At 44.5% G+C, this 51,250-nt stretch overlaps 2 protein-coding genes across 3 annotated transcripts; both read left to right on the top strand.

Annotated features, from left to right (window-relative positions):
- The first annotated feature begins 7,592 nt into the window (after positions 1-7,592).
- Positions 7,593-40,679, top strand: LOC131721055 (leucine-rich repeat and immunoglobulin-like domain-containing nogo receptor-interacting protein 3). 2 transcript variants are annotated; one of them, XM_059014132.1, is made up of 2 exons: positions 7,593-7,624; positions 33,453-40,679. In XM_059014132.1, the coding sequence occupies exon 2, from the start codon at positions 33,468-33,470 to the stop codon at positions 35,289-35,291; it is 1,824 nt and encodes a 607-aa protein (XP_058870115.1). In that variant the 5' UTR covers positions 7,593-7,624; positions 33,453-33,467; the 3' UTR covers positions 35,292-40,679. The 2 variants fall into 2 exon arrangements, with proteins under 2 accessions (XP_058870115.1, XP_058870114.1); XM_059014131.1 differs by lacking the exon at positions 7,593-7,624 and adding an exon at positions 11,589-12,115.
- Positions 40,680-41,687: 1,008 nt separating this feature from the next.
- LOC131721054 (inactive tyrosine-protein kinase PEAK1-like) lies at positions 41,688-50,979 on the top strand. Its single transcript, XM_059014129.1, has 4 exons — positions 41,688-42,050; positions 43,806-43,993; positions 46,941-47,572; positions 49,002-50,979. The coding sequence occupies exons 1-4, from the start codon at positions 41,971-41,973 to the stop codon at positions 50,175-50,177; spliced, it is 2,076 nt and encodes a 691-aa protein (XP_058870112.1). The 5' UTR covers positions 41,688-41,970; the 3' UTR covers positions 50,178-50,979.
- The last annotated feature ends 271 nt before the right edge of the window (positions 50,980-51,250 follow it).

Below are 51,250 nucleotides of genomic sequence, written 5' to 3'. Positions count from 1 at the left end.
CCAGACCAGCCCCCCAGCACGGTGTTAGGAGAAAGGGATCGCTGTTCTGTTTGAGGTGCCGTCTTTCGGGTGAGATTCCATTTATTTGTTTTATTATACCAAGAAGTCACAGTACAAGAGAGACCTGGTTAAGGAGTCTGCATATTAACATCAACCAATGTATGTCTTGTATCATCTAGTTTAAAAAAAAAAAAAAAGACACCATGAAAGCCACAATTGAGCGGGTTCGCACACACATAAAACCCATTAAGACAACATTATGTAAAACAGGAACCACTTTCTGTCACATAATTGTCCATTATGTGCTTGAAATCATGCAGAGATGACAAGTAACAAAGGAACTAAAAGCTTTGTTTAATGAATTTCATCTGCACGTTCAGGACTGCAATAGTCAGAAATGACGGTATATTGTTAATAAATTATTGAGATGCAAAACCGACACATTTTCTTCTCTAATGTAAACGTTAAATATTCCATGGCATTGAGATGCAAATCTGAATGGGTTTAACTAGATGTAATTATATATATATATATATATATATATATATATATATATATACACACAGACGTGCTCAAATTTGTTGGTACCAGTCTGGCTTTTTTATGTTTTTCTGTCAAAAGTGGAGTCCTCCTGGGTCTTCTTCCATGGAGCCCACTTTCGCTCAAAAAGCGACGGATGGTGCGATCAGAAACTGACGTACCTTCACCTTGGAGTTCAGCTTGTATCTCTTTGGCAGTTATCCTTGGTTCTTTTTCTACCATTCGCACTATCCTTCTGTTCAATCTGGGGTCGATTTTCCTCTTGCGGCCGTGCCCAGGGAGGTTGGCTACAGTTCCATGGACCTTAAACTTCTTAATAATATTTGCAACTGTTGTCACAGGAACATCAAGCTGCTTGGAGATGGTCTTGTAGCCTTTACCTTTACCATGCTTCTTTCTGATCTCCTCAGACAACTCTCTCCTTTGCTTTCTCTGGTCCATGTTCAGTGTGGTGCACGCAATGATACCAAACAGCACAGTGACTACTTTTCTCCATTTAAATAGGTTGAATGACTGATTACAAGATTGGAGACATGTGTGATACTAATTAAAGAAACTAATTAGTTTGAAATATCACTACAATCCAATTATTTATTATCTTTTCTAAGGGGTACCAACAAATGTGTCCAGGCCATTTTAGAATATCTTTGTAGAAAAAGCAATAATTCATCTCTTTTCACAGCTTCTTTGCTTTATTCTATGACATACCAAAGGCATGCAAGTATACATGATAAAATAGCTTTTAATTTCATCACTTTTCAGGAGGAATGAAGCATTATTTCAATGAGCTGTAAGGGTACCAACAAATTTGAGCACGTCTGTATATATATATAAACTATATATACATATAAAACATACATACACACACACACACACACACAGGGTGATTAAAAGGTAAGTTTACCACATCATCGCACCAAGTCATTGCTGTGGTAACTTACTTCCTAATCACCCTGTATATATAATAATATCAGTAACTAAGTATGTGATGTGCCTGACCTATTGTTATTCAGTCATTTAGCAGATGCTTTTATCCAAAGCGACTTAGAGACTAAGGGGTGAACTATGCGTCCCACCTGCTGCTGCAGAGTCATTTACAATAGGACCTCGGTTTTACGTCTCATCCGAAGGACGGAGCACAAGGAGGTGAAGTGACTTGCTCGGGGTCACACACAGTGAGTCAGTGGTTGAGTTGGGATTGAACTGGGGAACCCCTTTCTTTAACCACTGGACCACTATGCCTGTAAAAGTAATGTTGAAAAAATAGGTATATGTTATATAAAAAGGTATAAATAAATAGTCATTCAATGCTAGATAAGCAAAGATGCAATAAATGAGCTCTTTGAAACTTTCCTTTCTGGGAAGGTAGATGAAAGCAATCTGTAATGCCGTTCTTATTAATATTCATTGTTTGGTCTGAATAAATCTGCATAGCAAATTCCAGACGCCTGCTTCCCTGAGTAAGTGACTTTGAACAACTTACAGCTCTGTGTGTGTCTGAAATCTAGCAATTAGGTCTCACAAGTACTGCAGAATACAGATTCTGCAGTACTTGTGTCTAATAGAGAAATGGACACCATTCTTGCCAAGTGTTTATTCTCATGAATAATGGGTAGAGAAAAAGCAGGCGTACACATACTGTCATCAATTGTTTAACCCCTTGCCCAAAATAAAGATAACGAAGATCTCATTTACATATATATATATTTGTAAATCTATGCTGCAAACCCTTTCAAAGGTATCGCCCCTTTCCATAGAATTTGCCAGATGATCCCCATTTTCACAAGGTCTCTGTTTCAACATACGCTGCTATCTTTTTAAAAACACATTCCAGGAAACTGCATTACAGTATCTTTCAGCGCTGTCATCTCAAAACTCAATAATAAATAAAATAAAAAATGCTAAAGTAGTGTGCCACTCGGTTGGTGCAGCAAGAGACATTCGTCAACAACACTCCAGTGTGAAAAACGATGATCTTGGAACACTTAAGTGAGCATGAACACTCAAGTATTGTTTCTGAACGCGGCGGTAAGTCGGCGTGGAATTCCTTCATCTCTCTCTCTCTCTCTCATAGCAGAGATGTGATTTGCATTCATCAGCACACCCAAGGTGACGTGCTATCATGTTCACGTGACCTTGCGTGATTTGTCAGTTCTACTTGCCATCTCCAGATTGTATCGCTTATCTTTCTGTTCTGTTTAGAAGAAGAAAAAATAAACAAACATGTTCAGTTCACACTGGGGGTGTTTAATTCCCTAAACGTTTAACCCTTATGATCAAATGCGTAGCAACGTTTCAACTTTTAACATGATGGGAATGTTTGTAACCAATCATAAAGCCATCATGAGGAGCCCTCCATCACTAACTGTCAAGTTCCCGCTGCTTGTATTTGTGTGCATGTGAACAGCATTTATGGGCAGAAGAAATATTTTATATGAAGTAACTACGTCTAAATGTCGCCTGCAAATTTGACAATGATCAAACATTTACGTACAATCCTGAACCTTTAACACTTGGTTTAAACTCTTAACTATTAGCACCTCTAGTTCCTAAAGTCCAAAAAATCAGTTATAAATTGAGAATTTACTACACTTGTTTTCATAGTGTTGAGCTGGCTTGGGGGTGGTGGGGCACAGATGAATGATCCTTTCACAGCGCTGCCTATCTGTGTCGTATCAGATATTGTGACACATAAATCAGCTTTGAGGGTGTGGATTTGTGTTGGCTGCAGACACAGAGATAGAACAGGTCTTTTCAGGTTTTTTATTGCCAGTTTTTACCATCTGTTAACGGTGCCCCCTAAACAGAGCGATGGTTCAGAACGTTATTGAAACTGATGACTAAAAAATTAAAAAAAGGTACCCCAGATGAAAATCCCAGATAGGTTGCATGAAGTTTGCAACATATAAGTATTACAGTTAACATAAGGGGTTTTGTAATAATACTGGGGCTTGCAACGCATTTTGAAAATGTGTTGCTTAACAACAGTGAGCAAAATAATAAAAAAAAAGCTAGCTTCTGATTCACAGCCCAAGTGCTAAAGTCTGTATTGCAGAGCTGCCAAGCCTTTCCCCTCTGTGCCAGAGCCTCATCACTGAGAACCCAGGCGAGGGAGCCAGGCCAGTGTTTGTGTGCTCTTGCGAATGGCATTAGTCAAAGGGCTGCTTAGGATGCTTCTCCCAGGGTCTCTACTAAAGAGACCTCTGTGTGATGTCAATCCTGCTAACTGTCACTTTCCTTGTTCTGACTAAACTGCCTTGATACCATTACTAGGTAGACGCTGGTAGACAGAGCTCTGTTTAGCAGTGTGGTTGCATTGGGGTTTGAGTAGCTCAATGCAGTGTTTGAAAAAGTGCAGGGCTGCAGTGTGGAAAGCGGTGGGTCTGAGTAACTGGTTAGCGTTCCGGGCTGTAGTGTGGAAGGCAGTGGGTATGAGTAACTCAGTGGTTAGAGTGCTGAGCTGCAGTGTGGAAGGCGGTGGGTTTGAGTAGCTCAGTGGTTAGAGTGCTGGGCTGCAGTGTGGAAGGCGGTGGGTTTGAGTAGCTCAGTGGTTAGAGTGCTGGGCTGCAGTGTGGAAGGCAGTGGGTATGAGTAACTCAATGGCTAGGGTGCTGGGCTGCAGTGTGGAAGGCGGTGGGTTTGAGTAGCTCAGTGGTTAGAGTGCTGGGCTGCAGTGTGGAAGGCAGTGGTTAGAGTGCTGGGTTGCAGTGTAGAAGGCAGTGGGTTTGAGTAGCTCAGTGGTTAGAGTGCTGGGCTGCATTGTGGAAGGCAGTGAGCATGAGTAACTTAATGGCTAGGGTGCTGGGCTGCAGTGTGGAAGGCGGTGGGTTTGAGTAGCTCAGTGGTTAGAGAGTTGGGCTGCAGAAGGTAGTGTGTTTAAACAGAACAGGGCTAATGTGCAGAATATTGTGGATTTGACTAGCTCGTTGGAGCTGCAGTGTGAGCGCAGTGGGTTTAAGTAGAGTTACAGATTAAAGTATGCTTGTACTTCAAAGCAATTTGGGCATAAATGAAAACGCTACATTGTTAATGCAAAAAAAGAAAGAATCAAGTGCCTTGCCATTTGTTATCTAAACAGTGTTTCAAAGAGGATGACCCTTCAATGATGGGATGGCAGGTGATGTTTGGGGGACAGGGAGGAGTGAGTCACCCATCATCCTTGCTTGATGGCTTTTTATCTGTCAAAATCACACTGAAAAACAGGCTTTTTAATCTGAAGTGTAATTATAGACACCAGCCCTCTGACAGCATCATCAAGATGCATTAATAAAACATTGCTGCTCAGCTCAGACTCAATTACTTTAGAGGAGATTATATTAATGAATACATCGCCCGGCCCGGAGACTGTGCGACAACCCCACTGTCAACATCGCCCTTCGGAGTGAAGGTGGAACTGAGTCGTGCACAAGTTCTGTAAGTGCCGCTTTGTATTCTGTCTCAAGTGGAGCCCAAGCTTTGCTTTTCAAACTCATTCTAGCAAGTAAGAGGTTTGTATTTCGGTACAACGTTCCTTTTAAAAACTCTGCGACCCCATTCAGTTACGAGCAAGTTCTTGAGATCCCCTCCAGATACCACACTGCATTATCATTCTATATGAGGCCTGGCCATTTGCAGGACAGAAAACACACTAAACCTGCATTCTGTATCTGTCCGACCCTGTGCAGGTTTTATAAGCAGAGGCTGGTTGCGAACTACCAGCCCTGTGGTTCCCCAGCAAGCACATTAACCGATGTACAATCACCACCCTAACCCGTAAGATAATTTTTCTGACATCACACAACAGAGGTAGTTACACTCGGGTAGCGTGTGTAGTAGAAGGCAGATATGGTCCCCTTGAAACCTCTTACTGTCAGTTCAATACCTCGTTGACGTTCTCCAGAGAGGCTTGAACCCTTTGGCAGGCTGTTGATCAAAAAGAGCCAATGCCATACAGTACATCACCCAGGAAAATTATACTTTTAGAACTGCGTTTTACATTCTCCAGTCCTACCACAAGCACTCTAGTTGGTTTCAGTAGCCAAGTGGTTAGAGAAAGAGGTAGTTTCCTATACGAATGGTTGTGGGCACGCGCAGCACATCGGGCTGATCAGTGGCTGTTTGTTTGAAGCTTTCAGAACCAACAGTAAGATAGGTTAACATTACAAAAGAAAATGAGTGCTTGTGATTCTTTTTCTTGATGGTTGAAAGATTTTGTGCAGCATTTCACGTGTCAGGAATTTCAAATGACCTCTCCTATCCAGATCAGCCACACGTAAAACTATTATAGAAATCAGCTGTCCCCCGCGGCTTTCGACAGCGCTCTGCCCTGATTGGGGACCCCTTACTCACTGGGTCATAAGCTCAGGCTTGACTGCATGATTAAGCTTTTGTTGTGCAACATTTTCCATTGCTTGATTTCATTTTTTTAATTAAGAGCTTAGAAACCTGCGTCTTGTTGGAGTTCTGCACAAAAGCCCCCCTAAAGAGTTAAATGTCTTAATTGAAAGAGTCAGAACCTCTGGGACTTGGTTAAATAGCTGCAAATTTGTTTTTCCATGGCAGGGTCCCCACGGCTCATTTCTTAAGCCCCTTTCACACAGGCATGCTCCACTAGTACACAAAAATATTGCTTGGACAGGATAAACAGAAATGTTCCTTGCTTTAGTGAAACCTTCACGCAGAGGTGGCTGTTTGTCTCTTGCATTTTGTCTTACTCAACCCGGGTCAAAGCGTGTCGACCCACCTCCTGCGGTAGCCAGAGCCGGGTCGGGACCCGGGTGGGAGTGCCAGTGTGAAAGGGGCATTATTCTTGCACTCCTCCCTGCTGGCTCACATGGCCTGCCCTGAAGGAACAAATCGTCTGACCATCGTGGCTCAAAACTAACTTCCTTCACTCAAGAGGATGTTACCAGAGATAGCTCTCGAGCTTCATCCAGTTGTACAGCTGGGATGAGAATGGCAGTAGGGGCGGTCAGGACAAGAGCCCAGTATCACACAGTGAGCTCTGTTCAGCAACAGGGCAGAGGCACATTTTCTGGAAGAAATAAAAACAACGTGAACAGTTGAAAACTTGCTAGTTGGATGCAATTAAAGCGGTTTTATTACTTTCAGAAATATTTGCTTTATGTATGATATTCCGTATCCAAGGACACTACTGTACATTTTCGTTTGCAATTTCCAGTATGGGGGAAAAAATGATTGAAATGATACAAGCAAAACGCAATGTGTTTGTGTTAAAGTAGCATTTTCTTCACACACACAGACAGACAGTGGAGTATTTCTCTATCTCATCTTCACACGCGTACGCTGCATGGGCCAGATTCCTCACGCACTGTAGTGTCTGTGTTTGAGATTCCTGCAGCATCCGCAGAGAGCTCCAGGCTTCTTCAATCCAAGAAGAAAAATAAATTGCAAATCTTGCAATATACCCCCCCTTTCCCCATGATAAGATTTCTATTAGCCTGAAGTCTCCACTCCCTTGAAAATGCCTACACCCCCCCCCCCCCCCCTCCAAACAGATTTTTTATTGGACCTAATAACCATGCATTTACAAAATTATTTCTTACCTCTCATTAGCCCAGAAGTACAGTATTATCTTTGGGTAGATAGTTTTGCAAGACTACATTTTCCCTTTTAACTCTGGTAGTTCATTTATCGTGCATGCAGCGATGATACCTGCTGCACAGGAATTGAATCTCTGGTGTGGTGGCTGGAGGAATGAGATTCACTGGAGCTGATTCTGCAAAACTAAAAGATCTACAGAAAAACGACAAGAAGTTTGCAAAAGGAAAGTTGCTTGAAATGTTGTTTTTTTTTTGTTTGTTTTTTTTAACATAATTATTATTATATTCCTTAGCATTTTGAAATCGGATTACTGAATTGTTAATTTTTGTATATACTGTAACACAGCAGGGAGGGGGTTAATATCCTCCCTGCCTAAAAACGTGTTAATTGTTTTTGTTTATTGTTTTATTGTTAATTATCACCTGCACCTGGCTATTGTAAATTAGAGCCAGGTGCAGGGTATATAAAGAGAACAGCCAGTCCCTCAGGCTTGCTGTGTGAAGGAGCCCGATTGAAGAGGTGCTCTATCGTATTAAGAAAGGTAACTGTGTGTTCCTTTTACTTGTTGTTAAACTGCATGTTTTCAGCCGGTAAACAGCTTAGCTGTCCAGCTCATTAGAAAAGGTTCCTTACGTGTGTAGTCAGCACTCCAAAATGGAGCTAGGTGTTTTGTTTAGGTTGGTTTATTTTGTTTATTAAAAAGAGCGCGTCAACGTACGACTGTGAGCGGCAGCCATGTTATAATACATATTATTATAGTGTTGTCATGCAGCCCACTATTAAACATACATGGTGTGCATACAATTATAAAAAAACATATGCCACAAATTGAGCTACATTTAAACAGCCCAGTCTCTAAAGAAGGCTACTGCGTTATTTGCTTGCTCTGTTCCTGCAATCTTTCGATTCAGACGCGACAAATAGAACAGAATGCTGTGAACATTCATTGCCATGTCCGCTGGCATAACGGCTCATGATACAAACGTTTAATCGAGATGCAACATGCCAGGGAGGATTAATTAGACCGCCTCTTTCCTCGTATATTTATTCCATGGGCTAAAGTAAAAAATAACAGAATCTGAAGGTCGTTTTCCAACCCTCTGGGTCCTGTTTGTCCGCAGGAGAAGATGGAGAAGGAGATTGCAGGCGCTCAATTATCTCAGCCTCTCCTTCGGTTACACACATTTCATTGTGAAAGTGAGGAGGGTGTTTCAAAGCATTGAGGAGGTATCGCTTATCTTCATAATGTGAGAAGGATTCGGATAACCAGATGGCAGCTGTCTGTCATGCATTTATTAAGCACTGAGCCTTTCTTTCTTTCTGCATTTAAATAAATTACCCCCCCCCCCCCCCCCCCATCCCAAGAATAGGCTAGAAATATTTACAATGTCATCTCCTGTGTTTCACAGATGGAGAAAGACACATGGAGCTGTATTAATAGGGTTAGCGTGCCAGTAAAAGCATATGACTTCCATGAAATTACTGGCATGCAAACTGTACAGCTACCTGTAGGAAGAATGACCCGGAGTTAACACCTTCTCCCGTGGTGCAGCCTACACGCTGCAGTGCAGAGCTAGATTAATGTGCATTCATATTGCATTGCAGAGAACTTCAATAGCAAATGTACATGCACAGATATTGCCATCATTAGCATAACAAACAAGCGAAGAATAAGTTGGTCATCATGATCTAGATTCTGAGAACGTCAGCTCAGCTGAGTCTGTACCAAGATTCATCACAATTGGATGGATGACCATTTCTCTATCTGAAAAAAATAATTGTGACTTTCAAAGAGGATAAGAAGATGGTGGTCAAGTTGCTAGCTAAGCAGAGTCAGACATTAAGTGACTCAGTGAGTGACTGACCTAGCATTTGAACCCAGGTTCTCAAATGATTATGTGACATGGAACATCTTATTTAGGGAGACATTTGCTTGTGGCTTTTGTCATAAATACTGAACTGCTCTCTCACCCCCTAAAAGAAAGTGGTCCCTCAGATCCTTTGCAGGTCTGGAGTATAAACACTGAACTGCTCCCTCACCCCCCCCCCCCCCCCCCCCTGCAAGAGAAAGACTTGCACTGCCTCTCTCACACCCTCTAAGTGCAAAAAGTCATCACAAAAACTAGCCCACAGATTTCCATAACCTCCACAACCTCTCAACTCTGACCCCTGTGCCTGTTCCTCACACACTTTCAGCCGACCAAAGAAAAGAAGGCAGTGATGTCCTAGCAGAGCTCTAGAAATGACATTGACAGGACTGTGAGCTAGCCAGCCGTGCAGATAAAGGGTCACAGAGTGGCCCTTGGAGCTGGGAAATCAGCAGCCTTGTGCAGTCCACGCTTAATAAAACCAATTAGTGAGTCTGTCCCAGAGCCACGGCACACTCAACCTTGCATTGCCTCTGGAGAACGCAGAGGAGTGACTTATGTGCAATGATTCAATTCTATGTGATTGAACATCTAAAAAAGACTGCGATATGAAATGTGTTGTGGGTTCATTTGCCACGTCTCCACCACCCTCCCCACCAAATCCTCCTGGGGTCCAGAGGGGGCAATAAGAGATGCTCAGCCCCAGGCTGCACTTGAGGAGAGGGGGAGAGAAACAAGAGGACAGGACGGGGTTAACTGCTGGAGGTTCCTCCTCGTACAGGATTATCCATCTTGCCTCATGATTTACGCTGCTGAATTTAATTGTTGTTCAACGAAATGTGGTTTCTTTGAACTTAAAATCCATACTAGGCTCCCAGGCAGCAATTGAGTAATTCTGCTTGATTCGTCTCAATACAAGGTAATGGTGAAAGGGGGGGGGGGGGGGGGGGGAGTTCTGAGGTTTAGAATGTTAAGAAATTACATTTTCACTGCATGCTTGTGTGATGGGGAATGTGCATGTCTGTTCATATGCAGTGCTATTGTATGCACTGGAAGACTTAAGAGGAAAGGGCAGGATCATTAAAAAAAAAAAAAAAACACATTGGAGGCTTTCATTTGGCCTTCAAGGCAATATCACTGCCATATAGCATCACACATCTGCACAGGAATGCAAATATCTAGTCTCCTTAGCCCCTGTGTCTTGTTCTTGCTCTCGTCTACAGCAGCTGGCATCACTTACACCTGCTTTTAGAAGACTGGCCACAACTTGTAGGTAAAGGGTCACAAACCAGTATGTCCCAGGAGTCTTTACTGGTTCCCAGTACCACACTGGCAGAGGAAGCATTCTTGGTGGTGGCTTGTGATCCCCAGGGATACCTCACTCTCTAAACCATTTTTTATTTATAGAAGCTGGCCCATTATAGCCTCTTGTAAGCTGGAGTGACAACCCCCGGGTGCTCAGCAGACAGATGACAAAAGAGAAACAGGGCACTGTGACGTCACACAGCCCTGCTTCCATTTACACATCCCTCCTGCATGCAGGACTCAGCTAACGAAGGAGCTGCAGAGACATGACTCCCAGTCACCTGTTCAGTCCACAGCTGGCCTGTTCTGTACTGGTGCACAAGGGAGGGGAGGGGGGCTGTCCTGTTCCAATAGTTTGGGAGTAGGGGACGCTTTTTGTTTTGTTAGATCCTTCTGACGCACACAACTTTCTCTTAGCGAGCATAGCCGAAGAATACAGATGATTTCACGACTCTGTAATACCACCAGATTCTGCATCTTAAGAATTTAAGAATGTGCCTAAAGCATCTGCTCAAGCTGCCCCAGTCCCCTGAACAAGCCTTCTAAAGGCCATTTAAAATACTAACTATGTATTTGCTTTAGCGTTTGTTAAAGATCTCAGTAGCAGTGGTGGTTAAGGGTGTTTCAAGGATTTAGAAATGCTAAGCAATGGTATTATCCTAAGGTTAACAGTGCATGTCCGGTGTGGGCAGTCTCTGGAACACAGAGGTTGTTGTGTGTCATCCAGCTTGCTTTGTCCCCAGGCTTGCCAGTCAAGTGTAGTGTTTTCTCCTCTGTGCGGTGCGGTGCCAGCTCAGCACATGCCCTACCTGCCTGAGCCGCGGCCCCTCGGAGGGGTCTCAGCGCATCCCCAAACGGCTGTCTGGATCGCGGGTTTAATTGAAGGGGCATTCACTGTGAAACAACCAACTAATGGCCTGCTGCTGTGAGTGGCTCTGGCAGTTCCACAGCTAAGGGATTTTCATAAAAATAAAAAGATTTCACTAATATTTAACTCATTGTTAGGCCAATGTATTGACAGTACATTGTAAAAGTCCTGTATTTTACTGTATAATGGCCCTTCACTAATTCACATTTTTCATCATTTCATGTGTATGTCAAATAATGAAATAAAAAGGAAGTGCTTTTTATTGTGTTATTAGTAGTAGTAGTGGTATTAATATTATTCCTTTTTAGTAGTTGTAGTAAGTGTATATATAATATATAGTGTTCATTTCTATATAAAAATAAATAAATTTAAAAAAACCTCAAAGGACCAATTTATTGAAACCCTATAAAAGAGCCAGCGTACCGCTACTGACCTCCCATAATTCCTTTCAGAGAGAACAACACTACGCTTTTGGTCCCTGTGTGCACTTGTGAGAGGATCCCTAAGCCTCTGTTGCCGTGAAGAGAAGTTGTGAAGCCAAACAGCCACAGCACAGCAGCATATAGCAACAGCAATAGCAAGAGAGCTCAAGAGCCAAGAGAGGAAACAGTCAGACAGAAAGGCAGGCAGGCAGGCAAGCAGACGTGAGAGGCAAGCCAATACTGGAGACACTGCTTGCCTCAGAATCTTAGCCCCGGAGATGGACCCTATCTGCAGGCAGGGGAGAGAGAGACAGCCAGGGCAGCAGGGCAGGAGAGAGGCAGGCAGAGGGAACGATTCGCTTGCATTGGCTTCTAATGCTGTTTGAGAGGCTCAGTGCTGCCAGGGGCAAGCTGCTGCACACTTCAGAGAGACAATATCAACAGCAACCATAACAAGAGCCACTACAGCTGGGAACCGGGGAACCAGAGGACAGACAGACAGACAGGCACACAGGGAGCAGAGCTGGGGACAGACGGATGTGGACGGACAAGGTGCCCTGCAGTCCTGGGTAAGCTAACAAGCAAATAAGATAGCTCACAAGCGAGCTGCTGAAACACAGTATGCAGGCTGGGAGCTGCTGTCTTCTGCCTGCTTCTTGTTTAGATAGCAGTGTGTGTGTGTGAGGAGAGTGTAGCTCCCTTGCTGGCAGAGTGAAAGGTGGGGGGGGCGTGTTATGAACGATTTAAGGAATAAGTAGCTCTGGTTTGTATGCATGTGCTGTATGCATGTCCTGCCTGTTGTGCTTAGCCCTAGCAAAGAACGCACAGACCGTAGCAATTGCTACACTGTAACATCAAAGTTTCCTTTTTAGACCTATTAAAACTGAAGTGGTGTTGATCTTATTGGTGAGTGAATGCACTATTCCTAGAGCACCGAGGAGGGTGCAGTCACCCTAAGGTTCTCTAGTTTACAAGAGCTTTGTTAATAAAGCTTATTTTAAGGAATGTTTTGTTTAGGACTGTTTTTTAAAAGCCCATTTTGATCAATTAAATCAAGTTTGTAGTTCACAAAACCCTTTTAAAATGTTTTAGAGAGAGTTTATTAGTTTCTTCTCATTTTTCAAAGCACTGTTGAACCTTTAATGTTTATAAACACTAAAAAAACGATCCTTAGTTTTGTTTTTAAAAACAACTGTATAATTACAAATGGAACATTGAGGGTCTATTTTAATGCTATGAACAGTGGCGGATCCAAATACAGTACAGATAACTCTGTGCTTTACCAAGAGAAAGCTAAATTATACAGGGAGTATTATTAACTTTGTGCTCTGTGCTATCCTTGCTGACAAAGCAAGTCACGGGAAATCCTAAACAGCTGAATACTTAGCTTTAAAAAATTTTTTTTTTTTTTTGCGAATATGAACAAAAAAAAACCCAGCAACTCATGAAGTTCTGGTATATTCTGAATACAGTACAGAGAACTGTGGGGATTTGAGAGCCAGCAATTTCAAGACAGTGTGTATAACTCTGTACAGTTCTGGGGGTCTGGGAGAAAGCAAAGCCCATACAGCAGCTTTAGAGTGAGCAAAGCGAGGGGTCGTAAACATGCAATTATTTTGTCATTGTGTTTGTACTGCTGCAGTAATGCGTTACTCCATCCTGCTGCTTTTGAAAAAAAAAAACAGGTTCAATAAAAAAGATTGAAACTCACTGATAAACTGTCACATTTTTAATATAGATCCTTAATCTCTTGTTGTAGCTGCTGGGGTTTCGCTGTGAAGTCAGAGGCGGGCTCGCAATGCAGGCTCGTTAGCATTCACGTTGCGTTGGTGTGCGTATTGTGGGATAAGCTGGAGGGGTGCTGCTGTTTACTGGTATTAACTGGAGAAGCCTCGGAGTCAGAAGTAACTTTTTGCAAGCTGACCTAAGAGAGCATTCGCATTTCAATCCCCCCCACCCATGTCTTGAAAGGGGGGGTGGGGATAAGGGTACCCAGCCCCCCTGGTTTTAGGGGGTCACCAGGCTAGACCCAAAATGCATGAGTGCGGACACAGGGATACCCCAGCAATGCTACAACTATAGCAAGGAGTTCCAGAGCTTTGCATCTTTAAGCAGGACCCGGGCCCTAGAGACACTCCATCTGCCAGAGAGGGGAGACACGTGCCAGGCAAGCAGCTACACTCACTGGGACACACTGCGGGACTAGCCCTTCCGCAATTAAAGATGAGCTAACTTGGTAAAAGCATGATACCCAAATGATCAGGCAAGAGTGATATAAAAAAATCATCATAATAATTCACACTTATTTTGGTCTTCTAGTGCTTATTTTTGTGTTAATTTATGTATTTATTTAATAACATTATAAACCATACAAATGCACCATTATTTTTAAACATTTTACTTGTTTTTTCTCAGTTTAAAAAAAAAAGTGGGACTGATCAAGTACTAGCACAGGTGGCTTCAGCTGACTGAGGAAAGACAGCACGAGGTTCAACGACCCCCTGTGTTTTACTATCGGAGGATACTGCAGGAAGATGTGAGCTTTGTTAGGTGTGGCAGTCTGTCACAGAGGGTGTGAAAGGACCATGAGAGCTGTAGAGAGGTAGCCAGGCTTGTTTTACAGTAAATCCTCATTCGGGGAGCCTCATGTGTCATTGCTATCTTTGTTTTTAACTGTGAGTTGGGTTCGCTGTTCGTGATTAACGGGGAACTGTGCATCAAACAGATTTACTTTCCTGTAAAATGTTTAATTTCAGCTGCGCGGCAGAGCGCTCAGCAGTGTGTTCTGACAGTAATATTGACAAGAAGATATTTACGACAGAGCCTTGTATTATTTCAGAGCCCGGTTGATTTACGTTGGTAAAGGCAGCCGAGGCCTCTGCTGCAAATAAATCAGATAGAGTCCGTGCCAGCGCAAAACATTCAGCAATCATTAAAAAAAAGATTCAGGAAGGATGCGTATCCCCAGATAGGAGCCACTAAATCACTAAAGCCGTGCTGCTGACACTGAATAGGCAACGAGTTTCACAAGCACTCGTTTGATGTCAGGAATCAAAAAGTAAAGAGGAGAAGATTGTTTATGTCCGAATGCGCAGCAGCAAGTTAAAGCAAATTACAGTTTGCTAAAAAGATGGATTGTTTAGCATGTGTTTGAAGACGTCTCCAGGGCTTTCGCTCCACTCGCGTCCAGGAAGCAGTGAACTCAAGGAGCTTTTTTCTGACAGCTCCAATTTACCTGGAATTAACTGACAGTTGTGAATGTTCACCGCATGCAGTAAAGGGACTCTGATTAGCTCATAAACCACACAAATAACAGCAAGTGGAGCAATCTGCTTCCCTGACACAAGGCTGGTGTCACAGAACCGGATTGTCTTGGACTACCGTACCTAAAGTAACATTACAGTAGGTAATCCCAGACACGTGCTAATTGGGGTCTGTGAAACCAGCCCGTAGAGTTTAGGGATAACCATGATCTTGCGGTGCTGGGGTGCATTGTGTGTTTTGGGGGATGGGAGCCTTAACCAGGTGTACCCCATTACTTTTAAGTGTATCCTACCCTATTGAATAGCGAAGAGAGAGAGAGAGAGCTGGATGGAGAATAAGAGAGGGATAGAGGGGGAGAGAGAGAGAGAGAGAGAGAGAGAGAGAGAGAGACAGAGGTGCAGACTACACACACTCCTACGCTCAGATCTGACACATCTCCAGGAATAAATACATAAAGAGAGGATACACTGTGTATAAATATCTGGAAACTGCCGACCCCTGGCCTGCCTCAGTGGGCAGCTTTAACGAGGGAGCCAATAGCAGGGTGCGCTGTGAGCGGGTGATGGCTGTGTCCCAGCGGGATGAGAGGGGCTCCCTCCGAGAGAGAGAGAGAGAGAGATACACACATCAAAAGACAGACAGACATAAATAAAAAAATATCACGTCTGTTTACACCAATACGCTTCTGGAACACAGAGCCAGCGAAATGCTTCCTTGTCAGCTTTCTACAAGTACAGCGGAATTGGCTGGCAAATGGATTCTGTTCCATTACTGATTAAAGTTGCTACCTGCTCTCGTGTCTCGTTTTCAACAGACAGAGAGAGAGCTGAGAGCCGGTATAGCCCCGGATGAACAATCAGAGTGACAGTCAAGACTCCCACTGATTGAGAAGCAGTTTCAAGTCATTTCAGGCTTCACTTCATCGACTGACCTTAAGAAACACTGTGTTCCGAGGGGTGTGCACCCTTTTTATCGAAATACTGATGATGAAAAATAATGTTTCATTAACAAGAAGGAAAAAAAAACTAACCTAAAATAAGTGACGTTTACAATAACTAAAAACCAGACTAAGTACAGTAGATGCTTTAAAAACAGTAGTTTAAACACATCAGATTTGTTACATTTGGACTGTACATTAAAGACCATTTTCGGAGCATGGTAAGGACTGTACTAGGCTTATGGATATCTTATGTAAATTTACGAAGCAAAAAATTAGACCTGATTCTAATTCTCTTGTTTCTCTCTCTCTCCCTCTCGCTCCGTGCTGATTATATTCAGACAGAATTAAAAAAAAAAAAAATCAGTCAGGATGTGTTTTCTGTAGGAAATGTTTCTTTTGCCCGGAGAATCTGCCTTATGAGCATCTTGGTGACTTGATGAGAAGTGATTCTGAGTTTTGCCTGAATAAATACAAGCTCAGTTTGTGTTTATGCCGGGTGGATAAACAGGACGTAAAGTCGTGGTGAAGTTTTGTTTAGATCAATTGAACAGACTTCTAATACTGAAAAGAAATAATACAAGAAATGCATTGCAAACGCTAAGGGTTTATAAGAATTGATATCGATACCGTTTTGTTTATTAAAGGTCTGTGACATAGCTTGTTAGAAGCTAGTTTTATAGCATTTTATGAAAAGAAAACCCTAATGGTTGCTGTTGCCCTCTAATGTGAACCGTATATCTTCTATGCTATGGTATGGATATCGTATTCCTCTGCAAGGCCACGTTACAGATCTCTGTATAATACCCTGCTGAGTGTTCCGTAACTCCGGAGAATGTAAATACATTCCTGAGCCTGCTGCTTGGCTAGGGTGATTGCTGTGCTCAGCTGTGTAGCGACTGGCAGCTCTGGGACCTATGCTGTCTTTCTCACTGTGATTCCCCATGCGAGAGTGAAGGAAGCCCGGAGGGAGCCCCTCTCATCACGCTGGGACACAGCCGTCACCCGCTCACAGCGCACCCTGCTATTGGCTCCCTCGTTCAAGCTGCCCACTGAGGCAGGCCAGGGGTCGGCAGTTTCCAGATATTTATACACAGTGTATCCTCTCTTTATGTATTTATTCCTGGGGAAGTGTCAGATCTTGAGCGTAGGAGTGTGTGTAGTCTGCACCTCTGTCTCTCTCTCTCCCCCTCTATCCCTCTCTTATTCTCCATCCAGCTCTCTCTCTCTCTCTCTCTCTCTCTCTCTCTCTCTCTCTTCAATAGTGCTATTCAATAGGGTGGGATACTCTTATTCTCCATTCAGCTCTCTTTCTTTCTCTATTGTTCTCTCTCTATCCCCTCTTTTTCGCTCCCTGGTTTCCGATGCATCTGGTTTTAAATGTATTTTTTGTTTAACTATTTCAGCTTTGGAAAATCAAAGCTGTGAGCAGCCAGGAGATTGATTGGCACTATCACTGGCCATGGATACAACATTAAGCGCCATTCACCACCACAGATCTAGTCTAATGAACCTTTTTCTTCGTTAATGCCTCAGGATTCTGTTCAATGAATGTTATCTCCCCGTGTTTAAGTAGATGTGTGTGCCCTACCTCTCCCCAAGCCCTGTGCTGCAGCAGAATGTTCTTTTTGAAATGTCCTGCAGTTCAGATAAAGCGGCGACTCAATTTAAATTGAAGGGGTTTCATTATACTGTAAGCGTAGGCTTTTTGTTCTTTCAATTTGTTTATGCACAGCTTGCGTTCGCCGTAATTGCTTTAATAAATTGAACTGCCTCCTGCCTCCAGGAATAATTGGAAACGAGACCCCTCTGCGCTCCTGGATGAGCTTTCGAACAATATAGTAAATAAGATGGTTAATACTGCTAGCGGAGCAGCTACTGCTATTTTCTCATTTCAAACCAGTATCTCCTTGCTGCAATTTAGATACCAGGATCAGATTAATAATACCAACAGAAAACTTCATTGCATGAATTGCACACTGTATTTCACTAGCCTATCACTGTGCTTTCATTTCTGGAAGCCTAGGTTTGGAGTGAAAGGTGTTTGGTCATAAGTTCCTTTACCATGATAAATCTGCATGGTAATTTAGCAGTTTTCCCATGCTTTTCCCATAGTTATATTATTTACCATAGTTTACCATGCTGTGCATTTAGCATGCATTTAACCTAGTTTGCAATGTTTCTTCATGTGCTTTACCATACCTTTCTGGACTTTATATACAGTATGCGTTACCATGCTTTCACTGTGCTTTATTACATGCTATGCATTTACTATAGGCAACTTTTATAAGGGATTCAATGCACAAAGCAATACCAGCACACAGCTCAGCACGATTGTCAGGGAGATACACTGGGCTGAATGACAGGGATGTTCAGGTTCCTTAAAGGAAACGGCCCACACTCCCACTGGGAGAGTCTCAGGGTCATTGTCTTTTTCAGATACCCTGTGGCAGGTACAAGAACACCTCCTGTTGCTGGCATGCAACTCCACAGCTGTGCAACACAATTCGCAGTAATATTATTTGGCAGTGATCAAGTCTACAGGCAGGGATTAAAGACTGGTTTTCAGCCAATACGGTTGTATGGTTTCCGACCACTGACTTGAAATTTCAGGTGTGCAGTCAGTCGCACCACACGGCCCTTCTTGCTGAGTCCAGCAGTCTAGAATGGGTCTGCACCAGCACTCTAGAATGGGTCTGCACCAGCACTCTAGAATGGGTCTGCACCAGCACTCTAGAATGGGTCTGTACCTGCACCACATAATTGCGTAAATAGAAAACAAACATCTGGAAAAAGATCGCTGTATTTTACCACAGCCTGTCATTGCAACTGGAACTTGAACCCCAGAGCGGTGTCTGTATCTATGTATGTATGCGTGCATGTGGAATCCTTCTTGTGCTGCATTTTTATTACCAGAGGGTCCTTGACAAAATAGGCTGAGTGGCTCGCGGTTTGCTGCTCTCCAAAAGACTCCCAACGAAATAAATAAAGATTTTATAATAAATCACAACGGGGGCTCCCTGCACACTGTTTGATGTTTAATTGCTGGACGAGGCTTGCAGAAGGTACTGACTGCGTTATGAATGCCATCATTAGTCCTTATGCAGCCGGGAACTGCAGCAGAACTGTGCGTTAAGCATTAATGGAAAAATAATTTCCAAAGAAACGTAATTAATTCAACGACAAACATTTCGGCTGAACGCTCTTTTCAAGTCCAAACTTTCAGCATGGTATATATGGAGTTTCGTTTAGTAATTCTAAATTCAGCACTGTTGAGTGCTTCACAGTTATGGATGAAATTGCAGTCAGTATTTTTGTACCTACCACACGTGTACAATTGTGAGTGAAATGGTTTAATGTGCATTTATGCTGTGTAGAGATACTTCCTTACCTCACTTCAGTGCTGTTGTGTGAAGTCAAACAGGGCCAGTTAAAGATAGGTAGAGGTACTCAATCAATCTATTAGCGTATACCTTCTCAGCTTCTCCAGTGGTCTGTATTTCACCCAGTGTTGTGAGAGAGTATGGGATCCTGAGAGTTAATGATTCACAGTTAAGAAGAGGGTTCCTTAGACTGGAGCAGGTGTTTAATAATGCTATGGGCCCTAAAACCACACTGACACGTCTCAGTGGAGCGCTGTGTTTTCTTGGTCAGTATCCAGGGTCAGTAATGTGGTCTTCAATCCAAGGCTGCTCACGGTTTTGATTTCTCAGTGACAGAAGCCGGAGCAGAGCGATTTCCCTGCTCAGAGCTGGGGTCGATGTTTAGGGAAAGTTAGTGGAGGCTCAGCAGAGAGCCGTCACGGTCTCCGGGTTTGTGATGTGTTAGCACTGAGCAGAAATAAATCTGAAGAGGCCAGCACAGGATTACAAGGACCTGTCCCAGAAAGACCTTTAAAAAATGGATTGACTTTTAAAGACGTGGTTTTGAAACACTGAAATAAACTTAAAAGCAAACACCTCAAAAGAAGTGAAAAGAAGCGGGCGGCTGACGGCACACACTTCGGAGTACAGCATGTGTTCGTCTTCGCTGCTCCCGAGTCAGTGCAGGGGTGGTAGCGGTATGCTGAGCCTAAAATAATTGGCTATTTCAAATTTAAAAAAATAAAAAAATTAAAAAAAAGTAAGAACTTTATTTTTCTTAATTCCAATCCCTTAATCCGAGGTAGATGAACCGTCTCAACGTTTCCCTAAAGCGAGATCAAGGAAAGCTACAGCTCAGGCTAATCCTTCAAACTGTTTAATAGTAGGGGAAAAAACTGACTTAGATTAGCGAGGTTGAGAGTTACTGATAAAAGTGTTTAAACGCTAATAAAGAACAGAGACGCTGACAGCCCTTATCAGTAACCCAGCCTCTCTCTGCAGACGATGGCAGCTCGCGCACTCGGGCGGACTGGTCTAAATTTATGATCCCCAGAAGAGGGGGGAGCTGAGCAGAGCCCATTGGGCCAGTCAGCTTTCCATTGCCACTCAGCGGCAGAGCACCCGATGGACACTGTCATACTGTACCCCGTCACAGAGGGTATGTCTGCCATGTGTACAATCAAGTGACTATAACTCTATGTCCTCATGCAATCCAGGGGTTTAGAGGTAAGCACAAAAACATCCATTAGAGCTGGCCATTGTTATGTGGATTGGGATTCAGTGAGGATGTAGTCAAGGCAAGATGGGATGTAATTGGCACTGCAGGTAAATGCGCAGAGGGAAAGAGGAGAGACCTAAATGCAACGTGGCAAGGGAATAGATTGACTCATCTTTTGCTCCAGTGCAAGATTTGCTGCACTTTTTTCCTAATGGTTTTGAATTGAGGTCCACCCCGCTCGTCGATCACTGAACACGCGGTTTCGCTCTCTTGAACTCCCGCAGTCACTGCCCGGATTTTGCTCCCGTTTCCTCTTTGCAGTAACCTACTGAGTGTGTTCCCTGATCCTCGCTATCCTGTCAACATCAAGATTAAATTGTGAAAAGCAATCTTTCTGTATGTGGAGGAGACAGTCTGGGCAGGGTGGATTAGGAGAGATGAACTAGGACACTGCGAGGCAAAACAACAACCCACGCACATGCACCCACCGGCACACCAACCCACGCAGGCACACACACAAACCCGCTGTGCTGTTAAAGTCTTAAATTAGTTCATGCTAAGAATCCTGAAGTTGGATAATGGCAGAATTATCCAGTGAATTCTACTGGCTAATGAATGGATAATACAGTATTAATCCTATATCCTCTCATAGCTCTGCACCCCATTCCTGACCTGAGTGAGCAGAAGCTGCTCGATTGTGTGGTTTGAAGTGGACTAAAGTCTACTGGGGGCTGAGACCCCTCTTTCTCCTTGTTACTTGATTCTGAACCGGGTATTATTTTAACCCCTGAAGTACAGCCATGGACAAACGTTTTGCATCACCTAGAATTTTAGAATTGAGACATCATTTAAAAAAAAAAAAAAAATTATTCCATGAAAATCATTTAGGTCTTTCATTTAACATCATGTAATCAAAGAAACTACAAAATGATATCGCAAAATTCTACCGGAAAACCACAACAGCTGTACAGTATTTCATGTTCGATTTAGACAATTTCAATTAGACATTTTTCAACTACAAAGCGGTTTGTAATTAAATATGTTAACGTAACACCATTCAGCAGGTTTCATTCGACTTTATGAAGCAGAATTAGTTAATTCTATAGGGTGATGCAAAACTTTTGGCCATAGCTGTAAATATACATCAGTGTCCTCCTTAGTGTTTGGTTATTTTATCCATAGTGTGCTGAAATTGTCCTTGAAAAAAGGTAGGTAGAAAAAACACTGTTAGAAGGCGGAATGCTGATGGCATAGAAAGATATTCAAGATTACATTTTGCACTGGCTGTTGCTGCTCACATACAAACAGCCTGTTAATACAATAATGTGGTCTTACTGTAATCCCCTGGAGATTGTATCTGCAGTGTCGGGGGGGGGGGGGGCAAATAGCCCTCGCAGGAAGATTGAATTGTAATGAAAAGTTCAGAATAAACTGAGATGAACAGTTTCAGTTTATAGAGATTTAGACAAAGAGGCTTTGGAGAGATTTGACTCGTGCTGCAAGGGAGTCAGGACTGCTATTATTGCAGGGACCAAATACCCTGCAGTAAAATGATGAGATATCACTCTGTAATTGTATTTGATTACATGATGTTAAAATGAAAGCTCTAAATTATGTTCATATATATATATTTTTTTGTAATGGTCTCAATCCTAAAATTCTAGGTGATGCAAAACTTTTGACCATAGCTGTAGTTGTTTGGTCCTAGTTTTGTATTTTTTAAGCACTGTAAGTATCAATAAAGAGCATTCATTTTTAGTGTGGTACAGATTGTGATCAGCCCTCTGAACAGGTGCAGATTAGCCTGCTGTATCGAGTAAGGGCAGGCTGCTTGGGGCCTCTAGGGGCATTCCACTACAGGTCTAATACAATATGCCACATTAAATTAGAAACTACTTTGAGAGCTTGTGGAGGTTTAATTGATTCAATTTATTAATTCAGGCCATGGCTAATTTAGGACGTGTCCCTTGCTTCCCAGCCCCAGGTTTTGGGGGCTCTGACAGCATGGCTTCCCCAGACACCTGGACAACACTCCATGTGGATCCCCAGGCAGCATTGAACGAGGGGGCTTCGAACCTTGCTCACCTTGCAATGAAAATAACAGAATTGGTGAGCCACCACCCCCGGCAGTGACCATTTAGAACTAAGCCTTGATTTTGTTTTTAGATACTACAGTGTGTAAAGCTCTGGATGTTCTGAAAAGGCTGAACTCACAAAGTGCATGGAACCTGCTCTGATGCTGACGAGCGCTGACAGCATGCAGCAGCCTGACATCCAGAGGGATTGGCACTGGCTCCAGCAGGGACAGAGAGAGTTGTTTCCTCTGGAAATGTTGAGAGATCAGGGATCCAGCAGCCAATCCCAGCCCTGGCCCCCATGCCCTAGCTTGCCTGATCACTGATCCCTCTCCACAGTGATCGCTGAGCCTCTTTTGTTCGTTGTAACTCAAACCGCACGCTTTGTTCCTCTCTGAAACAATCAGCCTCAGCCTGCAGACCTGGGTCTGGCACTGTCCTCAATATGTCCCTTATAAACAATTCCCATAGTGAAAGCATAGCAAAGTGTAATAAAGCACAGTGAAAGCACGGTAAAGCATAGGTAAGCATTGTAAAAGACCAGGGAGGTATGGTAAAGCATAATCGTAAACATGGAAAACCAGGGTAAACTACGGTAAATGCATAGTATAAACATGGTAAAACAGCAAATATACCAGGCAAAAATACAGTGTTAAACTTTCATAAGGGTTTTATGATTTGGGTTTTTCAGAGGCCGCGCTCCAATACTGCATCAAGTGTGTTGCTGCATTGGCCTTTACTATTGATAGAAGTACGTAACTGCATGACCCAACCTTGACATCTCGTCCCCCCCAAAATCGATAGTGTTTCCAGCACGCCAAACACCCACACGCAAACGGGAATTCAACTCCAGCAGCAGAGCACTTTGTTCACAGGATAAAGACAGCCGATGCAAAAAGCAAAGGTAGATTTTTTTAAAATACAAGATAATTGGGTTACGCTTTACCTAGTAAATACACAGGCAAATTGTGCAATTACAAAAGACGCTAGCAACTGCCATCTTTTTTCCGTTTTGTCGTCAAGCATACTGTTGCATTGTAACTACACAACCGTATGTGTAATTACTGTGTTACTACAGTGTAGTTAAAGACACTCAATGTAAAACATTACCATTAATTGTAATGCTTTTAAAACTACTCATCTCTTAACTACTCCTTTCTGTAACCAATTTGTTTGTTTTAGTTTTGCTAGTTTGTAACAGTTTGCATTGTGCATTTGCACAGGCTACAAAACAGTAGTTACAGATGATCACACACCACTCCATCAGACTACTGTTACTGTAGCCCTCAGTCTTTCAGAGGTTAATGCACTGGCACCCCTTATCCCAATTGCACTAGATTGACAGGCTCCATCCCTACTGTACGTGTTCATCAATCGTGACTCTGTTCATCCAGATTATGAAAGGGTTAGAGCCGAACCCGCTGGTCTGTGGCCCCGTTTTCGGTTTTGCGTGGAATGCTGCACTCGTTTTAGCTCCCAGCGTGAGGCAATACCCGGTCTGTTTTTAGTTAGGCTGCCACGGCTCAGGTTATATGAGATCTCATTCATGCAGACCTTACTGATGCCCTACGACAGATTGCTGTTCAACCACCCGTGCGGTGATTGTCCGTCTGGCTAACATTAGAAAGACTTTCCATAATATCATTCGGTCTTTTTTTGGTCATGTTTAGCTCCTTCAGGGCTTCTTTCCAGCGTATTTCCAGTGAGTTTTTATTCTTGTATTTACTGAGAAGTTAAATCGAGGTGATTGATAAATCACTGACTTTTGGATCAGACGCGGTTAAATCATTAAGATGGGCCCCCAGGGGCTCGTTAACTAACCTGCTTAGAGTATCATAAATTCTCACGCCATTGTCCAAAACGTTTGTCTACCTTGAATTTATTATAGCGTTACCTCTTATTAGGACTATTACAATATTCTGACAGTCTCAAAAGGGAACACAAAACCACTTTATCAGGAACAGTGGCTTGAAACCTTTGCTGTATCAAACCCCAGGTCTCCCCTGGTCTATCCAAGTTCCAAGCTTTGTGTTCCTTAACTTAAGAGCTTGCTTTACTCCTGTATGCTATGTGTGAGGTAAAGATCCCTGGTTTTATTTTATACAGACAGTGTATACATCTGTTCAGTGACATGGAGGCTGCATAGCCCTGTGTATCACCAGCATCGCCCCCGGCCTTCTGACTCACAATTCCGAGCACAATCGATAGACACAGCCTCTGTCAAAATTAAGGAGGATTTAATTTTGTGTAATGCTGCAACAGGAAATGATGCCTTATCAGAGTGTATCGAGTCTTCTGACACAGCCGGGGAAATGATTCTTCTGTACAATTGGAAAACCACTTGTGTCAGAAAACAAAGGATCGTAACTGAACAGCAGCGGGTGGCGTGGGGGGTGTGGGGGGGGGGGGGAACAGGAAAGGCAATGAGAAATGCATTGAGCACCTCAATTTCACTAAAATAAAATATTGCAGGAGGGCCAAACTATAGAAGAACGTGGTAAACTAGACACAGAGTCCGTACAGTTGCGTGTCACATGGAGCACGATCGTGGGGCACTACAGTTTTAAAACTCTGAGGCAGGCAGAGGAATTGTACGACCCCAGGGGGTGTCGAAAATTGTCCTGATCAAATCAGCAGCCCAGTCGGCTGCAGGGCTCAGCACTGACCTATTTAATCTGTGGACCGACACAGGTCTCTTCCTCTCAAAGCACACATTGCTCACATTCAAAGACACAGTAGCACCGGTGCACAGTATATCATTTTAAAACCATGATATTGTGACATGGGGTTCAGCAATCTATTTAATCTATATACCCTGATGACATCTGCCAACGCACTCGCTAAAGGCTGCTTCATACTTCAGTCTTGTGACAACTGAGAGACTGTCATCTGATGGCTGTGCAACGTGGCCAGCTAGAGATGAGAAAAATTCAAGTCTGGCAACCAGTCTCCCTTGGATCACGCGACCAGACTAGACATTGTTCTCGGCAATGGTTTAAAATATGAACCAGCCTTTACCAATCGTATTGAGATTTGCAATCTCCTTGCACCGTGATGAACGTCATGTTTTACTGCATGTCGTGGCTCCAGCTGGTACGGAGACTTCTTAACTAGGCTACAAGCAGAACTGGTTCACACTTGAGGTCACTGCGCTTACCAAAATAGAGCTAATTACTGGAGAATGCCCTTCACTGTCTTACCACCTCACAAGGCTCCCCTCACACCTTGAGAATGGAGCATTTCTCTAAGGAGCCTGTGAAAAGGGTGGAAGTGAAAAGCTTCCCTTATAAAGGCTCACCATAGTAAAAGCATAGCAAAATGTAGCAAAGCTTAGTGAAAGCATGGTAAAGCATAGGTAAGCATTGTTAATCAATCCCAGATGATAAAATATATTACCCTATGTAATTCAGCCTCATAACAAACAGCACAGCGTTCTGCTGTGTTCTGTTCTATTCAGTCCTCTTGGCATTAATGTCAAAATCAATAAGTGCAATCGACAGTTGTAATAGAGCGACATTAGTTGAGCTGCAGGTTTTTTGGTTAAGTGTTTTTCTGTATTTATCAACCTGTCAGGGGGCATGAATGTAGCAAAGACACACAGTGCATGTGGCGGTACATTTTCAGCTTGGTCTTGAGATCAGCTCATCCGCTACTATGATATTGGTCTGCCTTGATAAAAGTCTCCCATAGTAAAAGCACAGCAAAACGTACTAAAGCGCAGTGAAAGCAGAGGCAAAGCATTGTAAAGCATATAAAAAAAAACAAGACAAACCATGGTAAGCGGTGGTAAATGCATAGCATAACCATGGGAGAAAACTGCAAAATGACCATGCAACATGCTTTTGCATGGGAACCGCTTTCCCAAATCTGATCAAACTTTGCCTGACTGTGACCGTTCAATACAGGGTTAGGCAACGAAGTACTGATGTGAATAAGAAAGTGCATCACTTATTAAAAAGGTCCTGCAGGCAGCCTTAATCAGCAGGCTTGTATCCCGGTGAGCTGCAACGGTTGTGCGGGGGGGGGTGGGGGGGGGGGAGAGGTTAATTTCTTCTTCCGTTTGTTTGGTGTCTCATTAGCCTGAATAATTTAATGTTATCAGCTGGCCTCAGAGATTCTGGCGTGTGTGCTAATGCTGTTGTCGTGTCCTGATGAAATATGCATGTAGGGACAGCGGGACCAGGCTGTCAAGGACGCTGGGGAGGGAGAGGGGTCGGGTGTCTCGCGGAGCTCTGCGGTCCATCCAAACTACACTACCCTCCAGCCTGACAACCAGCTTCCTGTCGTCCGGTGTTTGCAGTCGTTTGGTTCTGTTTCCCCGATATCGAGTTCCTGTCGTTTGTCTCTTTGCCTGGAGGATCCTAAACCCCGGGACTGAGCAGCTATCCTCATTCCATTCAGATCATGAGGCAGTGCGACCTTTCAGCCGTCCCAGCCCCACCTGCTCTCTGTCTGTATAAATGATGAGTAGGTGGGGCTGGCAGAGTGGAAAGGTCACATTGTCCCATGATTCGCATGGAAGGATGCAGGCTGTTCAGTCCTGGCACTTAACATCTATAGCTCAGAGTTAAAGCAGGCAGATCATTTCAATTAGTATAACTTCGTATTGGAGCAAGAGAACCCCAGAACCATTCAGAAGGACTGTAAGTAAGGGAAATATAAGAAAGCAGACCACTGGGTTCCTATAAACTCCAGTCACTGAGAGAACCAGAAACAGAGAATAATATATTCTGTACCAAGTTGCCCTTTACATGAAAATTACAAATAAAAATAAAAATAGCAAGGTTGAGATTCACTCGATAAAGAAATAAAAAAATGTATATATTCCCTGTGTTCCTGTTATCGTACCTTCTCATCGATTTCAAGCTAGAACGAGACCTGTGGGTCACAGTGGTCTGTCATTCTGGGATGTGACCCTCCTATAAAACTAGGTCCCCTCCCCCCTGGCTATCTGGGACTGGCAGTCCGGAACAGTGATTTATTCCACACAGTTCAAACAGCCTGCCCCACGTCTGAGCTGACAGAAGGGACAGAAAGAGAGAGAGAGGGACAGAGGGAAAGAGAGTCTTGCAAAATGAAATGTAAGGAGCCTTACTGGACAGGTTATAAAACCAGCCCTCCCAGGAAATGCGTTTTTAAAACAGCATGGCGGCACCATCGACAGTCCCTGAGAGTTAACCTCACCACGCTTTTTCATATCTGAATTTAAAAAGGTTCACCACAGCCAGGGCAATAATCCTGTCTCCTGTTTTTACCACAAGGTCACATTGCTTCCCTCCTTCCATCTCAGCTCAAACCACTATAAGAGCAAACTGCTTCATGGGCCTTCAGCTCCCTTGGCCAGCTGCTTCCCTCCATGCCAGTCCCTCAGCTCTGACCACTAGACCTCTCTGACACAGCTTCCCTCCATGCCAGTCCCTCAGCTCTGACCACTAGACCTCTCTGACACAGCTTCCCTCCATGCCAGTCCCTCAGCTCTGACCACTAGACCTCTCTGACACAGCTTCCCTCCATGCCAGTCCCTCAGCTCTGACCACTAGACCTCTCTGACACAGCTTCCCTCCATGCCAGTCCCTCAGCTCTGACCACTAGACCTCTCTGACACAGCTTCCCTCCATGCCAGTCCCTCAGCTCTGACCACTAGACCTCTCTGACACAGCTTCCCTCCATGCCAGTCCCTCAGCTCTGACCACTAGACCTCTCTGACACAGCTTCCTTCCATGCCAGTCCCTCAGCTCTGACCACTAGACCTCTCTGATACAGCTTCCTTCCATGCCAGTCCCTCAGCTCTGACCACTAGACCTCTCTGATACAGCTTCCCTCCATGCCAGTCCCTCAGCTCTGACCACTAGACCTCTCTGACACAGCTTCCTTCCATGCCAGTCCCTCAGCTCTGACCACTAGACCTCTCTGATACAGCTTCCCTCCATGCCAGTCCCTCAGCTCTGACCACTAGACCTCTCTGACACAGCTTCCTTCCATGCCAGTCCCTCAGCTCTGACCACTAGACCTCTCTAACACAGCTTCCTCCATGCCAGTCCCTCAGCTCTGACCACTAGACCTCTCTGACACAGCTTCCCTCCATGCCAGTCCCTCAGCTCTAACCACTTAGCCACTCTCCTGACTAAGAACATTTCAGCTAATCAAACTCCAGTCTGCTGAACTCATTTTAAAAATAATTTTCAAGGCTTGATTCGATACTGCAGATTCTGTGTGCGGCTAATCATGTGTGTTTGGGGAATTACAAATCTTACTAATTAAATCTTACTGTAACAATTTTCTCCACAACATCTTCCTAAACCAGACAGCCAGGCAGTCCAAGAAAGTGTGGCAGCACTATATACAATATATATAATATAGAGAGTGTGTGTCTATATATATATATATATATATATATATATATATATATATAAAAACTATATATATACATATAAAAATACATATATATATAAAACTGCAGTGTACAAAATTGAAGGCATATGAAAGAAAAGGTTTTTTTTTTTTAAATGTACACAAAAAGTTTAAAAGGTTAAAAAACAGTTTATTTTAAGGACGTTTCGGGCAAAAGCCCTTCTTCAGCTGTTTAAAAAACTTTTTATAATTATTTGACATTTGCAGGGGCGGCACGCAGGAGCCAGACACTCCTCATACTTTAAGCCGTTCTGCAGTCAGACAGCAGATTCGTCTGACATTCCGCACTCATTTCCTGTTTGTTTATTTCATAAGGATTTTTGTCATTATTATTTTCTATTAATAGATGTTTTTTTAGAGGATTTTGTTGTTGTGGGTGTGTGTGCTTGCGTGTCTCTGTCTCTGTGTGTGCGTGTTATTTGAGCATTTTGGCTATAATGAGAAATCTATGTAACGACCACAGAAAGATAACAAAACACAGCAATACAAGTGACTCTGAGTGAGTGTATACACATGCTCTTCCATGTTTTCAAAGGATCAAACATCTCTCCAGGATAGTAACATTACTGGTTTGTGATTGTTTCAGCTAATGCTATGTTTTGGAAACCGGTCCCCTGAATTTGATCAAACTCTGCATGAGCAACTCAGGTCGCTTATATACTTGGGCTGGGGTTACTTTTGCAGTGCCTCCAACACGTTTGCCTTCAGATTCGACAGGAATCTTCTACCTGCACTCTCTCAAGATGCCTTTTCATTAACACAAAACTCTGAAACTCTATTTCTGATGCTGTCAGACATTCCAGTGCTATTTTTAAAAACGACACTTCATTTTAGCTTCATTGACGCTGGTGCATATAAAACTAGCAGCAGCCTTCAAGTTTGGGTGTTTTTTTTGGGGGTGATTGCAGTTTTGCGATGCCCTTGTCAGTGTAAGGTTATTGCTGCTGCATGCTGCTTGCGTGGAGATTACTTCCACTCGGGGATCTGTGGACATGTTACGCTCTCCTGAAAGGAAGCTGACTGCATGCGCTTCAACAATGCTCTCTCTTCAATTAAACTAGCCGGGCGGAACGGCAGACACACTGCCTTCCTCCTCGTGCCAGTCGCAGTTAACCCTTCTTTTTTTAAATCTACCTCGCTGTGTGCACCCCACTGCTCTCAGACTCGCGCTCCATTTTCATTTTAGCACGCCGTTTAAAAATTACATTTTCAACATGACGGATTTCTCCCAGTGGCTAGAAATAACCTGAAAAACGACCTTGAATTATTTATTAAGTTCAGTAAAAAAAAATGTGACCTTCTCTTTTGCTGCTCGGGCTAACAACGTACAGAACGATGCCGCTGTCGCTTTAGTGGCTCCAGCACAGTGTGGCTGGGATTAACTGATGGATCCTTATAGCATCTGTAGTACCACATAACAAAAGAAACAATTACTAACTAAACTTGTCTCTTTATCCCAGTTTGGGTTATTGCAGCGCTGCCCTCTGTTTCATCATTCGATAGTTCACTTATTTGCTGAATTCACCATCAGGGCATGTTGACTGTTGAAATTGTAAAGGGTCTATGTTTTCCTGTATAAGGGTGCCTCACTAATTCACTTTAAGTATTTCACGTTTAATCAGGAAGCACAGTACTTTGTGATAGCAGCTATAAGGACAGCAGCTTCATTGTTAAAATGTGTCACTGGCAGGGTCTGCTGTAAAACTATAAGAGATCAATCAATGTTCTGGCTTATTCAGTGCACTTTTTAAGAGCTGTAGGTCCAGCTATCAGAAGCCTGCTGGCAGCTCAGTGGCTTTAGTTACCCCCTCCTGGTTTCTGTGCAGAAGGAAAAGACCACTTATTGGAATTGAATGCGGCTGTGCCAGCAGCCCCCGTGTCTGAGCCTGGCTTGAATCCAGAGCAGCAGAATAATTTATTAAAGGAAAATTATGAGCGCTCCGATTTCACATCCCACCAATCCATCCATCACCGAGGAGGCAGTAGACAGCTATCTATTGATCAGCGTCTTTCAGTTTCAAAACAACATCAGAAGAAAAGCTGCTGGCTGGTTCTCTACTAGTGTAGCAGCTTTCTGTCAGTGTTTCATTGCTGGGTTCCCTTGTGTTGTATGAGATACTTCAATCCTCTAGGACTCTGCCCTTGAGTACAAACTAACTGTTTTAATACTCAAGGTCTGATAATAGTAGGTGACTTTTTTTTTTCCTATATTAATTTGTTTATGTGTTTGGTAGTTTGTATAATTGTCAGGGACAGGGAAATTGAGAATGTCGTTTCATCCATAAGTTTGAACAAAATAATAAATGATCATGCCACTATAAATAGACAGACATTCCTGCTGAAAATGCAGTTCTATGCTCTAAAGTTTCCACAAGTTTTTTTTTAGCGTCTTCCAGTTTTGCTTCAGGTGTATTAGAGGTTGCCACAACAGCAGACGCTTACTTAAAAAACAAAAACTTTAAATGATCCGTCCTCGATTTGATATTTAGGATTATTCAAATATACTTCAGCCCGTCGCAGGTACAAAAGATTAGTAGAGAGAGCTGCAAACGTTCCTTTAATTTGTAAAATCATTCTCTAATCCGATTAGCTATCAATCGGAAATGAATTGGAACAGCACAACAAAAGTTTGTCACAAGGTCATTTTAAGGACGCGTTGCGCATTTTGCATCCATCTAAAGATTATTGAAAATTAGAGTATAAACCCTATGGGGCACATGTTCCTTGCAAACCCCAGTCTGTGTGCCCCTGCGCACCAGGCTAGTTTCCATTGGTATGTAACAGCAGATGGGCTGGGTCTCTCATTGACAGGTCAGGGCTGGACGCTCGCCATTAAGGTTTGGGCAGAGGTCCTTTTTTCAGGGTTTACAGGCTTTGGCCCGCTGCTGTTCTGGGTGTTCCACAGGCTGCCTCTGGCTCTCCACAAATGCTCGCTCGCTGTTATTAATACTGTATACTGTATCTGTTTGTTGGGCAGAAAAAATGACACCGCACAGCATACCTTAAATCGTTCCAAAAACATATATTTTTAGTGTGTGTGTGGTGTGCACTGAAACAGCTGTTTGTCCAGTTAATGTGCATGCGTGTGTGTTGGGGGGGGGGGGGGTCAATAATGTTAGAAATCGTCATTTTGTTACAGCTTATACTGTACTCTGTTCTTGCAGGTACCTTTATCAAATATACACTATACTGGGGCAGATGGAAAAATGCAGGGTGCAGGTTTATTGAGTGCATTTTCCCTGTCTGAAAAAAATTACACTAATGATTTGGAGTAAACAGCTTTGAAAATCCAAGGCTAGAGCTTTGCTGTTGAATGAATTGATTCACTGTTTGGACTTGATCTCACCCATTTACATAAATAGAACAAATCCCTGTGTACAGTAATCTGCGCTGGAGATGTTGGCAGTGGGTTTTTGCATTCAGGGCCAGCAGCCATGGATTCCGGCACTGGGCAGCGCTGCTCACTTCACTAAAACCAGTGAGCGTGAATTCGGCTGCTCGGAGCATTCTTTTTGTTTTGATTAATCCGGACTTCCAAAACCGTGTTTAAAATGCAGCGGTGTTAAAAGAACCGTAAAAACAGAACTGGAGGCACCATCAGCCACCAGTTTCCTAATCAAACATCTGCCCGGTATTTTTAGACATTGATCGATGCACTGAGAACAATTTTTCAAAAGCAACATTCATGTGCTCGTTCTAAAATATGCACGCGTGGAGTGAGGCTGCAAACAGCGCCCTGGAACGATCCATCAATTAATTTTTAAATGAGGCTCTCAGAATAAAAGACATGCCGGTGAATTCATCAATTCGTTGCATCTCTAGTATCAGTGACTCTTGCAAAGAAAACATCTCCATTGCTTTTTCTGAGATGAAACACCTGTGAGGAATAAACCCCAGAATCCAACACTGTTATTATTTGTTTTAATTGAAATTAACCTCTCTCTCTCTCTCGCTCTCTCTCTCTCTCTTCCGGGCTGCACGGACGCTAATTGCATTTTAATCTCCTCTTAACGGTTCCGTGTCGTTGCTGGTCTCATACCTGCAGGCTGGCTGAGTGGCAGGCTATAGTAAATTAATCCACTTTCCACAGACAGGAAACAAATAGCTTCATACTGTCAGAGGGCTCACTGGGGAGCGTTCAGGGTAATTACCGCTATGCTAGATGTTCATATGTTTTCTGCTGCAGACAAAACACAGGTGGAATCCTGTGCCACAGTTAATTGTGCTATACCATGCTGTCCACCCTCCCACTGGACGTCATTGCTTAGCAGTTCTGTGCACTAGTGGGGTTGTATGCACAAGCAGGCATTGTAGATCTAACAGCACTAGATTACTCTCAGCAGATCAACGCCAGGGACTGGAGTGGCCACACATGTGGATTAACAAATAACCTCCCTCTACACTTGATCAGATAACTCACTCTGCTCCAATTCTTTTCATTTTATATTATAAAGCCCCCACGGCTCAAGTTGCAGATTAATCCAGTCGTCCCTAATGCCGCCTGAGTACTGACTTACATTTTTGGTTGATCCAGAATAAACCTGGTCGAATACACAGACAGCTCTATATAACGGATGGCGTTGCATTGCATTGTATCTGCAGTACAGTGTTTTGACTTGTGCTGTTTTTCCTGCACAGGTGTGTGACGGAGTGATGCAGCCCATGAAGAGGACGATGCCGCCCTGGACCCTGGCTCTGGCGTTGGTGCTAATGGCAGTCGCATCTTACTGCCAGGGCTGCCCCGCTCGCTGTGACTGCGCCCCCCATGTCAAGTCGGTGGCGTGCCATCGTAAGCGTCTGAACTCCATCCCCGAGGGAATCCCCACTGAGACCCGCGTGCTGGACCTGAGCAGGAACCGCCTGCGCTGCGTGGCGTCGGGGGACCTCACCCCCTACCCCCTCCTGGAAGAGGTGGACCTCAGCGAGAACATCATCTCCCTCCTGGAGCCTGGCGCCTTCGCCAGCCTCTACAGCCTAAGGGTCCTCCGGCTCAGGGGCAACCAGCTCACAATAATCCCCGCAGGCAGCTTCTCCAGGCTGGCCAACCTCACCCAGCTGGACCTGAGCGAGAATAAGATCGTTATCTTGCTGGACTTCACCTTCCTGGACCTGCGGAGCCTGAAGAACCTGGAGGTCGGGGACAACGACCTGGTCTACATCTCCCACAAGGCCTTCAGCGGGCTGCTGGGGCTGGAGGAGCTGACCATCGAGAGGTGCAACCTGACCGCTATCTCCGGCCAGTCGCTGTCCTACCTGAGGGGGCTGGTCACCCTGAGGCTGCGGCACCTGGCCATCCCTGCCCTGGAGGACCAGAACTTTAAGAAGCTGTCCGGGCTGAGGGAGCTTGAGATCGACAATTGGCCCCTGCTGGAGTACATCTCCCCTTCCAGCTTCCAGGGTCTCAACCTCTCCTGGCTGTCCATCACCAACACCAACATCACCGCGGTACCTTCCCCCGCCTTCCGCAACCTGACGCACCTCACCAACCTCAACCTCTCCTACAACCCCATCAGTGTGCTGGAGCCCTGGGCCTTCAAGGACTTGGTCCGTCTGAAGGAGCTGCACCTGGTCAGCACTTTGCTGGTCACTGTGGAGCCCCAGGCCCTGGGAGGGCTGAGGCAGATCCGCGTCCTCAACGTGTCCAACAACTTCCTTGTCACGCTGGAGGAGGGCTCCTTCCACTCCGTCAACAGCCTGGAGACCCTCCGCATTGACGGCAACCCCCTATCCTGCGACTGCCGTCTGTTGTGGATCCTGCAGAGGCGCAAGACCCTCAATTTCGACGGCAGGCAGCCCACGTGTGCGGGGCCCGCGGAGGTGCGGGGGAATGTCCTCAGCACCTTCTCGGACTCGGCGCTCTTCGACTACTTCACCTGCCAGAGGCCCAGGATCCGGGAACGCAAGCTGCAGCACGTGGCGGCCAAGGAGGGCCAGCAGGTGTCCTTCTTGTGCCGCGCGGAGGGGGAGCCCCCGCCAACCGTCGCCTGGGTGTCACCCCAGCGGAGGAAGATCACCACCAAGAACTTGGGCCGCATCACCGTGCTGCCAGGAGGAACGCTGGAGATCCGCTACGCCCAGGTCCAGGACAGCGGCACCTACATCTGCATCGCCAGCAACGCCGGCGGCAACGACACCTACTTCGCCACGCTGACCGTGAAGAGCCAGCCCCTGGACGCATCCCTGTACGCCAACCGCTCCTTCTACCTGGGTGACTTCAACGAGACCAGCCTGAACGACACCAGAGTCTTCCTCAAGTTCACCCTGGACCTCAAGACCATCCTGGTCTCCACGGCGATGGGCTGCATTACCTTCATGGGCGTGGTCCTCTTCTGCTTCCTGCTGCTGTTCGTGTGGAGCCGCAGCAGGGGCCAGCACAAGAACAATTTCTCCGTGGAGTACTCCTTCCGCAAGGTGGACGGGCCGGTCGCCAGCGGGGGGCAGGGAGGAGCCAGGAAGTTCAACATGAAGATGATCTGAAGTTACGCAGCCAGGAGTTCCCCTGGGGAAGAATGAGTATAGCCCTATGTTGCACAAGTCCAAAATTTGAATAAAATAAATTAAAAAAAAAAAAAAAATAAGTAAATAACGATCAAAATTACTTGCAATCTGAATTAAGATTTTAACCCCTAGATTTTAACTTAATTTCTGATTTATTTATTTTTCTTTTTGTTTTACTATTTTTTAAATTGAAAGCAACTGCAATAAGCAGTCTTATGTTTTCAGACAGTCACAAATGTGCAGTTGGGTTAAACTGAAGAGTCTTTTTTTTATTGATCATTCTAGTTGGACCGTCCGGCAGGCTGGACGAACACTTGACTTAGTAATATATAACCTTATTATAAACACTTATGATTATTATAAATACAGTATATATTATATTATATTATATTTTAAAAATTAATAACTTTTACTTAAATCTACTTAAATCTGGGCCGTCTAATTGAAATGTGCGCAGGATGCAATGCAACATGGGACTGACGCACTGACCGCTACTTCACTCATAACATCTGCAAAAACTCACCCCCTAAATGATGCTGTTTGCTGCACACAACGCAAGACTCTGCTGACTCTCTCAGGAACTGTTTGACCAGTTTTGCTATGAAAGAAGCCCTGGTGGATAGCCGCTGTGAGCAGAGCACACGGGTGAGTGTCTTAGGTGCGGTGGCGGTCAGTGCGTTAACAACTCTGTCCCCAGTCTTTAACTACGGTCCCCGATCAGCCATGTCTGTGCGCTGGGTCTGTAGTACACATTGGGAACTTCTGGCTGGGTTCGTTCATCTGACAATCACATGTCACACAAAGAACCACCCCTTCATTCCTCACTTGTTCCTCCCAGTCCATTTTTTTTTTGTTTCAACCAGCACCTGTTCGTTCCCCCCCCACCCCCCCCCCCCTCTTCTTTTGTTTGATTTTTTAAATTTGTATTTCCAGGAGTCTGATGACTACCAAACAGAGCAGTTACTTGAGCTTCAGCCTTTAAAAAACATTGGGGAAAAAAAAAGTGATGAAAAATACGCAAAGTGAAAAACTCTTTTTAAGCTCCAGGTTGAAACAAAAAAAATATTGAACTGGGAGACTGTGGTTTGGAAACTGCTGATTTCTTATATAGCTAGCACAAACATCTACTGTACAGAACTGATCTATCCTTGCAACATTCCAGAAATACAATCTACAATAGCCTGGCGAGTAAGACAGTTTATATTAGAATTTCTCCAAGACTCTATCCTGTTTTTTGTGTTGTTTGCTTATGGGGAGTGGGGTGGGGGTGTGTATTAACTCATTTTGTTTTAGATTTGAAACCTGCAAACAATCTCCGATCCCTACTCGTGTCATCACCTCTCAATTTCGGACCAAAGGATTTGATTGCTAGATTACTAGAAACTATTAACTGGACTGGCCACAACACAAGTAGGCTGCTTTCCAGGACGTTGTGAAACTGTTTAAGAGGCCTGCGCAAACCTTCCCTGGGAGCCCATAGCTCCTAAGCTGCAGGTGGCTAATAATGTATCGTATACAATTTTTCAAAGTACAAAGCAATAAACCTTTTCGATACAGGTACCCGCGGGGGAAAAAAAACACGTCATCTTCACACTGTGAAACTTTGTGTGTGGTTTTTTTTTTTCGAACCCGGATCTCAAGAGAGACGCCGTTTTAAACATCGGCTGAAATGCAATCGGCAATAAGTTGTTTGGGGACTTCTCTCGTTTCCCTCCCGGCACCTCATGATTACAACAGAGGAGCTGACACAGAACTGGAAAAATGCACAATACCCTGAAGGGAATTCCACAGCACTGGTGAGCAGCACTGGTTTATACTGGTCAGAGGTGGTAGTGCAAGTTTTCAACTGGTCTCAGTACTGGTTTCTGCTGGTTTGAGAAAATGTTAAAGCCCCTTTTACTGTTGTTAAAGTCAGGTGACTGCTGACTGCACCCTTACACTGTACACCTGTACAGGGGGGTTAAATCCCTCAGTCCAAGGGTCCACAAACGTGGACATAAAACTATGCGTTAAATATAGAATATGAGTCTTGTGTGCGATGTTGAAAAGTAGTTTAAAATAATAACATTGGGTCTGTAGGGGGATATGGTAACCAGTTAGAAACCAGTACTTCACCGTTGCTGGTCACCAGCTCACCGAAACCAGCTGGGATTTTCATCATCAGGGGCGGCAGTTCAAACAGGGAGGAACTGGAGAAAACCAGGTAGGCAGGCGTTTCGACAAGGTCTTTCACAGCTTGAGTAGGAGTAGGCGGCAGAGTGGTTTGAACATCACAATCGATTTCTAATGCATTCATATGCTGTCATAGACAAATGCAACAGTCACTGTCTGCTTAATGGTTAGTTTGTGATACACCTTTGCTAATGCATGCGTGTGTGTTCGGGGGTGGAAAGATGAATCAAGAACAGCTCTGTGTTTTTACTCGAATGTTCCAGTTTCATAATACCTCTGCAGAATTTAGGATCGAGTGCTTGGATTATGGAGATATGGACAAACCGTATTGCATATTATTATTATTATTATTATTATTATTATTATTATTATTATTATAATAAGCCATTCACCTCATGTGGCCTCACAGAGTAAGACCTCTTGTCGAAATGCTTGTCTACTGGACTGAAGATTTATATGTTTCTTCTTATATAACACAAAATAATGCAGTCTGCCCCTGCCTCTGTGTGTTTATTTGTATAAGCTTACTGGAGACCCGCATTGAGGTCCATCTTTTGTTTGTATTCTCAAGTTTTGCTAAAGATTTTAAAGAACTAACTAACTGGAGTGAATATGGGGGAGGGAGAGAGGGGGGGATGCAGTGACTCAGCAGGGGTGTGCAAAACAGAAAAAAAAACAAAACACTTTCCCTTTAAGGTGTTATTCTTTACCTTCGATTCTAATGGGAGATTTCTACTCAGCACCTAATGTACTCACGCTATTATTACCTGATTCTATAAAGGATGGCCAGCTTTGTAAAGGCATTGCTTTTTTTTCAAAGAGGATATGTTTCTTTTAAAGGGAAAGTCAATTTTGAATTATCTGCACACCCCTGCCCCTGGCTCCCAGCCCTCTGCTCTAACCACCGAGCCTCTCCCTGATCTTTTACTCAAGTCTTTCAGTGGAGAATGCGCTCCAAACACAGTAAATGCACCAAAAGCATCAAAAGTGCATTTTGAAGTGGACAATATTTAGATCACTATTATACACTGCAGGGGCATCAGAGGGACGGGGTAAGATGTCAGTAGCGATTATGGAAGAGGGGCTCGTGTTCAACTGAAGATCCAGCCCAGGATTTATACCAGCTGTTCAGGGCCTTGGCCTCATGTTCTGTGAGCGAGTGAGACAGACAGACAGGATTTCGAGGCTTGCCACCGAAGCCTGATGAAAAGTGACAAGCAGGTCCTACCCGCCCGACTGAAGTGATTGACTGGACTGTGAAAAAACAAGACTGTCAGACCTGAGACAGACTGAGAGAGCAAGCCAGGACAGGGGGGGTTTCTAAAGAGAGAATCTGCATGCATTAACAATGCACACCTCCAGCCAGCGTCTTCCCTGGATGAGGAGATCACAGGCCTGCAGAGTTCAGAACCAACTTCCCCTTTAAGAGAAAATCCTCTTTTTAAATGCCATTACAAAATGGGCCATCCTTCATAGAATCAAACCCCTCCTTTAAAGGGGAAGTGGTTTTAGCCACAATATTCGTGGATGTTTTTGTGCAAATCCCTGCAGCGTGCAGTACTACTTCGAAAGTGAAGTTTAGAATATTCAGGTGCTAAGTAGAAGAAAAAAAAAACGTGGAATCAAAGGTAAAGAAAAAAAAAACACCTTAAAGGGGAAGTGAAGTTAGCCACAATATATTTTTTGCTTGGTGAACTCTGTCGCAGGAGGCTCTAGCAGGAAGTTATATAAAAAATGAATAGGAAAGCATAGGAAAACTGCCAAAAATACTGTACAAATTTACCGTGGGAGACTTTTATAAGTGTTTATCTCTTTTTCTCTCTCGTCTTGTCTTTTTCTGCTTAATTACTGTCTAATTCAAAATCCTGACCAGGCTGTGGATGACTGGGACGCTAGTCTGGATTAATGCTCGGTGTCTGTCTTCACCGATCTTGTGGATCTGTCAGTTGAGTTTGGAAGGTAGAACCGTGCTCTACTTAATCATCCAGCCACACAACTCCGCTCTCAGTTAAAGAGCTTTCAGCCCAGAATCCGTACCTGCAGCGCGTCACACAAGCTCAGCTTAACAGATAGGTGAAGACTCAGCTTTAGTTATCCCAGTCTAGCTTCTCAGAACCTGTTTAAAACTCAACCACCCATAGAAATACAGTTTTTATTTCACTTTTTTAATATAATATACTTAAAACGAGAAGATCCCTTTGGATAACTCATCGACCCCCAGGCTAGATGCACCCTCTCGGAATGACAAAGGTCTACGGCAGTGGCTGTCAACCCTGGTCCTCAAATTCAGGATTTTGTTTCAGCCGTGGAACTAAGTACAGTAGAGTCCCCCTTTGCAACCATCTTTCTAAAAGCTTCCCGTAGTAAAATCATGGCAAAGCGTGATCAAGCTTAGCGAAAGTGTTGGCAAGTATGACAAAGCCCTGAAAGATACGGTAAAGCACATTAAAATGAAGACAAACCATTGTAAGCTATGGTAAATGCGCGGGGAAATTACTGTGCACATTTACCATGGTCAGCTTTTATAAGGGGCAGCTCTATGTAAAGATCTGCTTGAGCCAGGACTAGCTTTCTACTATTTTTAACCTGCATTGCTTTCCAGCGCATATACAGCAAGACAGCCCCAATCTAACCCTACCTGAGACTTGTTAATTGGTTTGTACATCAGACTCTTTCAACCCTGAGCTCAAACGGGCTGACATCCACCGCTCCTCAGCATCCAGTCTGACCTCCTCTGCAGAGACCCTTGATCTATGCATGCTTTCTGTACTGTTACTTCCAAGCAGAATTTGGGCTTGTTTGCCTACCAATCACTCTCAGCGTTCTGGCTCTAGCTGGCTATGGATAGGTCAGCAGAGTGTGGGCGGGCGGTCTCTGTGTCTCTTAGAACCAATCAACATCCAGTATATAATATGAACATGGTATCACTTTCAGCCGAGATGAGAATGTTCCACTAAAGCCCAGTGTAAGGACTGGGATCATACAGGAACAGGTAAACTGGGAGAAGGCTCATCTAAAGCTCAGTTCTCAAATCACCCAATCCATAGCCAGCCAGCTCTGATTTTGATAGGATAATAAAATAGGTTTTAGAAGATGTTTGTTTGTTTTTTTCTTTTGTGTGTTTTATACTTTATCTTGTAAAAAAAAAAAAAGAACACCTGTTTGTTTTTATTTATAAAAAGCATGTTACAACTATACTGGCTCCTGTTTCCATCTTTGAATCTCATCTGTTATACAACAAAGAAATAACATGCACCATCACGCACCTGCACGCAAACAGAGAAGTGCAAAGTACCAAGTGTGTCCAGAGTTTCAGAACAGTGGTGGATTCTAGCAGTAATCCAAGGAAGCAAAAGCATTGCCTATAATGCTGGAGTATGCAATGAACAATATCACTGGGTCCCACAGTAAAAGAAAAACAGACTGCAGCGCACTAGCGCCATCTAGGCACCTTTTGCATGAACTGGAGCTGTAACAATGCACTTTCCAAAATAAAAGCAATGGACCTGCCCATTAAAAGTGTGCACCTACCAGCCCCTTTTAACAGTCCATCAGCTCTGATGTCTTACCCATCCTGACTGAAACTAATTTACAAGAGGGAGATGCAGCATTTACAGAAGTATAAGCTAATGAGAAAGGCTTCACAAGTGCATAACAGAGAACCATGAACACAAACCTGGATAGAATACGGTAAAACAGGAAATATCTGCAGCCACCTAATTCTGCAGATATCTCACTATGGATATATTTACAGCAACAAATGTTTACGCATGTAAACTAATCATACACTGCATATAAACTGAATTGGGGAAGTGTGCAGATTTTTAATAAAAGCGAAAGCAGTGAATATTTCTTGCCAGTAAACATTTCACAGCATGCTATATAATCTGATACAGATTTCTACAAATTATTATTCACTCCTTTTGTGTTCTAGAAGTGCCTTTATATGTTATAAGAGCACCCTCTAATGTGGAGTTTTTGCAGCTGTAAGCTAGCGGTGGGTTCTGAGAGCAGACGATCAGACACAGCTGCTACTGGTGTGCTGCCTGACTGCACCCAACCCTTACCCTCAGAGATGAAGACAGATAAACAGAACGAAGGAGGGAGAGAGAGAGAGAGACTGCTGCAGGTGACAGCGTGTTGAGTCAGAGAGACAGCAAGAGAGAGAGAGAGATGTTCATTTGTAACTGTATCTAGTTATTTGTAAAACTAAAGTAAACCTTATAGTATAGTTTGAATCTAATAGCTTTGGTATGCTTCATGGTCATGGTAATAAAACATTATTGAATTGAACTGCACAGAAAGAGGGAGTGTGAGAGAGCATAGAATAGAGGGAGAGAGAGCGAGAGTAGTTTCATCGTGACACTCAGGGAGAAAGGCAGGTGACAGGGACAACCTGTTGAGAAAGAGTGGGAGAAGGTAGACACGAGGCGGAGAAGGAGGGGGTTAGGAGACACAGGCAGACAGCTGTCCCTCATGTGAGACGATGGAGACTGCAGATTCAGGGTCGAGGACCATGGAGGACTGTGGGAACCTGCCTCCCTTACTGCCTGCCAAGCTGCGGAGGTAAGACTCTCTCACACTGGCCCCCTATCTTTCACTTTCTCACCTCTACTCAGTCACTTTCTTTCTTTCTGACTGTCTCTCACACTCTTCTTTCTCTCTCTCTTAGTCTCGTTCTTTCTTTCTCTATTTCTTTTTCAGCCGCTCTACCCTTTTCTAAATTCAAACTTTACCTACCTTTGCGGAGAAGTAAAGTACAGTACACTGAGGCATCATAAAGCACAGTGCATTAAAAAAAATTCTGTCATGCACTTGCATGGTTAAGCACAGCTTGATAAACTGCAAGCATGCAAATGGTAACCTTTTATAAGAGGATTTGATTCAGGGTGAGGTCAGGCTATTCAAATAAAAAAGCAATGTGTTGGAAAGTCCAGGATCACGTCAGGCTGTCAGCTACTGGTATGAAAGCAGGTCTCTCTGGTGGAGTCTCCCTGCTTCCTCTTACTCCCTTCCTGTATCTGGCCCTGATCAATGAGCTGGTCTGGGGGTGCTTGTGCAAGGAGACGGGACTGAAATTTATACTCAGGATGAAGAAACCTTGAGCAATCAAACTGCTCTGCTTAAACTTCACAACCCTGACTTCCCCTCTCCCTCTCTCTTACCCTCCCTTGCTCTCCATCTCTATCGCCCCTCTCAGTCTCTTCCTCTACCCTCTCTACTGTACCTTTCTCTCTTTCCCCTCTCCCTCCTCCCCTCCCCCTCTCAGTGCACGCATCGCTCAGTTTCGAGAGGAAGGTAAATGTTTTTCTCAGGTCGTGTGGAAACCGCAGACTCGCATGTCGGTTTGAGAAAAACTCTTTTCATGTCCTCTTTGCTCCTGGTGCTGCGAATCAGCGTTTAACAATGTGGTGTGTGTGTGTGTGTGTGTGTGTGAGAGAGAGAGAGAGAGAGAGAGAGACCAGCACAGCAGGGAGAACCTCATAGAAATAAAACCAGACACACACCCTCACGTTAGGACAAGGGGTTACAGTTAACTCCTTACTCTCCCCTATGCTGCCCCAGCTTTCACTGTGTTTTCTCTTTATTGCTCTTTGCTGTGCTTTTACCACACACACACACACTGACTGACAGAGCAACAGGTGTGCACTGACACATGTACACTGTCATATAAAGCGACTGTGTGAATGGAGCTAATCACAGACTGACACACATACTGTATTCTCAGAACCACAGTACTGACAGATACACAGAGAATCACACTCACACAGGAATATAATCAGAGAAGCACTGCAGGCTCAGATGCAATAAACCTTCACATGCACTTCCACAGGTCCCTTTGAAAAGGGATACCAAATATGCATGCTAATTTTGCAGTCTTTCATGCATTTAGACAATGCATTTACCAGAGTTTCCCAGGGTTTATCACCCCTCTCTGTGCTTTACCGTGCTTGCCCAGGGATGGAAATAAGACTCCTATTGCATAGCAATAGTTTCACCCATTCCTGGTTTTAAAATGAGCCTGATTAGCCTATAGGTAACAAGCTCAGGTGTGTCTTATTAATCTAATATTAAAACTAGGAATGGATCAAACTGCTATGCAATTGGAGTCTTATTTCCATCCTTCAATCCACACACTTCTATAGCAATGTAATTCACTTGCATTCATCTGTACACACACACACACACTCTCTGTGAGACATGCGTCACCACTTCCCCTTCTTGGCTGGAAGCCTCAGTCCTCAGTCCTCTGGCTCTTAGCCTCTCAGTCTCGCTCTCAGCGTGTCTGTTTGTGTGTCTGTCTGTCTGTCTGTCGTGCAGGCAGCGCTACTCTGCTGGCACCATGAGCAGCTCCAGCACCGGCTCCAGCTTTGGACCGGACCCAGAGCCTGGCAGTCCTGGCCCAGCTTCCCCCCAGACTGGACCGACCAGCACCACCAGCATCCCAGCCTCCCTGCCGGAGGAAACAGACCTCCTGGCCTCTGCAAGCAGAACATACGCCAACATTGGTAGGTGCAAGCTGTGCTAAAGATAATAATCAATGTACATTTCATATTGGAAAGCGTGGTCTGTGAGGCATGGTCAATGCATAGTATAAGAAAGTCTTGAGGTTGTTTTAATAGGGGAACTTAACTAAATAGTAATGATATGATATTATTAAGCATGTTTTTGTTTATTAAACTTCTTATTAAAGATGCAGTATCAGTTATTACAGCAAGGTTGGAACTTGTTGCTTCTTAAAAAAAAGTCAAGGCCAAGCGGTAGGATTTTGTGTCATTTTGCTTAGATTGCTATACAAAGCTATAAACTAACAACAGGCAGAAATAACAAACCACAACATACTGATAAGAGTTTATTGGTAGGTTTGCTACAAAAGGGAGGGATGGTAAAAATAGTATCTCTGGTGTGTTTTAGTCGGGGAAATGCAAAAAGGTTTGTGTGCGTTTATCCCCGCGGTCTTCTGTGATGAGATGCAAAGGGGGTTTGTTCGTTCAGCCTCTCGAGAACATCTTTTACAGTTAGCAGCTCAGAATGTTGCATTGCTGTGTGCAATCCAATTATTTCATAATCAGTTCTTTTCTTCTGGTTTTACAACACTGCAGCATGTGTATGTAAACACACCCACGGAGATGGTCCTTCCTGTGACTCTGCTCTTTCCTACTCTTTACAAGCTGGTACATTTGCACAGTCGTTTTTCGTTTTTTTTTCCGTTCCACTGTGCTTTCCCGTGCTTTCCCGTGCTTCATCATTCTTTGCCATAGCAATCAAAGCAGGACTCCTTGCACAGTGTGAGCGAGTAGAGCAGCTCCACAGCGCCATCTACTGCCTGAAATGTGCTGTGCTGCTGGATCTGGAATCTTGACTATAAATCAAGTAAATGTACACTTTTTCCCCGGGGCTGTTTAAAACTGCACATTTGGAACTTGTAATATATACAGGGTGATTAGAATGTACGTTTACCACATCAACGCACCATATCTCACAAACGGTAAACGCACTTTCTAATCAGCCTGTACATTAAGACATAAACACTTAAAGACAGTAACGCTAAGTGCATTTTGTAATGTACAATAAAAGCACTTTCGTTTTCCAGATCACAGTCGTGCAGATTTTATCTCACTTTATTATAATTTGTGAAGCTGCAATGCGGTAAGGAGTCTTGCTATAATTCAGCCTCTTTCTTCATTTTTTGATCTAATCTCTTCCTGGAAACTTTCACGCAGAGCTCAGAATGTGGACTGGGCATTATTCTGAGGGGGGTGCTGTGTGTGTGTGCGTGTGTGCGTGCGTGTGTGCGTGCGTGTGTGCGCGCGGTCGATTCTCTATCATTGAAAGCTACATGGACATCCCAAAAGCTAAAATCTCAAAGCTCAAACAATATATTTTATAAATTACTGGCACACAAAATGCTTCAATCATCAATATATTAAGGGAACAAAACAGTCCAGAGCCCCCCATTGCTTTTCTATTTTATTTACATATTTCGAATCCTCTTTATAAGCCTACTTAAAGAAACACTAGACCTTGTTGGTTTGCATAACCTTTCTTTCAGTGATCACAGTTCCCCCTCAGTTCTTGGTAGAAGCATCCTTACCACCCACCCACAGGCAGCAGAGGGGGGAGGTTTCACTTCACACAGGCAAGCAAAACAAAACAGAAACAAGTGCGAAAATCAAATGCTATGTAAACCCGAGAGCGTGGCGAAACACTGTACATATTTAATATGTGCATGGGAAATGGCCAAAAGTTTTGCATCACCTAGAATTTTAGGATTATAAAAACAACATGAACATAATTTCGATCATGTAATCAAAGACACTACAAAATGAGATCGCAAAGGTCTACCGGAAGCCATGAGAGTGGCACAGTTAGATTTCAAAATGTCAAATTTTTCAATTGTTTTCACTTTTTCATTAAGCATCTGGAAAACTGCAAAGCAGTAAGTAACTCAATATGTTAACGGAACATTATTCAGCAGGTTTCATTCGACTTTATGAAGCAAAATGTGTTAATTCTATAGGGTGATGCAACTGCAAAATTATTGCGCAAAACAGTTAGATGACTCTGTGCCCCGTGCAGTGCTGTGTGTATCAGGGGACTGTGTGTCAGGCAGCTATCAGCTTCAGCCTGCTCTCTGTGGTCACTCCTGTGTCTGTAGCCTCGCCTGCCCACTTCCTCCCCTCTCACGCAGCACGAACATAAGAGAAGTTTGGGAACGAGAAAAGGGCCATTCGGCCCATCAAGGCTCGTCGCTTGTTAGCACAGCCTTCCCTACTCTAATTTCAAAAGCACAGAATCCAGGCTTTATTTTAATGTTCCCAGTGTTTTAGATCCTACTACATCACCTGGTAGGATATTCCGTGCATTTATAACTCTGTGTGTAAAAAAGTGCTTCCTACCTTCTATCCAAATTTACTTTTACTCAGCTTCGACTTATGCCTCCTTCCTCTACTCTGCTAAATTTAAAGTAGTGTTTTGGGTTAACTTTGTAAAGCAGTGGGACACACTGTACCCCAACCAGTAATAGCAATGCCAGCAGACAGTGAACATACGAGCCCAGGTATGTGTCTGCAGGTCAGCGTCAAAAACAGTTCAACCCACAGTCTACTCTTAGAATAACTGAGTGGGGCATAGCAAGGTAAACACATAGCAAGAGCTCGCGCAAGCTCAGGGAGCCAAGGTAAAGCACAGAGAGGATTTGCAAACCCCACTGAACCCACAGTCATGTACACAGCAGAAATACTGAAAGCAACGTTAATGTAACTACAACCCTCAATGCAATGAAGGGGCTTGTGCAGGCGCTGAGGCTGCAGTGGTGTTTCAACTGTAGCTCGTGCGGCGAAAGCCTGCTGTGGTACTGTGTGGGTTTGCTTTATTAACATTTTTAATTGGGTTACAGTTCTGTTTTTTATGCAGAATGCCTGTCCACTAATCAGTCTGTGTGTCTGTGTGCAGGTCAGTCCCGCTCCAGTATGGTTCCACCTAAGCCTCGGATGAAGGAACGTGCTCTGTCGACAGAGAGAGTCCCAGAGCGGTCAAACCGGCCACCCCCCCTGCCGAAAAAACTCATCCGAACCCATTCCCTCCCGGTGGGGTCCCTGATCCCCTCTCACTGCACCAAACCCCCACCCTACCCTGCCCCCCTCACCCCCTCCTCCCCCGGGCTCTCCCTCAACAACCCCCTGTACCACCTGGTGGGGCACCAGCAGAGGAGAGGGGGGTTCTTCACACGCGGCTGTTTCAGCTCCCCCTGCAGCCCCCTGCACTCCAGCTCTTTCCCGGACCCCCCTCAGGTCCTCGACGGCTCCCCCGCAGCCCCCCTGGCTGGGCTGAGTTTCCACACCCCGGATGGGGAGCTCAGGAGCTTCTTCAGAGATCTGCACAACCTGGAGCAGGTGACCAGGGGGCTGCAGGAGCGCCTTCTGCTGTGCCTGCGCGGGATAGCGGAGCGGCTGGGGGAGGCGGGGCTGCAGGGGGCCGCACGGGATTACCAGCTCTGTGGAGGCGGGCCTTGTTGCCAGGCCGGGGACGCTCTGTACTACACTGTCCGCTCCTCAGCGCACCCCGGCAGGCTGTTTGCAGCCAAGGTGAGGGTCGTTTTTCTTGGAATCGTTTTTTAAAGAATTATTTGATGTATTAAAGTGTTTGCACCCATTTTAACTCATTCAGACCCTTTACTTACTAAATACCATTTTTAAACAGGAGACGATTATCTATTCAGGGGTACCGAGATATTTAGTAAATAAGGGGTCTGAGTGAGGAAACATGGGCAATGCAATCCCCAGCCCTGGTCTTGCTGTAAATCATTTGTTGCAGCCATGATTCGTTGTTGCTCATATGTGCAGTTTCATATGTTATAATAAACATGGATTTTTATTTGAAAGCCTAATATGCAATAGAAAGTTCATGCCTGTTTGCAAGCCATGCTTTCAGATAGCATTGCGCTTTCTTGAGCAGTTCCCTTGGCGTGTGAAATTGTCCACCACACTTCAACAGCTTCCTTCCTGTCACCCAGCTGCTTCCCCTGTTCCCTGCCATGTGTTGTGCAAGAGTAACAGAAATCCTGAAAATAAGGCATGGCGACTGCCAACTGTCTTTACTTAACCTAACACCAAATATCCTGCTTTAAAACTCAAAATACCTGTTTGCTGTAACGTGGGCTTCTTTAAGCACTGCACATTTCAGACCTATGACACAAAAGCAAGTGCAAAACCAGTTCGATGGAATGAGTGAATCACTTGCAAATCTACTCCAATGCTGTTAATACTTTTATTAAGAAGCAAACAGCCATAGTTACACAAGCACATGCAGATCTGCAGCTGACAAATCCGTTGCTAACAAACCCAGCCCACCACGACCAGAACAGGAAGGACTGATAAAACCCTTATGAAACTTGTGTGGCTTTCTGTCAGCCCAATCACTAGTGTTTCCCTTATATGGCTCTGCAGGGATGGAAATAAGTCTCCTATTGCACAGCAGTTTCACCCGTTCCAGGTTTTAATATGTGCTTGATTAGTGTATCGGTATCAAGCTCAGGTGTGTCTTAGTGAACTAGTAAAATCAGGACTGGATCAAATAGCTCTGCTCTGAGATGAGAGGGACACAGTGTTGGTGTGTCTTAGTCCTTCTCTTGTTGCCTGATTGCTGCTAGAGTATAGCCTGTAGATCTGCCTTGGTGCTGCATACAGTATCCTGCAGTGCCCTCCCTGTGTGCTGCTGTCTGGACGGCTCCCATGTCTTCAGCAGGGTCAGGACTGGTCAGTATCTGGATAGGAGACCTCCAAACAGCACCAGGTGTTGCAGTGTGTGTAGTGTGCTCATGGTCCAGTAGAGGGCACTGTTCTACTTTGCGTAATAGCATTATTGGGCAAATAGGCTATATTGCAATAATAAAGCTGTGTTGCTGGAGGGTCTATCCTTTTGATGAGATGGGACAGGGGGGCTAACTGGTGTTCCAGCTTAATTCCCGTTCCCAAAAGCAAAACACTCAAGACAACCCCCTCCTTCTATCTGCAGGTGTATAAAGCAGGCGGAGAGAGTGGATTGGCTATACAGAGGGACTTGCCCCCCCACTCCAACATCCAGCGTGTCTGTGCGCACTTCCCCCGAGGCCTTGCTGTAGTGGAAGCAGAGGAAATGGCCATGTTATCCCTGGAGCCAAAGACAGGGGGCAGCGACGCACCAGGAGCGAGGGCGCAGTGCCTCCAACCAACACCAGGGGACAGCAGCAATGAAAATCCACTCCCCATGGCTGCGTTGACACTGAATTCACTAGCAGAGGGCTCCGTTGAGATGCCAGCGATGGACACTGCCAACGGACACTCCCCGGGCTGTGAGGTCACAATAGTAGAGGAGGTTCCTGATGAGACGCTGGCTGATTACGTGCAATCCTGTGCCGAGTTGCACGCCTCCCAGCCCCATCATTACGAGCGTTCAGTCTGTCTGCTGCTCCTGCAGCTGTGCGAGGGCCTGCAGCACCTCAAGAGCAACAAAACCACCCACTGCGCCCTCCGCATGGAGAACCTGCTGCTGGTCTGGGAGGAAAGGGGGGACCCCGGCACGGAGCTCCCCAAGAGAGGCCGCCCGGGGACCCCCAGACTGCTGATCAGCAACTTCAGCCATGCCAAGCAGAGAACCCCCAGCCCGGCCCAGGACTCAGACCAGGACAGGCTGGCTCCAGAGATGAGCAGCGGCTCCCAGTTCAAGAAGGCAGACGAATTCCAGCTGGGGATTTTGATCTACGAGTGCCTGCATCTCCCCAACCCGCTCCTGAGCGCCCCAGAGCTGAGAGAGGGGGAATACAGACCCGAACGCGACCTGCCCGCCGTCCCCCACCTCTCCCCTTACTCCCCGGGCCTCTCCAAGCTCGCCCAGCTCCTGCTGGAGCCCCAGCCCAGAGACAGAGTCGCTGTCGGGGAGGCCCGGCACGTCCTGCAGGCCCTGCTCTGGGGCCCCCGTGCGGAGCTCTTCCAGGACAACCAGCTCACCCCCTTCCTGACCCTCAACTGGCTGGAGGTGAAGCGCTGCCTGCTGCTGCTCAAGCTGGCGGAGGCAGCGGTCGAGCACGAACCCGGAGCCAGAGCGGCCCCGGGGCTGGAGGAGAGGCTGTGCCTGCAATACTTCTCCTTCGCCACGCCCCAGAGCGTCTTCCAGGCAGCCAGGCTGCTGCAGCTCTTCCATCCGCCCCTCTAGCGGGGGTTGAGTTCCTGTTTAACCCTTTCATGCATGCAATAAACTATAGGAATGAAAAAAAAAACACATCATAAATATATCAATTTAAATTTTGTTCAGTGCTGTATATGAGGGTGAAAATGGCATCCATGCATTTGCGTCTTCCATGTGTCCCCTTATAAAGGCTATCCCCATATGAGGTCCCCATGCATGAAAGGGTTAATCTCCCAAGTTTACATGTTTAAGCTTCAAGATATTGGCTATGTTTGCAACCAAGCAGCTAAGGGAAAACTAAGGAGAAATTCAAAGTTTTCTGCTACCTGACTCGCATTCTGATTGAGAGTTTAGACGCTATGGACAATCAGAAGAGCCACCCTAACAAGCTTTCCATCAATATTTTATATATTATTGCAAAACGCATATAAGAACACTTGTGTACATTTAATATGGAAATGACCAGGAAGAAATATTGAATATGAAATCAAACAGATTGCATTTTGCAGTTTTTCCAGAAGCTCAGACGGACTCTGTGCAGACAGCAGTACCGACCCGTGAGGCAGTATTCCTCTCTGTTTTTACTATCTGCCAATTAAAATCTGTCATTTATTCTAATCTTATGTCTTTGATGCTTCCTGGCAAGAGCCACAATGGTAATCCACAAGGCAGAGGTGTGGTGAACTGCAAAACGTATGGCTGATAGTAAACCTCTTTAATGGATGCTGGGTTGGTGTAAAGATTACATTGTTTTCATGTTTGAAATCATATGGCTTTGGTATGTATTGTTATGTTAAATAAATGTGTATAAAAGCCACTGTTCCTGCCATACATAGTTACAATTTGTCTTCCCTGGTATACTCACTCTGTCCATAAGAGGGCAATAAAGACAGCAGTATGAGAATAATGGCATGCTAACAGTAAGGCCTGACAAATAAAATCAATGTGAGCAGCCATTTCAAAACGGAAACAAAAACATCAATACTCCCAGATGCAATTTTCACTCCTAAAATGTACACACTTTAAGTGTCTCTGATCAAATTGCAAATTGCAACCACGACAAAAGAAAAAAGCATTTATCTCATGTTATCCCATCTTCA

The sequence above is a fragment of the Acipenser ruthenus genome, chromosome 47 (assembly GCF_902713425.1).
Source record: "Acipenser ruthenus chromosome 47, fAciRut3.2 maternal haplotype, whole genome shotgun sequence".
Taxonomy (NCBI): domain Eukaryota; kingdom Metazoa; phylum Chordata; class Actinopteri; order Acipenseriformes; family Acipenseridae; genus Acipenser; species Acipenser ruthenus.
The sequence above is the reverse complement of the archived record's forward strand: the minus strand, read 5'-3'. Positions and strand labels throughout refer to the sequence as shown.

What these genes read in the sequence shown, in the direction of transcription:
- LOC131721055 (XM_059014132.1), top strand. Translation starts at nt 33,468, where the DNA reads ATGCAGCCCATGAAGAGGACGATGCCGCCCTGGACCCTGGCTCTGGCG.
- LOC131721054 (XM_059014129.1), top strand. Translation starts at nt 41,971, where the DNA reads ATGGAGACTGCAGATTCAGGGTCGAGGACCATGGAGGACTGTGGGAAC. An exon ending in CTGCCTGCCAAGCTGCGGAG is followed by an intron (nt 42,051 to 43,805) that starts GTAAGACTCTCT and finishes TCTGTCGTGCAG; the next exon opens with GCAGCGCTACTCTGCTGGCA. An exon ending in GCAGGCTGTTTGCAGCCAAG is followed by an intron (nt 47,573 to 49,001) that starts GTGAGGGTCGTT and finishes TTCTATCTGCAG; the next exon opens with GTGTATAAAGCAGGCGGAGA.